A 68,240-nucleotide genomic window follows, 5' to 3' on the forward strand; every position below is an offset into this window, starting at 1 on the left:
TTGGCAGGTATTCAGTCCGGATTTGGTCCGTCAAAAAGGTACAGCAACGTTTATTTGTTTCTGCAAACATATGACCTTTGCATAAGTATGTTTGAAAATAATGACCAAACAAACTTACTCATCATTTCTATGTATTTCATAGTTAATCTTTTATCTAATATTTTAGTCCATGTTATCCAAAAGTAATGCATTATACATACAAAAATGACTGGACAGACGCACATTGCAAATAATATTCAAGTCCATTAATGCCGTTTTAATTTCCTTGTTTTATTTGGTATCTATTTAATTCACATATTTTGAACCCCCCCCCCCCCCTTATTTCAATGTAATAATCAACAACCTTCTGTTCATCCATAACTGCATTCTGGCATATAAACATGAGGAATTATATAAAGTGTGTTTTCAAATAATTCTTAACTTCATGCTCTTTAATAAATACTTAAAGTCGAGGGATACCTACACATTAAAGTGCTCTACCAGTATTCTGCATTTTACGTTCATATACTGCTCACAAATGATGAACATGGGGTGCTTTGTCACTGTCGACCACAGCCTCGGACCTCCACTCGTGTTCAGAGCTGATTTGTGATATTGAGGAATCCGGTGTTTTCTCGGCAGAGTCTTGGAGCTGGCGCGGCACAAAACCTCAAAAACCTCCTTGGTGAGTGAGCCGAGTCAAAACCACGTTTCCCCCCTCGATTTAAAAACAAAGAGGTGAATGTTCCTTACCAACATCGTTATTATTATTATTATTATTCCTGTGAGAGCCTCCAGCGTTTGCACGATGACTTCTGTTCATCGCATTCTGTTGAAAACAGACTCCAAGAATCCAGGAGGCTGCGCGGGCGGCGTTTCCGTCCTGGAGCGCGGTTTCTTCTTCTTCTTCTTCTTCTGCGTAATAATAAGAGGCAGATGTCTGGCTCGCTCCGAGCGTCTGAAAACAAACGCAGAATGAACAAGAGGTCGCCTCTGATTGCAAAGTATCGTTGTTTCCTTTTCCCTCTTCTCCTCGTTGATCAGCGGGAAGCTGAGCTGGGGCACCCAGGAGCCCATATGAAGATGTGGTGTTCTTGATGCCGCCCCCCCCCCCCCCCCCCCCCCAACGAATTTGGCGCCCTAGGCGGTCGCCTCTAGGAAGGGACCTCCCTGGTCACAATTGATAAAGCTGGAGAAATGACCCACTCGGTTGAACACTGATGTCTCGATGTGACCTTTTAAACAAACGAATACTGAATACTTCCCAACAGCTTTTCTCAATGCTTGGTTCAAATAGACGTCCACGGGACGTAGTGACGCAGTATTTTATGACGTGGCCTTTTTGTGGGTACAGCTGATTTTTCCATTTGTATGTCTCATCAGCACTGACCCTTCCCCTCCTCCCTTCTGCCTCAAGACATTCTTTTGTCCCGAGGCATTAATGGATGTGGTAATGGCCTCCATTCTCCTGCAGGAAGGAGGAGGAAGAAACGACGTCCTTCCTCCGAGGCGTCCCGGTTCGAGCGCTTTGTCCGCCTGTCGGCTCCCAGGAAGCCGGGTAAAAGCCTACAGAACGCACTAATTTAAAAGTTATTCATCAACCAAATAACCTTCTGCTTTTCTCTGGTTTATGTAACTGAAAATAGTTCTTTTTACACTTTATTCAACCCCAAAAGACACCGTTGTGATTTCTCAGAAACAAATGTGTTTAGCTGAATTTCTACTTTTATATTTTAATTAGCTTTTCTCTGCTTAAAAAAAACATTGTTTTGATCTCCACTAGACCTCCATGTCACATTTTTTAAATCCTATTTGTGACTTAAAAGACTTAAAAACAACTAAAGTCTCGGCTTCAATCTCTGCGGGACGTTAAATATCCTAAAAATGAGAAGCGGCGGCTCCGGTCCAACAGTAACAGTGTGTGAGGAAGCCGACGTTTGGACATCGGCTACAATGGACCTCATTGTCCAAAGCGCATGTCCCCCGGGACTCTCGCAGACAGGAAGTCTTTTTATAAGCAGCAGAACATTGAGACTCACACAGTGAGAACGTTCTAGATGCAACACACAAGAGGAATCTTTGCTTTTGTAATTCAGATTAACTGAACGATTTTTTTGTTTTAAATGTATTTATTATTATTAGGGCCTAGACTTTAGCGCGTTAATTAAGATTAATTAATTACAATGTGAATTAAGATTAATTAATTACACAAAAAATAACACATTAAAAAAATTGTACGCATTTTTACACTTATTTTTTGCACCGCGGAACGTTTCTCACTGGATGAGTTTTGGAGGACCGATTATACTGGAGCACCAACTAGCGTTCATGACTTCAGACAACAACAAACCACAGTGAACATGAACGAAGAAGCTGACGAGACCGTGTCGGGTGGCCCCGTGAATGGGAAATCTTATTATAATAAACACACAGATGGAAGCGTCGATAAGAGCATGGTTGTGTGCAAGCTGTGCAACAAGGAATTCACATCGAGCCTCAAGTATCACCTCAACGCTAAACAATTAGCAGCTAGCGTGGACGTTAGCCCGACCCGAGTACAAGGACCCACACCCAACCCACACTGCACCAGATGACCAGGGTAACTAAGTCCACGTCTGAAAAAATAACCAATGTACTTGAAAGTATTGGTCTACTTAAAAAAACATAGTTTACAGAAGGTCTACTTACCTGTAGGCTGCCTGAATTTCTGAAAGTACTATATTTCTAAATATGCTATTGCTACACTTGTCTGCTGGAATTGGTTGAACAAAAATAAAAATCCATGTGAAAAAAATTACTTCTCACTGTTCTCAGGTCAAATGTTTATGCAATTAAAATGCGATTAATTTCGATTAATTAATTACAAAGCCTCTAATTAATTAGATCAATATTTTTAATTGAGTCCCGGCCCTAATTATTATTTAATGCTCTGCACCTTGAATGTGTCTCACCAGCTGCTCTAAGTTATTCATCTCATCATCTTGCTCCAAAAAAAAACACAAAAGCATAATAAACAAAGCTGGGTAATGAGGAAGCAGTTTTTACTATTTAATGGTTGCGGGAGTAGAGTAGTATTTAAAAATGTCTCTCTATTGGGGATAATATGTATATGTGTGGTAAACACTGACTGCATTCAGAGACCCGAAGGACGTGATTGAAAGTTAAAGCTTAGAATATTTAGTACAAATGTACACAAACACAGAGCTGCTGGGGTTAAAGATGTAATCCTTTGAGAAAAGGTGCAACTTTCCTGATTTTTATTAAAATGTCTCTGCTGGTCCCAGCAGGCATCGCCACACACCTCAGTGTGATCAACACCTGTCCCATCTGCCACCTCGACACCGGGCACGAAAGCCGCCGCCATCACACAGCGGCTGCTGCTGCGGCCTTCCGACCCCAAACGGACCCATCCGGACTTCCGGGGCAACCGGGAGGTGAGACCCGGACGCTCTGAGTCCCCGTGGAGCTCTTTTCCAAGTCCAAAGCCGCGTGAGGTGCGCGTGTGTCCCCCACAGGGCGCCGCGTCCGTGGTTTCCTCCGCTTCCCAGACGGCCCGAGCCTCTCGCCGGCTGGTCCGGCTCTCTCTGCCGCGGCTCGGCCCGCCCGGCGGAACCCATCTGGGCCGTGAGAGCCTCCTCTGCAGCTCGGCTCCAACGATCTCCAAAGTCCTATCCAGGGTGGAGAAAACGCTGACAAACCCGTGGCATTACACAGGTGATTTGAAATATGTGAACCAGTAGTTTTTCCACTAGTTCCTTCAATTAGTTGTGGACTTTTCCGATCATCATCAGCCCGGGTGGAGCAGAAACACCGTCACCGCAGCAACAGGACGAGCCTTGTGGACATTTGCCTTCTGTTGGTGCTTTGTTTACACGACTCTCATCCCGTCCACAATCTCCTGTTGGACGTTTTTACCTTATCCAGATAAAGTGTTTGTTTGTTTGCAGACAGAAATAATACGTTTCTTGGATAATTCTTCTGTAAAACAATATAAAATCACAAAGGAAAGCAATCTGGATATGCAAACAAACTCTTGCCACAATGATAAGAAAATGAAGTGAAAAGATTCTTGTTACCAAGTACAAAGATTATAAAAGCATTAAATATGTTTAAATTCCCAACTCTCTTTGAGACATGTGGAGGGGAAAGAAACACACTGGTGTGTGTGTGTGTGGGGGGGGGGGGGGTCTGTTGATATTGTTTCCATGTGTATAGAACCTTGAGGTTTGCACCGCAATGCTAGAATTTATGACCAATCGATGGTTTACAGCCCAGAACTTTGAATTAAATCAGCAGAGACGATGAATACAAGCATGTCAGTTCCTCATGAAGTAATCCACAGGTTTGTTTTTTCCTTTCGCTGTTGGATATCCAACGTGTGAATGAACCCTCGCTGGCTTTGACTTTCTGGGTATTTTAGCCTTTAAAGAGTGAGTTTTCCTACGATAGTTTTACCACTTCCCCTCCAGGTCTCTGAAGTTTCAGATCCGAAACAGATGTTTGTCGTCACTATTCCATATTTCATAAAGAGTCATTTCAGGCCCCCTGAGCAACAGCTTGTTACCAAAGACTTTCAGAAGCGCCTTCAGAGGTCACATCTTCTACACTTTGGTTTATTACACCTGGAATGAGTGAGCGAGGAAATGGTGGTCACTTTATGAGGGGGGGGGGGGGGGGGGGCTTTAGATCAGTGCAGGTTTGTGGCCTTGCACGACTCGGCTAGACATCAAAGGAGATTGAAAGGATATGCCGCTGTGAGGATAATCTGGATTAGCTGTCCTCGATCATGACCTGGGACCACAAGGTGGAGGAGGAGGAGGTGGGGCAGTCAGACGTAAAAAAAAGTTTTAACCAAACAAAGGATTATTTGGCTAACCAGGTGGGGCTGAATGAGTCATTTTGTGGGTCGGTCGTGTTTATAAAATGTTTCTCCTCATGGTGCATTGTGTGTCTGCCTCATGACATCCCAACAACAAAAGCTTTTTAAATGATCTGTATCAGACTATGTCACATTGAGAATGTCTTTCTGTTGTCACACGTCGAGTCAGTACACACAAGATGTTGTGTACTTTCTGCCAAACACAGGAAACCAACACAATCTCATGTCATCACCCGGCTGACAGATGGAAAATCAATTAGCCTCCACACATATGGGCACATTAAAAAAAAAAATGAAGGTCATATAATAGGTGGAAAAAAGTCATTTTATTCATGCTATTAAAAAATAGAAATGTCAAATTATGTCAGAAGGGAAAATCATAGATTAGCATTTTGAAAAAAGGTAATCTGGAAAAAAAATCCAAAGCTATTACAGCTTGTTTAAAAAAGTTTCATAGTAAGTCTAAAGTCAAAATAACAGTAAAAAAAAGTCCTAGGAAAGTCATTTCGAAAAGATTCTCATGCGGGTCGTCAGAGCTGTCAATCACACATCAAATGCCGTTTGGCCGGCGGCTCCGAGGAGGCAGATTCCTGCCGGCTGTGCAGAGTCCTCTCAGCAACGCACAAAAACCGCAGCGCATTGACATGCTGCGCACACGCTGACGCCCACAGGGGCAAATGAGGCTGAAAAAAGGTTTCATTTCTGTCAATGAGAGGAGATCAAATGCAACGCCATTAATCCAGATTAATCCCACAAGTACACGTTGCCTCCTTTGGTCTTGTCATTCCGTCCCTTGAACTTTTTCAGACTTTTGAGTTTGGGTTGGAATAAAATGTGTGTGTTTTAAAGAAGTGAGCCACGGCGACTGCATGAGTGTGCGTGCGTGCAATATTAACAAATACTTGTTTTTCAGCTGAACAGATGAAAACTCCCCGATGCAAGCTGACGCCCCGTGTGCGTGTGTGCGTGCGTGTGTGTGTGTGCGTGGCCGTGAACATGAATGCTAATGTCATGCTTGATGAACGCGTGCAGCAGACGCCTGTTCAAACAGACATATAAAAAGCAGCGGATGTTCCTGGCGACCAGTGGAACTACCTGTTGGATCGGAGTCGGAGGTTTCTGTCAAGCTTCACCCGGTTTCGACAGAGAGAACAACGCAGGGACACTTTTAGCACACGCTGGCCGCTGAGGTCACATCCCGTTTCACAAAAGAGGGATCCCGAGGGGAAGAAGGGACCATGAAATGACAACACGTGTCATTGGTTCACCTCCTCCTCCTCCTCCTCCTCCTCCTCTCTCAACGTCTGGAAGTGTTCCAGACCCCTCCCTGGTTGGGCTATTGTGATCCTTCTTCACACCTTTTGTAGTGTAAAGCAAAAGCGTGTCAAGCAAAAGCCCCGAGGAACCCACCCCCCCCCCCCCCCCTCCTCGCATGACTCAGCTTCCCCGGCCACAGAGTCCACTCGAGTCCTTCCCTCATTTGTAATGACGTGTTTATTTCTGCGGACATGGCTGTTACACTGGCGACGACACACAAACACCTTCACACTCGGTACAGTAAGTTAAAATAGCTTCATAGGTAGAACATGTGAAAATGACGTGAAGAGGAGGGGGGGGGGGGCTGGGGGGAGGAGGGGAGGAGGGGGTTCAGTTTGTCCAGGAGAAAGCGAGGCCCGGCGTGGAGCGTCTCAGTCCAACACTGATCCCAGTTCAGCCGGAAGACCCTCCTCCTGCCGCCACTGCTGGTTGCGTATGTTGAACCATTTCTGCGGGGGGGGGGGGGGGGGGGGAGGGGGGGACACAAGCAGACAAAGAGAAAGGATCAGCATCGCGCCCCCTTTTGAAGGACGTATCTGAGGAGGCGTCGCGTGAGGCACCTGGAGATCATTCCAGAGTACTTGCACAGGTCGGAGTCCTCATTGCTCTGCTTCACTGAGCGTCCGGTTACATTCAGGCACGTGACCACTGGGGGGGGGCGCCGGGCAGCTAGAGACACGCGAGACACTAAAGCCACCGTCCTGGGGACACTACTCAAAGACCCAGAGCACGTGGAGCGAGCTCAGCATGGAGGAGAGCGCTGTGGGGATCCTACTGTTTGCACGTTTACCTTCAGCACGTTAAGATCCATGCGACTGATTGAATGCGTTTTAAGGAAGTGTTTCTCGAAGGACAGACCGATCCTGTCAGAAGAAGACTCACGTGTTGAGGTTGACTGGATGAAAGGGTTGAGGACGGCCTCAGGTGAGGCTCAATAACATTTATGACCACACCTATGATCTCTGCTATTTTTAGATTTTCTACTTGTCTTCTCTGTCCGTCGCCGTGGTGACGTTCAAAGCTCGGTCACATTTCTCAGCGCACGTGTGTGTGACGTCGCCGGGTCACACGGGCCGTGACCCCACGAGGCTCCACGAAGACAGAAGAAAGTTTCCGTCCAACTTTAACAAACTGCTCTCCTGAAACTCTGACCAGATGATGACACACACACACACACACACACACACACACGCACATACACGCACACATGGCTGTGTTACGATTTCCGTTGTCAAGGGATTCACAACAACGCTGACATCATCCTCGTTGACAAAGAGGAGGAGGACCGGTTTCCACGTTTCAGTAAAGCATGAGGTTCTGTTTTTTTATTGTTTTTTTTTACAAAAGACTGAATCACTTCTACAACAGTTGTCTCCACTTCGGGGGATTTTAAATTAACGACAGCTTCAGTTTCATGATGCATTGTGAACGTGAAGCAGGGGGCGAGGTGCGTTTCCTCCGCTAAACCTTCTGCAATGAGAGCTTTGTCAACACTCAGCAGGGGGGGGGGGGTGTAAAATAAAGAAAGCTCGAGCAAAACCAACACATCAGCTGAACATGAAGTCAGGTCTTTTGATGAGAGGCCAGACCTCCACCTGACCCCGGACCAGGCTTCCCCTGACGGGTCGGCCCGGCGCCGCCTGCCCACCTTTGTGCACCATGAATGGAAACAGTCACGAACACTTTGGGGCCCGGCAGTGGGGCCTTGTGACTACAACTGACGTTAGAGCCGAGTTATTGACCTGGGCGGAAGGGGACAAATGGTGAAAAGCCTCTGCTTTGTCTGTTGGCCAGATCAAGTGGGGCAGCTTTTTAAACGTTTTAAACTCTTTTATTTAACAACATTCCTCCTCCTTCATTCATCACAACACAAATCCCTTCATGCGATGCTGCTGGAGAGGAGGTGCGTCCGCGTCAACCTCATCTCGGAGGAATCGAGAGGAACCCGTTTGCCCAGTTGAGGCGGAAGAAGACCTGAAGAAGGCCGCAGCAGCACAAACAGAAATTTGCATCGGAGATGGACTCAGAACGACAGAATTTACATGTGAGGGTGGTTTTCGTACCTCCTGCTGGACGCAGCTTCGCAAATAGTCGGGACGAGGGAAGAAATACAGCTGACAACGCTGAGAGAATAAATACCAAAGTAATGGTGGGAGGTTGTATTCATTGGTCATTACAAATTGGGAGTGGATGGTGTCTCCACTTTTAAGCTCTCGAGCTGCAATGATCCCTTTTGGGCTTAAATCTGTTGGCCAATCAAAACATACGATGCAACCAGCAACCATGTTCAACTAAATGATCGATTGTTTGGGTGTAAAATGTCCCCCAGGCCAAAGTGACCAGGGGGGTGGGGGGGGGGGGGGGGCGTGCTCCTCCGATTATTTCATCTGACTGTGACATTTTATCACAGATGTGTTACAGATGTGGTCACACAGGGTCACACTGTGCGCGGGGAGAGCGTGCACGCGCTTCACATATTGTACCACACAAATGTTCGATTTGTTATTTCAAGTCGGTCGCTCCTATTTGTTAATGAAATATGTATTATAGATATAAAGTACGAAACCCTAAAAGCCCCCCCGAATTGTTCTAAAAGTGCCTAAAAAAATAAAAATTAATTACAAACCGATGTTACTCAGCAGAGCCTCCGTGAAGCACAATAAACAGCCATTTATCACGCAGACTAATTGCTCCGACGACCATTAAGAAACACCGGAGGAACATTTCTCAACACATCGTCTGCTGGTTGGCTCACAGACCGAAGAGGAGAGACGGAGCATCGCGGGCACTCACCAGCGTTTCCTCCTCCGTCAGCCCGCACTCCGCGGCGATCAGCATGAGCGTCATGCCCTCCGGGTGCCGGGTCACTTTCTTGAAACTGTCCTCCAGCACTTTGATCTGTTCCTCCGCCAGCTTCAGGCACTCCGCCGACTTGGAAGACATAATTCCTCTTTTCCCCTCCGATATATATATATATATATATTTATATTTTTCTTCGTTGGAGCTCCTGGAGCGAGATGTTTTGCGCACAGCTGGACGCGCGCAGCAGAAAAGGCCGCGCGGCGCGCAGATGGAGACGGAGATGGAGAGGCTCGGAGCGGCGAAGGCTCCTCTGGCAGCTCGGCTGCGTGCGGGGTGAAAGCGCGTGTGTTTGTGTGTCTGGATGTGTGTGTGCGTGTGTGTGTTTTACTACTGTCAACAGCGATGCGTCATGAGGCCGCCGCCCTCTGCAGAACCCTCCCCCAAACGGCCCCGGGACCGCGCTTAAAGGGATATTATGGGCACTTTATTATGTGTGGGGTCACATAAACTTATTAGGGAGAGATTAACCTTATCGGCTCGCTGTTTTATCAGAAGGGAATATAAATTAAAATTATACTTTTAAATGCAAAAATACATTAGATTTAATAGGTTAATAGATTTAAAGGTTTAATCTTTGCAGGATAATGTGTGTAGCTTAGCTGTGTGTAAACGTGAATATAAGATTTCACTTGGATGAACTCTGTCACGAGGAGGCCCCGACTTTTCAAATTGTAGTGGTGTTGGTCTATTTTTAAGGTTGTTATTTAGATAAAAGTCAAATAGGATGAATGCGTGATAGCTTTTAGTTATAGGCCCATGAAGTCATTAACTAATATTGAAAAGTATATTCCAACATTTTGGAAGCTAACTCCGTACAAACAAACAGTGAAAAGAAGCAGGTGTTAGGACGCCTCTGTGAGATGAACGGCCTAAAGGAGGATAAAGGTCGCAACCAACCGCTGGATAAGAGCACATAGAATGCAACGCAAGATAATAAAAACGAGTTTACCATTACCTTACTTTACTGCAGTACAACAGCTATATAAACACGTCTGTTGGACTATACGTAGAAGAATATCAACACGCGCTGAACAACTCCACTCACTGTAATTAAGTACAAAATACATAATTTATGTCCCTTATCTTTTATGTTCATGAATTTCAACCGCTCGTTAGTGAACAGGTTGACTGACTCGAGGACACGCACACGAGGAGGAGTCGGTTTGACTGCAAAGATAAGAGGAAGAATCATAACCCCCCCCCCCCCACACACACACACACACACACACACACACACACTCGGGTCACACTGGTGGGGTGGGCCCGCCTCAAAAGGAGACATCTAGACCGAGCACGTTGGGTCCCACGTGGCGGAGACGGAGAGTGCGAGAGTGAGGATTCCCCTCAACACACACACACACACACACAGACACATCGGGACTAAGGGACTAGTGTTTTTATTTTAATCGTAGCAAAATATAAATTTGGGTTTATTGAGACCGACGTTTGTATCAGATATTATTGCTACGTGCCTTGCGGACTTGTTATAATATCATTAGATGATAAAGATGTGACATCAGGGCCGAGAAGTCAAAAGGGGCCGCTGTGCTCGTAGGACGCCACCACCGAGAGGCTGCAAATGTACCTGAATATGATGCATCGGACCAAACAAAACAACGGGGCATGAAAAGAATCCAGATACAAGTAGAACCTGAGAAATACGGCGTCTCTGTGTACTTGGAGGACCTGAACCCACAGAGCCTCAATGGTCGCACGGCAATAGAGACAATATGACGTGAGAGGGATGTGCAATGTACATATAGACTTAGGATTAATTAACTATTCAAATGAAGTTCACATTTTAGTAATCATATAGACGAATTAAAATAAATTCAATGGTGAATGATAATAACAATTACTCTTACTTTGGCTTCCCTAATAAAAGGAAAAACGTTAACGTTTTTAATCACACAGACGGAGTTTAGTTTGAAAACAATCAGCGTTTGATGACGTTGAATCCAAAACCAATGAGAAACAGAGATGATGTGACTGCAGAACACGAGGAACGGGTCGGTGCATTCGTTCTCCTGAAAGTGTGTCGGATCAACAGGATTTATAAAGAGCCTGAAATAGGCCCCACGATAACGGTGAGGCGCCGCGAGTAAAAATATCGCAGGTCACACGACCTTCTACTTCCAGCCAGTGTGGGAAACAGATGCAGGTCAGAGCGTCACGCCTCTGCAGAGATGCACCGACAGACTCTTTACACACAGAGAAAGGTGTTTATGGGTAAAAAAAGCGGTTGGGAGGAGGAACAGGACGACGACAAACTTTGAAGAGAGCTTTTTAGCCGTAAAACTAAAAGTGACCTCACTTTTCACGCGGCTTTTGAATAAATTCCGGTGGTAAGCAACATTAGCTTAGCATCACTTTGTATGAATAGAGAGGAGGCGGCTCTGTCTGATTCAGGATGGGATTTCTCAGGGGGGAAAAAAAAAACCTTCCGGAGGTGAATGGCGGCTGCAAAGGGTCGTCTCTGCACGTTAATCACAGGTCCGAGTGTCAGTCCGTCGGTGATCTGTCCCAGTGAGACACGAGACTCCCGACACAGATGTTCAGTCACGCGCACAGCTGGCGCTGTCTGAGTCAGCGGCTGATGTCATGGTGTCTCCGTACACCGCTTCAACTGCACCAGCAGTTTTTACCTGGGTCCTAAAAGGTTGAAAGAAAAAGATTTATAGATTGTTTCCAAAGATCACCCGATTGGGACGTCATTCAGTCACAAATTAATTAACAGTTTTCCTGCCTGCCCCCCCCCCACCCCACAGGGGCCTGGAGAGGTTGTGTAACCACGCGGAGGAAAAGGACGGACGTACACAGACATACACAGTATTTTGTGTTCAGAAGAGGAGCCACGAGACCGAAACCTGAGGACAATCTGATATCTGCGGCGGGTCGCTATTAATAAACCGTTCAGTCTTGTGAGAAACCGCGAAAAACAGATTCCTCCTCCTCGATATCAAAGCAGACCTGTTTTTAAGACACTTTAAGGAGGTCGCTCCTCAAAAGAAGCGTTTGTGAAAACCAAGGCGGGAGCGGAGGAGAGGCTCCGAACCATCACCTCGCTGTCCCACCTCCAATTGGACCATCCAGGTGAAGCCTACTGTATGTTCACCGCAGAGGTTCCCTCAGACCTCCTGTGGCTCCTCACACCAGCAGGCCCACGGGCTCCCAGAGGAAGCCTGAGACTGGACGGCAGTAAACGGCTTCCTGAGTTTCGGGTCCGGAGGATCCAACCAATCAGGAGGAAGCACAGCGCTTCAAAAGAGGAGCGTCGTAAAGGCAACACATGGGGGAGGAGGTGGGAAGGGGGGGGGGGGGGGGGGGGGGGGGGGTTCCTGTGCCGCTGGCCAAGCACAACAGTTTGGAGAAGAACCACCTGAGCCGCGCTCTAAAAACAAAGCAGTTAAACCGGCCTTTTGGGAAGGATCCAACGTGCACATTTGTTTCACCAGAACAAAATGTTTTAAAGGGACGAAAGGACGGAGCGACGGAAACATGTTTAATATTTAAAAAGAAGTAAACAAGCACCTCCAAGCTGAAGGGATTAGTGCTTGAGAGGGACACGAAGCCGCTCCCTCTGAAGTGCTTCTGCATGTGGTTCAGGTGGAGGACTCGGACCTCGTCTTGATGAAACACATCAACATCTAAATAAACTCTGCTGGTCCCCCCCCCCCCCCCCGACAGCTGGAAAGCCAGAGGCCGGATAGGAAGGAAGAGCTGATCAAACAAGCGGCGTTTTGGCAAAGAGACGCCGATGACAGAAATAACAAATAGTGCTTGAACCCAAGGTAATAAATCTAAAAAGAAGAAATGATACGGGTCTCCTTGGTGGAGACACAACATGAAGCCACACAACCCTGTCGAAGGAGCATCGGGGGGGGGGGGGGGGGCAAGGCCTCCTTATCTGCCCCCCCAGGATGGAACCTCTCCGCTCAGCAACTTCAAAGGAACCTTCCCTCGCTGTTTTGACTACCCTCCGAATTACACCCCCCCCCCCCCCCCCCCCCATTGTTCGCTCACAGGACGCACACCGAAACAGAGGGAAGCCAGGAGGATACTCCTCAGAAAGGGGGGGGGGGGGGGGTGCTGAATCAATACACTCCAAGCGTCCTTCTACAGTCGGTCTCAATTAGCGCTTTATTTTTGTAGTTTTTAAGTTTTCTTCATTCCTCAAATAGAACCATTCCTCCTCTCGCCTCTTCCTTCTGACTCCGTTTAGCTGCGTGTCAGTTTGATGATTACCAAAACGGAGTCACAGCCCAGTGAATGAAATATATAGAGTGGGAAACTGTGACCTCACGATCGTTCATTCCTCAGAGAAGGTCTGTAGTGTGAGAAGGAAAGTTGGACTAGGAGTTCCAGCGGGGGGGGGTTGGACACATCAGAGGCTGGTGTGTGTGCGTGTGTGTGTGTGTGTGTGCGTGTGTGTGTGTAGGGTTGGACCGGCCCCAACTGGAGTTTAAACACATCTGGCGGCCACTTGTTGTTTGTTGTGCGAGTTCTGGTTCAACGTGTCGGCGGCGGCTTCCGTTCCGCTGAGAGAGCGTGACGAGTCGAGGCCATTTTTAGACCCGCAAAACACGAAAAGAATGCAAGGTGCTGCCGCCTTGAAGAGCTTTGGATGACTTTTAAACGCCCTTCTCCAGCTGGATGTCACGTTTTTCACCTTTTAACAAGTAAACAGACTAACAAGAAAACGTTTTGCCAAGTTAGCGAGCTGATAAAATGTTTTTTAAAAGGGTGCGGTTCCTCCCACGACAACAACGGAGCACGTGGGAGCCAGGCTCTCCGCTTGTGTTCACTTCACGTCTCCTCCTGTAGCTGCTCCACTCGGGGGTAGAGAAAACAAACTCACCCCCTGAGACGCGGGTCCTCCGCACGCATGTGAAGTCGGTTTGCCCTTCACTGCTGTAGATTGGGCAAGTGTCGAAGACCACAGGAGACATTTCTGCACTTGAATAAATGAACCGTTGTTAGTAAAAAATAAAAGTAAAATAAGTTGCTTGATACAAACCATCATCTGCATTAATCAAGGAGATCCTAATCTGATAAATGTAGCGTAGAGTCTAATAACATTGCTGATAAATACAGTCAGATATTCTTCCTGGATTTACTCCTGGTTGGTTTATGGCATTCAAAAGAAAGCACAGCTCTGTTGTTGTTGTTTATTTAATAAGCTGGTTCATAAATTATCATCGCACATAAAAGATTCTTTTTTAATAGTTACAAAGTGAATAGCAACTTCAGTTAGCGCTTGGAAAAGATAAATCAAAACCAAAGTTGGGTGTGGACAGCGAGGGGGCGTTTGATGTCTACAACAGGGCGGAGGAGAGGGGCGGGCGCTGATAGGGGGGGGCGTTTGTTTCTTAAACATCCAACCACTGTCGGAGCATCTCGTCTAGCAGCGAACGCTTCATGCCGGGAAACAAACAAACAAACAAACAAACAAAAAGCAGGAATGCTTGTTCCTTTTCTCCAGGGTTTACAAAATAGAGTTTAAGTAAAACCGAGGGAGTGAGGAGGGGAATAAATAATAAAACAATTAAAAAAATAAAAGACAGCACTAGCTACATGTGAGGCTCACGAAAACAAATCCAACTAAAAAGAAATGATGAGACGGCGTCTTCTCGGCTCGACTTCCCCCCTTAATCATGTTCTCAGGAGCAAAGCGTTTGACGAGAAGCTAAACAGGGGGGGGGGGGGGGGCGGAGGGGGGGTTAGTGGTTCAGAGGCTCTCAAGTATTCATTTTGAAGTGGAACAAATCCCCGTTCTTCATTCTTATCTATTCTTTTCTATTCTTATCGCTTCGCTCCTTTCCGACGGGTCCGATCCTGACTGGCCGGTGACCTCGGAGGACGGGGTGGTTATGGGGAGGGGCGGTCTGTTCGGAGGCACGGGGAGGGGGGGGGGGGAATAACCCCGCCTCCTTAAAAACCGGTCTGAAGGAGCGATGGGTGTCTGGCTCGGTGTTCGGAGCCGACTAGGGCATCTGCTGCTGGAGGTGCTCCAGGAAGTCCGGGTAGGAGGAGGCCGCCTCGGAGCGGTCCTCCACCAGGCGCTGGAAGAAAGGGGCTTTAGTCGGGGCCTCGTCCCTGGAGGAGGAGGTAAAAGAAGATGGGATTTAGTCCCGGAATCTTTAAAAAAAAAACAAGAAAAACCTTTCCCGGATAAAATCAAACTGTTTGATTTCAAATCAACAAAAAAAGTACAAACTGATCCGAAATCATTGCGTGTTTGAGGCAAACTGTTGGTTTCTGGTAAAAAAGTCCAGAGAATTCTCAACCAAAATCCTCTCGTGTTTTTCTCATCTGTCAGAGTGATGCAAACTTCCTCCTCCTCCCTGTTGTGAAGCAACAATGAGGAGCTGCAGCGGAGCCGGATAGAATAGGAGTGGGGAAACATGTCACAGTTCATTTGTTGTGACACATCAGATCTTAAATACATATTGCCCCCCCCCCCCCAACACTTCTGACCCATCTGTAACGTCGGCGGAGCAGCCACTCAATCTCCTGTTACTGTAACGTAACGTCAAAACGGTAAAAAGCAACGAACGAAGGACGTGAGCGGCTGAGTTACTGCGTGTGCACGGCGCCGCTCACTTCAGGACGTGCACGGAGGTGCCGAAGGATCGCTTGTCCTGCAGCCAGTCGAGGAACGCGCGCACCCTCTCCGATAAAACCGTCTCCAGCTCAGGAATGTGTCTCTGTGGATTCAGAGGGAGAGACATGGACAGAGGGAGAGAGACATGGACAGAGGGAGAGAGACATGGACAGAGGGAGAGAGACATGGACAGAGGGAGAGAGACGGACACGAATCAAAGAGCTCAGATTGGAAACAGATCACTCGGTCAACAGAAATACACCCGGCGCTTGGAGAATGTTTGTGTTGTTTTTTTCCCGTCCCCTCAGGAACAACAATCAGCATCCAGAGGTTTACCCCCCCCACACCCCCGACGTTGTTTTCTCTGGAAAAAATACAATACAATACAATAAGTGGCACAGGCAAGCGCTGACGCGTGTGGTTTGTTCTGGGTGTCGCCATCAGGCCCACGGGAGGCGGGGCACAGAGCTTTCGAGGTAGCTGCACAGTTTGAAAAATAAATTTAAAAAGCTACACCAGCAGAACTGCTGCATGAGTCGTTTCCTTTTTTGACGGCACCGAGAGAAATGCAGACACAAACCTGTGACTCATGTATAACTCGCAAAACAATACCAGCCTTTCCCTGACCACGGTTTTCCTTTGACGTGTTTGGATGTGGGGGCCGAGGTTGGGGGGTGGGGGGGGGGTGTTGCCCTCTAAGCTGCCCTTTCTGAAGAGCTTCACTCACCATGTTGGCGGGAATCGAAGCGTAGCTGGAGCAGCCCAGCACGTCTCGGATGAACACGTCGCTGCAGCTTTTGCCAATCCACAGATAGAAAACCTGCACGGGAGACAGAGGGGTGAGCGATGGACGTCTCATCATCGCCGCCCCCCCGCGGTGCACAGATCAAGTCGAGTGACGGGGTGACCCGGAGACAAACAACTCACGTTGCCGCAGTCCATGAGGAAGGCTCCGTCCCTCCTCACCCTCTCGGCAGACAGGTGGAGCAGACGGGGCTGCGGGACCAAGGTGCGGTTCAGGAGGAGCGCCCCCTGCGGGTGAGTTACGGCAGGGTTAAGCGGTGGGCGGACGCGCTAAAGGGGGCCTCGCGTGTGATCTCCTCGTCCTACCTGGTCGGACATGTCGTCCAGCCGGTACAGGTCGGGGTGAACCATCCGCATCAGCTGCTGCAGCGGCTGCGTCTTGAACTCGCACATGGCGAAGACGCGCTCGTCCAGCCGCGTGCTGGTGCCCGTCCGCAGGGCTTTCTGGAAGATGACACGGGCCAATCTTTATTTCACCTATTTGTATATTTTTTATCTCCCGTTTTCAAGCTCCATGTGGTTTTCTGTCAGTTGATACTCTCGAAAATCCCCGTTTTAAAATTATATATATATATATATATATATATATTCACTAGACCCCAGCAGCACAACAACCCCTTTAAGGGAACACACATCTGAACAGGGTGGATTTACCAGTTCTGACTCTCATTGGGAGCCGTGTTTTAAACGTTGAGGTTCAGGAGTATTAGTCACATTACACAAAGAATGAGCGTGAAAGGGGACACACCCTGGATGTTTGAATGGACAGGTCCTGGGTGAAGACGAACTGTAAACCCAGCTCGTATTGTGTGTGTGTGTGTGTGTAGGGAGGGGCAGTAACGGCAGAAGAAGCTGCGGTTCCCACAATAGGCCCCGCCCCCCCACCCACCTGTTTGAGCAGAGCGAGGATGTACACGGGGAAGAGGCGCATGGAGGCCGGCAGGACGAGGCCGGACTGCTGCAGGTTGGACACGTTGCTCTTGTAGGCGCTCAGCAGATCCACGGCCGCGTTGGTCAGAGCGTCGCGAGCGTCCGACAGGCTGGACGTGAGCGACCGGTCGATGGCTGCAGACAATTTTTTTTTATTTTTTAAGTGATTAGAACCCGAAGTAAACGTACTCGTTGATAAAATATTCCACTCCTGGCGAAAGAAAAACCCTGCTCCTTTGGGGGCGAACGCCATCGAGCGCATTGGAGCAGCCAGGACTCACCCATGTCGGCGAGCAGGCACGTGATGGCCTGCACGTCGGCTCCGGCGTACACGTCGCTCAGCTGGTTGACCACCGGCAGACACAGAGTGTGCACCCGGATTCGCCTTTTCCCTACGAGGACGGGCGGTCACGGCAGTCAGCACGCTTAACATTATTCCTGAAGGTATCAGGGGTAGACTGTGTGTGTGTGTGGGGAGGGGGGGGGAGAGGGTTTGTGCACCTTTACTGGAGGTGTACAGCAGAGCGGCCTGGAAGCAGGCCAGAGACGAGTCGGCCAGGGAGTCATCGATGGACATCTGGACGGCGAAGGCGGAGTCCGGGTTCACGTTGGCCAGCGACAGCAGGTCGGTGGAGCGCACGAAGAAATTTCCGTGGAACGTGTGGATGGATAAACCTGAGTGGGGAGGAGGAGGCATGTTTTTTTGTAGGGAAGGACGCTTGGGGACAGAGCTCCTGTGTGTGTGTGTGTGTGTGTGTGACTCCGAGGAGGAGCCGGCTACCTTTGGTGCACCGTATTCTCATCACCGCCTCGAAGCCGATCTTCCTGGTGAGGTAGCGCTCCACGTCTCTCTGGAACTTCTCCAGCAGAGCCGGGTTGTGGGTGTGATGGAAGGAGGGGTAGTAGAAGATGCTGCCCGCCGAATACTTGGAGATACATGCTGAAGGAGATGAGAAATAGTCCTTCAATGCATTTTGTGCCATAGTGATGGGCCTCCATTAACAACCATCAGGGCTTTTCCCTCTACATTCAAAGTGTATATTGAGGTTTAGAATGAACCTTCAGACTTCTTGTGTCATTTTTTAGTTTTGAGACCACCAAATCCCTCAATTTGAATCAAGCGATTCATCGGATAACAAAAGTTATCCTTTTTTTTTTCTTTCTTAAATGATTCGTCTCATCAGTGCTGCCCGCCTTGTTTGAACGCCAACAAATGTGGATTTAAGCAGAACTTTTGGTGAGATTAAAATAATTTTGCAAATAATTTCACAAACATTAATAATGTCAGTGTGTTTGAAATGCTGATTAAGAGTTTGATAATCAATTTGAACACAATCAAATTTCGACCCTGTAAAGATCTGCTGAGATGTTTCCCTTTGAATCGCAGTGACGGCCCCTTTGTGGCTGAAGAAATGCACATGTCCCGAGTGTCCTTACACAGCGAAGCGAGGTCAGAGTACTGGGAGCTGAGCAGGAAAAGATCCACCGCGATCTGTTGCCCCGAGCAGTCCAGGGCCAGTTTCTTATAGAAGTCTGTGGCGGGGCCGAGGTGCTGAACTCCCTGTGGGAAAACAAAAGAACGAAATCCTGTGGTCGTGTTTCCTGCTCTGGAGAAGAAGAGAATCGTAACCACAAGCTTCAGGGGGGGAATTTCCTCAAAGCCTCCTGACATATCTGTAGTATCATATACTGTATATCATATTATATCATATCATATGGAGAGAAGGAAGACTGAGTCAAGAGTGTCTCTTCACTTTCTAATATTCTTCTTTTCAACGCACACTTCCCCTGAAAAGGAGAGAAAGAAGGAGAAGTCCTCACTGACAATGACCCCCCCCCTCCCGTACCTTGGTGCTGGAGCGCTGGTTGGGGTCTTCCCTCGACTGCAGCGAGCCGGCTCCCAGCGTCGGCAGCTGGGTCTGGAACACGGTGACGCGCCCCCCCGTGGGCGACATGAGCTTGAAGGCGGCCTGCAGCGCCGGGCCCAGCGCGCTCTGGGTCTCTTTGCTCTGGCTGAACATGCCGGGCAGAGACGTCAGCAGGTCCTTCACCAGCTGGGGAGGGGGGGGGGGGGGGGGGGGGGGGTAATGACAGAGCAGTGAGACGAGGGGCAGGAAAGAGAAGCCGTTCATGTGCGGGTAAGAAACAGAGAGAGTACTTCTTTGCTCTCCTTCAGGTTCACCATCAGACTGTCGTGGGACGGTATGAAGATGTCTGAAAGAGAAGAAAAAAAAAACAGGTTTGATCACAAGGAGATTTAGTAGAAGGTTAGCGTCTTGCTTTAGTTAATTTATTAGAGTGAGTGATACAAAAATGAAACAATCACCTTCTCTCATCGAAATGATCAAGTTGTTTTTCAATACAAAATATATGAATATATTAGCGCGCCTGAGGAGAGGGGTAACATTAAATTAGTCTAAAAATGTAGTGGACACATCAGGCTCTATAAAACCTCAAACCTCTAAAACACAATAAACAAAAGTTAGAATTTGAGGATGTATGTAGCCAAAAATATCAAATATATTGAAGAATAAAGACATTTCCCTCACAAGTTAGTGCTACTCTCTGTTATTTATATTGGACGCAGGGTTTAGTTTTTTTCAAGCAGTGTTCCTACTGATGGTTTCTTTTTTTATGTTAAATCTGACCGACATTGTCTACTTTACTGGACAAGCGGTAAAATGAACCTCGTCTTTAACAGCGTTTTGTCCTGCGTTGTTCTAAAACCTGACTTCAGAGAGCAGACGTACCGTCTATGTCCGACACCACCAGCATCTGCGGCTGGGACAGCCCCTCCTGCAGGTTGTAGAAATGGATGGTGTTGTCAAAGGTGAGGAAGCCCACCCTGGTCCGTGTATCCCCCGGCAACCTGAAGCACAAAACAACCCCTCTGTCAGAGAATATCAACTCCGACAGAAGTTTGTAACCATCTGTATACAAATTTATACCCCATGTTTTACTGCCACTGTTAAAAGATCAAATTAAAAAATTAAAAAAGCAGCCACTTGAATGTCATCAACAGCATTTACCTGTCCAGATTCTCTATAAGTAGTTCACTGAAGTACTTAAGGTAACCTGCTTCCACAGCATTGTGAGACACATCCAGAACAAACAGGTAAGCCGCCGGCTGAGGAGGCCGCAACTGAAGAAAAAAAATACACATGTGATTAGTGGGGATAAGATGACGAGACCAATTTATTTGTTCTTAAATATCCAATTCAAAGTCAGTGAGAAGAGTTTTCTTCTCTTTTAGATTAAAGTCCACAATGCAGAAGTTATTTTTCCTCCAGATGTTGCAGCATCAATACAATACTGTCCTCTAGTGGACAAACGATCACACCACATGACCATCAAAGTGTATGGTCACGTGGCGTGTCTTTCGGCAGCAACGCTACATTATTCTGATATATAAAGATATAGAAATATGACTATGTAAGCACTAGGCGGATTCCAACAGCAAAACCAAACGCCATTTCTGAAGTATCATTTAACAAAAGCTCCTGTGGTCTCGCCGAGTTACGACAAAAGCATGTCTGTTAAAAAACGAATATCTGGATATTATTATTATCATATTGATAAAATACATTCGTTACAAGTTATTGGGTTCGAAAATGTGTTGGCTGGTTTGATCGTGTTAGAGAGGAAAGCCATCAGCGTTGGTGGTATAGTGGTGAGCATAGCTGCCTTCCAAGCAGTTGACCCGGGTTCGATTCCCGGCCAACGCAGTCTTTTCCTCTCTGTCTAACTGATTTCGTGTCTGATGCTGCGATCGCACCAAAAGCCAAGATAATTTTTGCCAGTTTACTTGCAGCAGTAGCAGTTAGTTTAGTCCCATTTTTTCACTTCATTTGCGCCCGAAAGGGAGCGTGGCTCATTTCTCGGGATTATGTTTGAGGAGAAACCCTTCAGTGTTTGTGGCATAGTGGTGAGCATTGGTAGTCGATCCGGGTTCGATTCCCGGCCAACGCAGTCTTTTCCTCTCTAACAGATTTCGTGTCTGATGCTGCGATCGCACCAAAAGACGAGTGAATTTTCGTCAATTTACTTGCAGCAGTTGTAGTTAGTTGCGTCACCATATTTTCCACTTCATTCGCATCCAAAAGGGAGCGTGGCTCATTTCTCCGGATTATGTTTGAGGGGAAAGCCATCAGCGTTGGTGGTATAGTGGTGAGCATAGCTGCCTTCCAAGCAGTTGACCCGGGTTCGATTCCCGGCCAACGCAGTCTTTTTCTCTCTGTCCAAATGGTTTCGTGTCTGATGCTGCGATCACACCAAAAGCCAAGTGAGTTTTCGCCAATTTACTCGCTGCAGTTGCAGTTAGTTTAGTCCCATTTTTTCACCGAAATGGGGCGTGGCTCATTTCTCTGGCTTTTCCGCCATAAAGACAGTTATCGTTTGCGCTGTGCACCATAACAAATAACCACTATATCTGCTCTTTATTTGTTGTGTGAATTACTAAAATTAATGAATTAATCTCAACGCTGATTGGCTTTCGCAAAACAGCGTCAGGGGAATTTTTCGCTCCTTTCCTCCGCCCTCTGTGACCAGTTCACTGTACTTTACATGGAAACTACTTTGGTGCTTTGGTGTGAACGCAGCATTACTGTCCGATGTTATCCACCATCTTCATTCATCATGTTCAATATAAGAACTGAATCTTGACACGATCCTCCCGGTTCTCCTCGTCGGCTCACCATGTAATCCGAGGAGGCGATGAACTCCACGGTGGCGTTCTGCACCTCGGGTCTCTTATGGGGCTCGCCGTAGGACCGGGTGACCGGATTGTACATGAACTCATCTGGAACTGGAGGGGAGTAGGAGGAGGAGGAGGGGAGAAGAGTTTTGAAGCAAAAAAAGAAAAAAATATGAGTGCACGGCGCACAAAGTAAAAAAACGGTGACATTCTCGCGGCCGGGTTCGTACCATCGTTGACCCGATAGCAGAGGTTGCACTTCCACCTGCGCTGGTCCAGGAAGGTCACAAACGGGTTGATGTAGGTGCGACAGGAGCGGCAGCGCACGATCGTGTTTGACGTGATCACCGGCAGCTGCTGCAGAGAGGGGGCAGGGGGAGAAGGGGGGGTGGAATGAGTAAATATTGGGCGCCTGGATTTAGAGGCGAATGCTGGAGCTTTGAGCCACTTTCTCCCGAGCGTGAAACGGGCATCCAGAATCATCGTCTGCGACCACGAGCCCATCGCAGACGCACTCGGCTGTTTGAATATAATTTTTTTTTTTCAGCCGTCCCTAAAATAAACTTGACCCACTCACTAAAGTTTGCAGTCACAAGTTGCGTCTCCCGGGGTGTCAGACGCGTCCCCGTTGTCCGTCACTTCGTACCCTCAGACACCCCATCATCTATCACGCCTATAAATACACTCCCCTATCTGCCTGCAGCTCATCGCTCTCCTCCTGCCCCGCTGTCACTGCAGCTGCTCGTCTCAAAGGGCTTCACAGACCAAGACGCGAGATGACAGCGGCTGCTAAGTGCTGCACGGAGGACGTATTTTAGTGGACCAACCGGCTTCCCGCACAGCAAAAATCTGTTAATAAATCCACTATTACATGTTGTTTTATTTTTAGACATTTGGTTTAAAAGATGATTTTTTTTAAGGTCAAAGGGGGAAGGTTAGTAGTAGTTTACTGAATATTGGTATAAGACAACAAATACACATTAAAAGGGTTGTGCATTGCACATGTTATACATTAATGGGCTTTACGGGCATTTAAAAAATAAGCAAGATCTATGTCAGAGCTATCTAGGTCAGATACTTAAACGCTTTAGAATTCAGAAGTGTTATTTAACGTTTAAAGTTATGTCATGAAACAAAATGTACAATCTCATTAAACGTAAACCACAGTCCTCAGTTCAACTATAATACCCAAATCCTTTGAGGCAGAGAACCAGAAGCTAGTTAAACAATGTTTAAGTGTAAAATGTTTTTCCCCCAAAACGGTTTATAAAATGTAAACCATGTGTTGAAGATAAGCTTGCATAGAATATCGTACACATTGTACGTTTTGTGTTCCAGGCACGAGTCGTACCTGTAGGTCTCTGAAGGGGTGCAGGAGGAGGCCCAGCGGGAGCCGGGCCTTGTTGAGCAGAGCCTGGGTCTGAGGGATGCTGCTCAGGGTGCACCTGAAGGATCTGATCCGCACGGACCCCCGGGGGAGACATGACACAGGTTAAGAGTCGCCATCCAAGCGGAATAACAGAGATATGAAATGTATGGCGTAATAAATGCGCTGCTCACTGAGGACTGCAGTTGACCTTCTTGAGGTCGGGGCTCAGGTTGGGTTCGGGGGCCTCGAGGGGCCTCGGGGGCAGCAGGTTCTTCTCCTGCAGCAGGTTGACCGGTCTCAGAGCCTCCACCTCCAGCTCCGGCACCCCGCTCAGCCCCCCCAGGGCCGCCGACAGCTGGGACATGTTAGGGAATGGCTGCAGGGGAGGGAGGGAGGGAGACATTACTCATCGTTACTCCCGTGATTTATCAGGACCGGAGAGTCAACGCAGCGAGAACACAGCCGCAGGAGAGGACGACAACTGACAACTTCACGTTGTTATTTTAACCGCAAACTTTAAAGCCTCCTGGGTTTTCTTGACGTCGCACACGCTCACAAGCTGCATTCCTACCTGCGAGTACGGCGGGTAGCTGGATTGGCCGTACGGCTCGTGGGGGGGGGACGAGTTGACGAGTGAGGGCGGTCCCTGGTGGTAGGCTGGCGGCATGCCGGGGTAACCATAGCTACCGTAGGGATCCGCCTGGTTGGTCATGTGGTCGGAGGGCGGCAGGGAATCTGGACGGGAGAGAGTTCAGGTTCGTTTCAACTCGATTACGACTGAGCAGAAGTTGGCTCAGGTATAGAGTGTGTGAGTGTTTGTTGTGGAGGGGGGGGGAGTGTACCTGGATAGCTGCCCCCTTCCAGGTTATCGTAGTTGTTGGGCACCGGGGAGGCACTGCCAGTACTGGATGAGGAAGTGTCACCACCTGAGAGACAGAGGGAGTTTTATAAAATTGAATCAAGATAAAAAGACAAAACAAGGGTTTTTGGGGAATAGCACAACTAGAGAGGCAAAACAAAAGCAGTCGAAAGATGAAACTGAGATAGAACAAGAGGGGAGGTCTGAGAACACAAAGGATGACAACTGAAAACCAATGAAAACAAAGGCTGGAAAAAAGTAGTTCTTTAATTCTTTAGCATTAAGCAGAACCAACACAGGAGAGAAAACACATAAAACCCTGCCCTACTTAAATCTGCTTTTAACCTGGGATTTCATCAAGTTTAAAACTGCCTCATGAAGCCGGCGCCGATGCCTTCAGCGGACTTTCTAACGTTCAACATTTGTGACTTCAAAAGCTTTAAGAGGAACACATTTCTGAGTATTGAACCGTTTACTGGCTGTTAAACTCCACCGGCAGAAAACTTTTGGGACGGTTTTCACTTTTGACTCGCTTTCCTCCACCGGCGTCATAACTTTGACTTTGTGAATCGTAGTGAATCATAAGCGCAGCGACTCGTCATCGTCTAAAACTTTTGTCAATGGGGCGCTACAGATACGAGACACGCCTCTTGACACGGTGCATTGTGGTCTATCCCCCGTTGCGCCCCCCCCCCCCCCCCCCCCCCGTCATGTCCGATAACCAACAGGGGTTTTCCAGAAAGATTACGACAGCAGATTATTTGAATGAACCCATTAATCCGCGTGGGGGCTAAAGACAAGACAAGCCTCTGATCCACAGCTCATTGGATGGAACCGTATCCAATTAGCTTGGACTGAATTGGAGCAGCAGGCTGCTGGATTATCAGTTGAGGAGGAGGAGGAGGAGGACACCGGGACGGCTTAGCCTTCCTCCTCCTCCAAGATTCTTGCCACACCTCTTTCACCCTCGTCTTGCCGCTGGAGCCGGCCAGGTGTTCACTTCACGAGCACTACTGTTAACAGGAACACGTCGCCTTGACGACGGACACGTGGACCTAAAATAGTGTCAGTCGCTGGTTGTGCCTTTTTTTTATGTTTGTAAATTTACAAATCCCCCAAAAAAGGTAGTTATTATAGTTATTACAATTTAACATTGCTGACCAAATACAAACTTCCAAGTGAAACGTGATTTTATTTTTTTTAATTAGGAAAGTTAAGTGTTGATTAATTTTGTTTTTCACATCTGCAGAGCAACGCATAGCAGTGAAGTGAGAGACATCATGGCGGCGCCCACAAGTCGTCACAGCTCTCGGGGGGGGGAAGCGCGTTGCTAAAAACAAGGCTCTCTCATGAGCAGGTGTAAATGAGTTCTCCCTCTCGCTCTCATGGGGGGAATCACGCACAGCCAGATCCTCCCGCTTTAGCAACGTGTTCAACTCTGGCTGATGACACCGCGGCTCCCGAGGGAGGCTCAGCAGAGCACCGGGTGGTACACAACACAACACACACCACACGGAGCTCAGTGCTGTTTGCCGTCATTTGGTCCTGACGTAAAACTTGTGTAACCATTACGCGGAATACACAAGAGGTGTTTGAGTTTGTAACGCGAGCGATGCAACTTCAACGCGTCGGTGTCACGCACAGTCGTTACTGTAACACAAAACCTCAGATCCTTTGTTTGTTAAAAGAATACATGCTTGGCTCATCTGGGAGGGATGAAGAGTTCATTATCGTCAAGTGAAGGAGCCTGTTAAACTTCAACTGAAGAGGAGGCCGTTTACAGGAGGGGGAAGAATGTAAATACTTCAACATCTACAGAATGTGGTGGCCCCTCGGTGTTTAAAAATGTTTAAAAGACTCTTGGGTTTTTACCAATTCTTATAAAAAACAAACTATGGTAGATATAACCTTTTTTAGCTTAATACCAATGCTTTTCTTGATTTCTTAATTATAACTAGGTTATGTACTAAAGCTATTTTTGGGAAGTGATGATTGTGTAGTTTCCTGTTCATGGGTTTGTAATTGAAAAGGAACTGTGTAGCCCGATGACCTCATCAACAAAAATATTATTATTAAAAAAACTGCAGAGAGCGAGAGACGGCTTGATGCTGCGTGACAATCAAGACAAGCAGAAGCACTAACTCACTTAGCTTCCTCCCCGACAAACTGGCGTAGAGCTCGAGTGATGAAGAGGGGGGCCGATGAAGGAAGTGAAGGGTGCAGATGTTTGTGAGCACGGGGATGTAAAGGGAGATGCAGCAATTGATCAGCCACTGATCATCTATCTAAATTTACAGATAGTAGCGTTTCAAACACACAGGGGTAGAATTACATACTATATATACACACATTAAATGTATTAAATAATATATATATATATATATATATATATATATATGATATTTTTCCACTCCACTGCAAATTTCCGGAAGGTTTTTCACAGCTGAAACCAAAACATTTTGCTTGCCTCCCAATTTGTTTTATTTAAGAAAGCGCGTCATTAGATGTAGAGACAAGCTTCTAAACGGTGCATCTCTTGTGTGGGACACTGTTGATTGGGTTGATGGGGATGAAGAAAGGGGTAATGAATGAGTTTAGAGGAGATAAAAAGGTAAAGCAGACCTGCTTCCTCATCCTCATCCTCGTCCTCATCATCATCCTCCTCCTCATCCTCAGAGCTGGATGGCGAGGGGGCCACGGCCGGGCCCGAGGTGGCGGCAGAGGCGGCGCTAGCTTCGCTATTAGCAACATATCCATACTGCATGCCTGTTGGAAAGGGGAGGGGGGGGTGAGAACACTGTCAAGACTGGGTGACCGACGAATGAATGTTTCTACCTCAGCCCGTCTCGAGGCTCTACAGGGAAGAGGACAATATGCCGTTTGGATTGTAAGACCAATACTGAGGATCTTTGCCTACACGCTTTGGAGTCACAGACCCAGAAAAACAGGAACAAATAATTGGAATGTTCCGGCAATTAGAGAAAGCAAAATTTTTTTGGAACGAGGTGGGTTTCTTTACATCAAACTCTTTCTCAGAGTGCACGTGAAACCGAAAATGCACGCACACGCACAGGGAAAGAGTCATAATTATTTGCCCTGAAAGGCCTCTTGGTGACACAAAAAACGATTGGATTTTTCAGCACAAATTGTATTTGAATGCAGGTGCAGGAGCGCTTTGGTCTTAACCCGCTTAATCTGGATCACAAACAAAATATATCAGCAGCTGGGTGGTAAGTTCCAGCGTGAAAACCTCACATTTGGATAAACACATGCACCTGCACAATTGAAAGTGTGTGTGTGTCTGGAAATGTAGCACATGTAATCTTGAGCAGATACATCGGTGGAAACCACTCGCTTTAGGATTTCAAACATTTACATTCAATGGCTCGTGAAAGAGTCTGCACCAGAAAAGACTAAAACCAGAGCACAGTTTTTTGTTAAAAAACACCTGAGTGCACATGAGTGCAATTTACAACCAAAAAAAGACACTGTGTGATCCTTAAACGGAAGTGTTTCTCCTGCAAGCGGTGATCCAAAAGACAAGAAACTGTTGTTTCATGTCAAGCTCACCGTAGAAGTTTTTGGCCTTAAATCACATCTCAGAGTATTCTTACTAAATATCGGCAACTTCTCTTCTGTCCAGATTTGTCCATCTGGAAACCTCTGTACACAGAGTACATACTCACAAGAGGCGACGCATTTGGGTTTTAAAATGTCTGCAGATCATCAGTGCCAGCAGCATTAAAGAGCGGTTTTTGTGAATGTGTTTTGTCAATAACAAAAGTTACATTTAAAAAGGACTGTTACCTTGGTGGTGGCCCGGAGAGGAATGGACTGAGTTGGACGGGGTCCCCGAGGGGGGTCGGTCTGCGCCACCCCCGCCGTGAAGGACCCCGCCGTACGAGTCGTAGCTCAGAGACGCCGGGTGGCTTCGGTCGTAGTGTTGGTGGCCTGTGGTTTCAGGGACGGCAACAAAGAGGAGCAAAAAAATGAGATAACGACAAAAAGGTTTCATTTCACAAATAAAAGATGACACTCTGGAAATAAAAAGTACTCACAGCCCTAAAAAAATGAAAACATAACTTAAATAAACAATACACAAATAAGTATTATTGACTATACAAATAAGGATGAAGATTTTATTTTTGTTTGTGTGTCCACCAGCTTGTTTAGATTAGATAAGTTGGACACCACAATGTAGCTTGTACTCAATATTCTGCACCACCGAAAGCACATTGTTATCTGGACTTTATTCTGTGTCAAACCTGTGCTTCCTTGACCATTGACTGCCGGCGCCGGCTGATCGACGGCAGCTGTGGAGCCGGGCCGGGGGGTGCTGTACTGATGTAGCGGTGCCCCCATCTGGGTGGGCATGACTCCGTGGGCAGAGGCGCTCTGTAAGGAACTCAGGGTGCCAAACTGGCTACTTCCAGGCGCAGACGGGTACGAAACAATCGGGTAGACGGGAGCACCGGGGCCGACAGCCGGGGCGGGCACCAAACTGGGCTGCTGCTGCTGCTGCGGTAGAGGTGCTGGAGGCGCGTGGTACGTCTGCGGCCCATAGTAGCAGCCCGAAGGGGCATACGGTGGGTGCTGCTGCGGTGGCTTTTGGTTGTAATGGGCATTTGATGGAGGGGGTGCTGAAGAGGGCAGGGCGGCATATGGTTGAGAAGGAGGATCAGAGCTTGGAGAAGCACTGTATGGGGAAGGTGCTACATGATGCTGAGAGAGGTGATGCTGCTGCTGCCGATGTTGGTGGTGGTGGTGTGGCTGCTGCTGATGGTACTGCTGCTGATGGGGGTTGCTCCAATAGTAGTTAGCACTGTGTGCACTGTTCGTGGTGGGTGCTTTGTTGGGAACAGGAGCGGGGTGGCCAGGGATGGTGGGGTAGTTCTGTTGTTGAGGTGGGGCTCCATAGCAGCCTGCAGGTGGATGGGTGGATTGGTACGTCTGTGCTGGACCTGAAGGGGGGGGGGGGGGGGGGCGGGGTCATATATTTATTTTTTTATATATACACACACCTCACCAATAAAAGCACTGAACATGTGTTGTCATTAGCTAACTCCAGCAGAGGGTTAACACCCGGTTAGCTGTCAACTGAAGAAAGCATCCCTGACAAACAACCAATAAAGAACGTTATTATATCGGTGTTATTTTATTGACATTTCTAAAATCAGAACCACCATATAAAGCTGAAATGGCCAAGTGATGGCGCACAATCTGTCACGCGGCTATTATCTTGCTAGCACCTATAACAGCTAGCGTTGCAGGTTAGCTCAAAAGCTAACGCCAGCTGACCCTTTGGAGGCGTTCGGGTTAGCTCATAAGTTAGCTAACGTTAGCAGCTAGCTAGCATTAGCCGAAAGCCTCAGTTTCTGCCGACTTTATGCGTCATCCTAAATTATAGATAACGCCACTCAACCTCTTATTACCAGAAAACAGTTATACCAAAAACCACAAAAACAAACACGTAGGGACGGACTAACTGTTCAACACGTCCCTCAGGGATTAGCACGCTAACGACCCGGCTAATCGGGTCAGAAACCACCGGCCTGCATTACCGTTCTGGCAGCGGGGCGGCGCTCCGCCGTTCGGCGTCGGGTTCTGGCCGTAGCTGACGGAGCTGTTCAGGTGGGTGAAACCCGGCGCAGACATCACTCGGTCCTCCCCGTCCCTTCTTCACGCCCACGGATGCACGGCCGGGTAAATACTCATGAGCCGGCGCTGTCCCAGAGGCTGGCTTCTCTCACAAACACCCCCGACCTCGTCCTCCGCCTCTTCCAGCAGTAATGCGGCAGAGAGGTCGGTGGAGACCCGGGCACACTGGACAGCTCCGCTCGGCAGGGAGCTGAAGCCTCCGGTCGCGGTGTTGGGGGAAACTCAGCGGACCCTCTGGCCGCGGTCCCTTCACTCCCCCTGCCGGCGGGTCTGTGCAACTACTCTTCAACTGGGAAATACATTCCTATTTTGGTTTTATTGATTCGTTTATTTAATCTAATTTTATACGATTTGTAAATTGATCGATGCAGACTAAATATAGCCGTTTCACAATGTATTGTAAAATAGACATTGTATATAGCTTTTGAATTTAATAATTAAATAATACAGAAAGGAAAAGGATTTTTTTTTGTGTTCAATTTATTTCACAGTAAACAGGCAACTGTTTTTTTCCCTGTTCTATATTTCCGTTACATATTAGTGTCAAAAATATGAAATTAGAAAAAACTCTGACTTATTTTGAGCAACATTATGTTTGATGTTTTGTTTTGACTTTTGTCGAGCACAGTGCTCGAAAGAATAACGATTTCTTGCAGATAAAACAAAGCACATTATTAACTAAATCATTGCAAAAGTATTGATTAAAGAAAATTAAGATAAAATCCAATTGTTTCCAAAACAAGCGTTTACTGCTGCAACTGAGCTTTCCTTACTAACAAGACATTCCAAACAACAAAATCATTTAATTAAGCTTTTCAGATGCATTGTCACAGTCTCAATTTGATGCTGAATAAATGGTTGTACCGTTTAATATCAGACTCACGGTTGACTGTCCTTCGGACAAAACTCCATAGAAACCGCAAACACGACAAATCTCAACATTCATCAGTTTTTAAATGTACTTCGCACCTTCCATTAACTCTAGTTATGAATTGGGATTATTAAGCAGCATTTCCATCTCGTTTTGTCCGGTCCTAGCCTCTCCGCCGCTACGCATCCCGAGGGATTCTGGGACGTCCGTTCGTGCACTCGCACTCCTCTCTGCGGTGCGATGCCCCTACTTTGGCTCGGCAGGTGGGGCAGCAGGCGGTGCGTCCGTCCTGTCTGCAGGCGGGACAGGACAGTACCAGCTGGTAGCAGAACTCGGTGGAACAGAGTTGGTACCGGTCCCAGGGACAGCCGCAGTACCTGCAGTCTGAACAGAATGTTAGTGTGTATTCAAAAAATGTTTAATATCGTTGAACTTGACAAAGCTTTGTGCCCAAACTAACCAGAGATGACGTCATTGTTGGAGGAGATGGCGTAGCGTTCGTCAAACACAAAAAGTTTCCCTCGATAGAAGCCCTCTGGGAATCGCTCCAGATACTTGTGGATTCCGCCTTTCAGCTGGTAGACCTCTTTACAAACATCCTACAAGTACAAGTCAAAAGGAATACAAATGTGCATCCCATAATCGTCTCCACGTTTAGCTCACGTCCAAGGCCAGTAGTCTCACTTTGGAGCGGAGGTACGCGGAGCCGCGCTCGCAGCGGATGCCTCCCGTGCAGTACATCAACACCTTCTTGTCCCTGAACAGATCCAGGTTGTGGTCGACGTAGTCCGGGAAGTAGCTGAACTTACGGATGCTGGGAGCCAGACACTGAGTAAACTGCCCCTGGGGGAGCAAAATAATCAGGGTTCAGAACGTGACAGCCATTACAACTGTCACGTCGCTGAATCACTGAAACTTTTATTGGGGACGAACTGATAACGATTTCTTACAATTTTACTCTCGTAAAAGTTGCGGCAATCCAGGAGGACGGTGTCATTGGCCAAATCGCCTTTAGCCAACAGAGCCTGCACTTCTTCGTGAAACTCCTCTGGCTCCAAATGAACTCCTGAGGGGAGAGAGCCAGGGACATGAACATAGATGCACCTGTACAACTCTACCAGTGAGCATATATTTAAAGATTCCAAGAAATAACTTGTAGGCAAAAGTTCAACTGGTAGCAGTGGTAGGATTACTTGTACGGCCACAATAAGAACTTTACCCGCCAGCTGGTAGGAAAGAACATCAGGGTCCATTCCCATTGGGACGATCTCTTTATAGACCCCAACCGTCATGTCTTTAAAACAATCAGCGCCGCCTTCACTTGTCTGAACACAAACACACAAACACACACACACGCTGATTATTATTTCTCAGACAACAGGTTTAAAACTCATCTGTGGCGAGATATACAAAACTAAAGATCCTGCTCAGGCAAAAACATTAAGTAGTGTAGGTTTATATATATATATATATATATATATATATGGTATTTTCTCATTTATTAAGAAGTTAAATGCAAAATGAACAAAAGTAAAGAAAATAATATTTTTTTATATATATTTTATATAACACAACCATTACTCAAGCTATATATGTGTGTTATTTAGCCACACTGGGGTAAACAAAATTACTCCAACATGATTTTTGTCTTTAGTCTGACCTTAAAATCCTCCTCCTCCATCTTGAAGAGCGGGTGTGCACGCATCGCGTCCACGTAAAGGCGGGTGGCCGTGTTGGTTCCACCAACTGTTCCATTGATGCCTTCAGTCGCCAGCCTCACCTGGGGGAGACGATCATTAGATATTCTGAGTTCAATTTTGTCGCATTAAATGACATGTTATTCCTTTCTGGTCTGCAGTCTACAAATTTGGATGCAGAATAAGATTATTCTCTCACCTTGCCAGTTAAGTGGAGCTTCTCGCACAAAGCTTTCTGCCAAGCACAGACGACATGTGGATCCTCCACTTGGCAGTAGCGATAATAGAGGAGAACCTTGCCTGGACCACTGACAAGAAGAATTACAAAGACATTGGTATATATTTAGAAATAATAATCAACCGTTTATAAATCACGCAGGTTTATACGACTTCAGGATGGATTTTCCCTTCAAGGCAATACAAGGACGTAGACCGCCTGACAGGATCATCAAAATTTGAGCAGTACTTCCGAAGCTGCTCCTCTGAGATATGAGCAGTTTCAGGGATCCAGGCCAAAACGTCCGCCGGATCGGCCTCACGCTGGTCCGGCTGCTCTGTTTCGGCCTCTTCTTCCAGACGGCGTAACAGGCGCTCATACGTGGTCTGCGTGAGCCTCCCTATCTCAGCATGGTGAGTCCTGGCTGCGTGCTTGTGGAAGGCAGAGTGACGCTCGAAGGTCTGGCCGCAGCAGCGCCAAGACGGGCTTCCTGGCTCCCGACCGTCGTCCCTCTTGGACGCCACGAAGGCAGAAAATGACTGCAAGAAAACGGGAAGAAAAAAAAGAAAAGAAAAAAAAGAAGTGGTATAAAAGGTTGCGAGTTGTTAAAAGAAAATACAAAAAAAGGTAGATAAAGAAATTATTGAGTGGATAATTATTTCTTATAATAATACTCCTGTAATCATGTTACAATGCAAACACTCTATAAATGGGAACCATTGAGGTTAATGAATAGTCATATTACAGTTACAGTTAAAAGTTACAGTACTACAATAAAATGAAGTGACTTTTTCTAAATGACTTTATTTCACTTTAGATTAGACTTTGTATTGACTGTATACATCAACAAATATTGAATTGTAATATCATCAATGTACTTAAAGTTTAGCATAACTTCGAATGAAATTCACGGTGTTGTAGTAAAGTAAAACCATGAAACATCAGTGAGATCAGTCACCTTCCTCTTGCACAGGCTGTAGCACCTTCTCTGAGGGGCAGAAAGTTGTTTCTCCCGTTTGAGTCCATCAGCGTTACATGTCGATGTGTCAAGATCCCAGTCCATGAACTCTGCGCAAAGTATATCATCCGCTGCCATGTTTTAAAAAAAAAAGATTAAAAGAAACTACTATCAACTTAATTAGCTAGCAGCAGCTAATGGTCTTTAGCTAACGTTAAATAAATTGTGAGGAGCTGCCTGCGCTCCGCAGTCTAAACACGAGGTGATGCATCCACAAAGCACTAAGTCCTGACCTAATCTTGATCAATACTACATATTAGATCTTAAAACCCGACGATAGGTACATTATACACGTCTTTATAGGTAACGTTGTATATCAACCGACGTGGAGCAGAATAGCCGGGCGGTAAACACCGGACGTAAAACCGCGGTGCACCTTCCGGTTGAGCCGGATGTGCTTCTGTTGAACGCAACCGTTATTATTCTTCGGCTCTACCAGCAACGGCCAGGCTGAATGATATAGAAGCTTGTTCGGCCGACTTATTCTTTGTTTCATATCCATTTCCTTGTCGAATTATCTCAAGTTCATACCGAAGTGGAGTTTGGAAGAAAAAAAAATGTCCCGAAGACGTCACAGCGACAGCGAGAATGAGGGTTAGTGGACGTTACATGTGTGTAACTAGCTAACTTATTGCAGACGTTAGGCTACCAAGTGGTGGCTAGCTAACGTTAGCGTGTTGTCGGTATCCTTAATCCTACGCCAGCGATGATCGACGCAGTCATTGACCACACTACGGGGTTGTAGTCTTGTTATTGTTACGCAGCATGTGATACACGCTTACTATCCGTTGGTATTTGTTTCGCAATCGTGAAATTGTGCAGAAACTAACGTTACCCGGTAACGCAGCGCGTTTACCGCTGGCTGCCGTGTGGTTTACGTGGGGGCGGCAACCAATCGTTTTGAATGAAGTAAATACACCAGAGCAGTTTTTATTTAACCTTCAGAGACTTCCTACGTTCCCTCCGATCCGCAGATAAAGGGCTGATTAATAGTGTGCCGATCGATTAACTTTGCTCTGAAATGATCTTTCCCTCGAATTGCGAAAATACGTTGTATGTAATCTATGTATAAACAAAACATGAATCCCAGTTAAATCAATTTGACTTCTAAAATAGTGTCCCTTGTTATATATCTAATTAAATCAAAAAACATCCCCAAAAATCACTGTGACTGTGATAATAGACCAAATCAATGCAATAGAGACCTAGATTTGAAGACATTTAGTCTCTAGTAAGGGTGTAGATTTAACATCCCTGTAGGTTAAAGTGTATCTTCTTGTCAATAATACAGGGTCGATTGATTACCCTGATAGTGACCTACCGTCTCCGCTTTCGTGTAGATTTGGTGGAGAGTCCATTTAAAAATGAAACTGCGTTGTATATCATAAAACACATTCCATGTGTTTGTTCTGTTTTAGGGTAGATCTAGGGTGACCTTGAGTCGCTCTCTCAGCTAACGTTTCTCATTCCTGTTAGTTTGTGATTTTTGTTTCTTTTACCCTTCCAGGAAGTCAGCCGCATAAAAGGAGGAGAACATCCGAGCCAATTGAAATTGAGGACCGCCTGGAGTCCCTAATATGTCGAGTAGGGGAGAAGGTAACGAGAGGATCTCTGGCATATATGTCACTCTTTTGAGCCCTACATCAACTATGTTTGCTCTGTCATACTCACTTTATCTCCAAAGGCAATCGCCAGACTGCCCTGGTGTGTGTTTGATGAACTGTAAACAGTTTAATTTGTCTTTACAGAGTACCTCGTCTCTGGAGAGCAACTTGGAAGGCCTGGCGGGCGTGTTGGAGGCCGACCTCCCAAACTACAAAAACAAAATCCTGCGGATTTTATGTTGTGTGTAAGTTCACAGCACTTCTCACAGTTGAAGTAATCTGTGTTGTCACATTTTTAAAAAACTGAGTTGTGTTTTCTCGACAGTGCCCGCCTCCTGCCCGAGAAGCTGACCGTGTATACAACTCTAGTTGGCCTCTTGAACGCCCGCAACTACAACTTTGGAGGCGAGTTTGTGGAGGCGATGATCAGACAGCTCAAGGAGACGCTGAAAAACAACTTGTACAATGAAGCTGTTTACTTGGTAAGAACGACTTTTTGAACATACACCTCAACTCTTTTTCTTTTTTGTTATATTTTAACTTTTTTTTTTTCTTCTTCTTTCTCAAGGTGCGCTTTTTGTCGGACTTGGTCAACTGCCATGTGATCGCTGCACCGTCAATGGTGGCCATGTTCGAAAACTTTATCAGTGTTACTCAAGAGGAAGATGTACCTCAGGTACGTGGGGGGGAAGTGGGGGTGGGGGGCGGTGATTACACTATTGAGTTTAATACACCTCAGCAATAAAAGAGTTGAGCTTTATTTATCAATTGAAAACCCAGTCGTGGCACGGAAGGATTTGTAGATTCAAGAAAGAGTGGAATTATAAATTATAAAAGTTTAGACATGAGATATTCCTTGATCAAAACACCAGAACATGGAGGTTGGAAGAACATTCTCAACATATATTTATTATTTTGGAAAGCACCAAGAGAAGCCTGTGTGTGTGTATGTGTGATCTAGCGAGCGACCTGCCTCCTCAGGTCCGGTCTGACTGGTTCGTGTACATGGTGCTGTCCTGTCTGCCTTGGGTCGGCAAGGAGCTCTACGAGAAAAAGGACGCTGAGATGGACCGACTCCTCAGCCAGATCGAAGGCTACCTCAGGTGAGGCGCCCGCCTCGCCGCCTTGCTCATTTCTCGTTGCTCTCATCGTGTCTTTTTTAACGTTCCTCTCCTCTGTGATTTCTAGAGGACGAGTGAAGACGCACGTACCCATGCTGCAGGTGTGGACTGCAGAAAAGCCCCACCCACAAGAGGAGGTGAGAGACAGAGACACAATTCTTTGCTTAATTATTATAATAACAATGCACATTGTCAGTCATGTTCACAAGACATGTGCAAGCTGAGTGTAAACTTCACTCCTGGAAGAACAACGGACCGTATTTCCTGGTTATTGGGTGCTAACAAACGGCTGATCAACCCGTCACTGACTGCTGTTATTATTATTTAATTCTACTACAATTGCAATGACTTGAGGGAGTGGCCTCTGCATGCAGTCTGCGTCCGTCTCCCTTATACTTTCTCTCCGTGTCCTTCCACAGTACCTGGACTGCCTCTGGGCCCAGATCCAGAAGCTGAAGAAAGACCGCTGGCAGGAGCGCCACATCCTTCGTCCGTACATCGCCTTCGACAGCGTGCTGTGCGAGGCCCTGCAGCACAACCTCCCCCCCTTCACCCCGCCAGGCCACATGCCCGACGCCCAGTACCCGATGCCCCGGGTCATCTTCCGCATGTTCGATTACACCGACGCCCCCGAGGTAGATCGCAGCGCGTAAACATGGAACAGCTTTAGGTGGAATGATGCATCTGCTAATATACTACAAACGTTTCTGTGCTTTACGCTTAGGGTCCGGTTATGCCAGGCAGCCATTCTGTGGAGAGATTTGTCATCGAGGAGAACCTGCACTGTATCATCCAGACCCACTGGAAGGAGAGGAAAACATGGTGGGTAACGAACTTCCACGGGAGTCTGTCAAATCAGAATCAAATGTTTCAACTCACCTCCCCTTTTTCTTTTTACTCTTTCAGTGCTGCACAGTTACTGAGCTATCCGGGGAAAAATAAGATCCCACTTAACTATCACATCGTGGAGGTACGCACATGTGGTCTTCAAGCTCCATGATGAGATATGAGGGCAAAAGGCAGATTTTAAAATCATTATTACATTTTTCTTTCTCCAGGTGATCTTTGGAGAACTTTTCCAGCTGCCAACTCCGCCCCACATCGACGTCATGTACACAACGCTGCTCATTGAGCTGTGCAAACTGCAGCCGGGCTCATTGCCTCAAGTGGTATCCTTGATTCTATTTATGCTGAAGCACCGATAGAGTGAATGAATGAAACATAATAAATATATATATATATATATATATATATGAGAATACTAAAAACTGATTATGTTTTGGCCTCGCATGGTTCCTGCTTGTTTCTGTTTCCGTGTTATGAAACCGCTCTAGTGAAGAGTTTAAACCGGCCTTTTCTTTAACCCCGGCCTGCCAGCTGGCCCAAGCCACAGAGATGCTCTACATGAGACTGGACACCATGAACACCAGCTGCATAGACCGGTAAGCAGGTGGCACACTTCTCTAACTGGCAGAGGGAGAAACGTCTGAACAGAGCAGATCTGACTTTGATTCAACTCATACCGTTTCCTCTTTTCTTCATCTGCAGACTAATCAACTGGTTTTCTCATCATTTGAGTAACTTCCAGTTTCGATGGAGCTGGGATGACTGGTGAGTGATCCTGTGCTGGACGGAGAGGGGTTTTCATGGCAGCTGGTTGTTGATATTAACGCACCGATCGTGTTTTCCTCTGAAGGTCCGACTGCCTGGCAGTGGATCTAGAGAAGCCCAAACCCAAGTTTGTCAAAGAGGTCCTGGAGAAGAGTATGAGGTATTCACTTGCCTTCTCCCCTAAAAGCAGTGTTTTCTTTAGTTAGTCAGAACTTTGATGCATTTCCTCCTGAAGACCTGAATCATTTGTCTTTCTTCTTTTTAATCCGGAAAGTGTCTGTTTGAACTTAAGCGCTGTGTTTGCTCTGTGTCCCTGCAGGCTTTCATACCATCAGCGGATGGTGGACATTGTTCCTGCAACCTTCTCAGCACTCATCCCAGCTGAACCCATCTTCATTTACAAATACGAAGATGAGAGCGCTTGTAAGAGCACTTGTACATGTATAGATTTAATAGTTTTCATGCATTTAGGATATTTATATTTTCTCTGTATGCCTCAAATCGATCAACCGCTTCCTCTGTAACAAGCATAGTATAAAATATAGATGTAAGTATGTCCTTCCTGCCTCACAGCTTCGTTACCAGGTTACCCAGCATCCATCACTGTAGGAAACGCCATAAAGAACCGAGCGACCAACGAGGAGATCCTGACCATCCTCAAAGAAGTGCCCAACCCCAACCAGGAGGACGACGACGGTCTGTGTCTTGTCTTACTATTCTAGTTCATCATTGCAGGTCTGTTTTTGAAATCATCTTGTTTGTCTCCTCAGATGAGGGCGAGAGCTTCAACCCCCTGAAGATCGACGTGTTCCTGCAGACTCTCCTGCACCTGGCTGCCAAATCCTTCAGCCACTCCTTCAGCGCCCTCGGAAAGTACGTTTAGAAAACCAAAATTTTTACTTCGGCTTCATACCTTTTTTTGTTTTATCGGTTGTCACATTTGTGAGGTTCTGAGAGTAACCTAAAAGTCCTTTTGTTTTCCGTCCTTTAGTTTTTGGTGTGGCTGGATTGACTTCCTGTTTATCCCGTAAACAAATGTAGTCTCAAATTTGATTAAAAAAATGTTCATCCATATATCCATCCGTCTATATAAACGCAGCGAGTAGGTCTGAAACACGCCTTCAGCGGCAAAAAAAAAGCTGCCCCAATTATCCAAAGAAGCAAATGTGAAGCGGTTTTAGGAGGCTCCAAAAGTCGTACGTGTCACCCGGGCTTTGAAGGGAACGAGTCGCGTCCAGCTCTCCTCACCTGCCTCCCACTCCCACAGGTTCCACGAGATCCTCAAGGCCCTGACGGAGCGGGACGAGGGGAAGCTGCACATCCTCAAGGTGGTGTACGAAGTGTGGAGGAATCACCCGCAGGTACGCCGTCGCAGGTGCAGATGTGCAGACTTAGAATGTGGACGGTTTGGGTTCAAACGTGCCGCGTCTCTCCTCTCCTCGTCGCAGATGATCGCAGTGCTGGTGGACAAAATGATCCGGACCCAGATCGTGGACTGTGCTGCGGTGGCCAACTGGCTCTTCTCTCAGGATATGGCTCACGAGTTCACCAGGTGAGACCTGAAACGTGCAGGGGGGTTCTTTCACTCAGACGGGGATATTAAAACATTGTCTTTCTCAATTTTCATTTGAAAAAAAACTCAGACTCTTTGTGTGGGAGATTCTGCACTCGACCATCCGAAAGATGAACAAGCACGTCCAGAAGATCCAGCAGGAGTTGGAGGAGGCCAAGGACAAACTGGAGAAACAGCAGCACAAGCGGGTAACATCATCCACTGCCGTTATTTTTAAGACGATTCAGTCGGTGAGAATGTAAGGGGGGGGGCTCAATGTTGCCGTTTTGTTGAGCAGCAGAAGGACAGCGGAGACGAGGAGGACATGGACAAGAACAGCGAGGACGAGGAGGGTCAGCTGGAGGAGCAGATCGAGAGGCTGCAGGAGAAGGTGGAGTCGGCTCAGAGCGAACAGAAGAACCTCTTCCTCGTCATCTTCCAGGTAGCCGTTGTTACCGTGGGAACAATAGTTAATCTACGCTCTTTGTATATATCCCCACGTATAAGATATCGGATAGACATATAGAAGGATTCACAAAAGTTAAAGCTTTAGGTCCAAATATATATTAATAAAAATCTATTGAATTGAGAACCATGAGACAGCAGTAGTATGGCGTTAGAGAATGAAACTAGGATATTCTAAACCTGAACTGTCTTTTCTTTTTCAAAGGAACCACATCAACAACTGTACTGACCACGTGACCATATTATCATAAACACTCAGACCCAATCACTTTAGCCAGAGAGAATCTCTCGATTGTTCGACTTGAGTCTGGAAAATTGTGCAGTATTTTGGACTATTGGTTGTAGGTCAAATGACTGTTTCTGCTCCCTCAGCGGTTCATCATGCTGCTGACGGAGCATCTGGTTCGCTGTGAGACTGGCAGCGGGGACATCAGCACGCCCTGGTACAAGAACTGCATTGAGCGGCTGCAGCAGGTCTTCCTCATGGTAAGACGCACACACAAATACACACACACACACACATGTGCGCGCGCCGCAGTAACACAAAGAATTCTGTAAATGACGCCTGTGCATCTCCTCGCCCCGCAGCACCATGTGACCATCCAGCAGTACATGGGAACCCTGGAGAACCTGCTGTTCACCGCAGAGCTCGACCCACACATCCTGGCCGTGTACCAGCAGTTCTGTGCCCTGCAGCTCTGAGAGACACACACACACACACACATGTAATTGGATGAAATGTGTACTTAGAAACTACCAGCTCTTGCATCAAGAATATTCTCATTTCAGTTTTTTTTGTTTTTTGTGTGTTTGGTGCCATTTGATTGGTCGGACTTGAGGACTTCCAAAAATAGAAAATAGAATCCTCGGGTCATTCATTTTGTTGTAATTTTTATTTTTTTGCTTTTTTTTTTCAATTTTGTTTTTGTTTTTACATCCTGCTCGTATTATTATTAATGGGTCTTTTAAAAAACTATCTGACTCCAGAAGGCAGCAGGATGAATGATGGGGGCGGAGAGGCTTCTGGTCGCCTGCAGAGCGCTCTACTTTTTTTATATTTGTTTTATCTGGAATTGGAAAATTATAATTAAAAAGTCTTTAACCGCCTGCTTGTTTGTATAATTTTCTGCCACTCAAACATCTGGTTTAATTTTGAGAGTGGTTGGATGAAGTGGGATCATTTTTTTTAAATCCCTTTAGCGTCACTAGAATAAGTTTATTGAACTTATAACGGTAGCAATACTTCACTGATAAAACACAATAAGGAAAAGTGAAACTTGACTGATAATGCATCTATCCCCATTCTTAAATGTCTTTAATTCGAATCTTACATTACCGTTATCATTTACCAGATCTTTTAGCATTTTTGAAAGGTTGAGCTGGCAGCTGTTTTGGTATTTTGGCTTCATACATAGTTTTTTTATTAAATGTTAACAGCCTGCTGATGTTCTGCTCCTCTGGCTGAACAGTAACAGCTTTCAAAAAACCAAGGAAATCTCATGCGAAGATCATAAGTTCTCTCCACTTAACCTCATCTTCCCAATGACATCAGTTAGACTAGAAAATGGATCCTTGAAGTAACATTTTATTGTCATTCATAAAGTATTGAAAAACGAAACTCATCGAGGCGGGGTTAGTAATCAGAAAAGCTTGAGTCAGAAATCGTTCTCTCATATTTACACGTATCATATCTGACGTCAGACACCTCCAGTTCATTCATTTGTTCAGCACAAAACCATCTGTGCAATATAAAAAAAGAGTTGTGCTCTTGTTGCCTTTGTTAGTAGAACTTTTTGTACAGTGTTAAAACTCTATGAACAGCAATCAGCGCTGTTTATTGCACAAGTCTCTATAAAAAAAATAACTCCTTAAGGCTTCCACGTCCTCTAACAGTCCTTAAACTGAAGTCATTAGTGGTATTTATTATCTCTAAGACCAATAGTGTTGCTCTGATTTGGTTTATTAGCTCATTATTACAAATCTGAGAGCAGTAGTTCATCACAGATGAATAAACTGAGAACCTGCAGAGCCATGAATGTTTTTTTTAGGGATGTGAAAGTGTTCCCTGAGCAGAAACGATGCATTTTTCCAGAGCAGTGAAGCTGCATCGAGTTCTCCTTCAATCAAATCTTAAAGACATGATCAGTGTAGGAATGTTCTTCCGGGGTATTTGGAGAACTGAGTGGCTAAAAATAACTTGTTTCCACAGATGTGCTCTTAATAAATTATTTAGTGTAAAAAGGGTATAAATATATTTTTACATATAGCCGGCTTAGTTCACTCATTCGGTCTATTTTAACCCAACATATTAAACTAGATAGTGATAAGCTAAATATATATTTAAAATCTAATACTTTCTATTCAACCTATATCAACCCTAATAATCTAGATGTAACACCTTTTTACTACAGTGTACTACTGTGTTTCGGTAGTAACAATTTTTGGGAGAGGAAAAACATTCCAACAGTCTAAAAATACAATATAAAATTGACGATGTGTGCACTTTAAGATATATATATATATTGTACCATAAGTTTTGGGAAACATAACATTTAAAAACCTTACTTTGAACCGATTTGATAGAATGGCCCCCAGATTTTGCCCCCTCCCCCCTCTGGGTAAAAAAAAAAAACCTCGATTGCGAGGTTCTACTTCGTACCAAAGACACAAAACCGCAGGTTTGATAGCACTCACAATTCCCTCTGTCTCACGCCTCCACGCTCGGAGCGCTTTCGGAGGTCGTCGGGGCGTCCCTCCGCCTAGTCCCGTACACCGCCCGCTCCTCGGCCTCCAGCCGCCGGTATCGGGTGTTAAAGAAGATCACAAAGCAGCAGGTGAAGAAAGCGCACAGCCCGGCCATCACCATCATTGGCACTGAGGGGAGGTTAAAGGTACGATTGTGTCAAAGGTACGACTCTGTTTCAAAGATACGACTCTGTTTCAAAGGTACGACTGGGTCAAAGGTACAACTTTGTATCAAAGATACAACTTCCTGTTAAAGCGACTTCATGTCAACACCCGCCGGTAGGTCCGCTCCGTCAGCAGGCTGAAGAAGGACCTCTGTCCGTGGAATGTGGTGCAAGTGGAAGTTTTATTTTCTTGTACACCTACCCTTCCAGCTCAGGACGGCGTCCCCACAGGTGGACAGCGGAGAGTCGGCAAGGCGTTTGGTTAACGCCTGCAGGAGGACGATGTAGAGGACCGACTGGATCTGTCTGGAGACGATTAGTGGAGACGACACACTGAGTAGTCAGATGCAATACCTTCATGTTGTTTATTATGTGGTACATAATAAACTGCTTGTTTGTGCCAGTCAAATGCAAACTGTTGAGTATTTGAGCAGAAATAAAAAACACTGGATATCAGTACCCCGACACGAAGACGAGCCCGGCCGACGTGGCCTCTCCAACCGGGTACGAACACTCCACCGACAGCTCCATGGCAACCGGGTAGATGGAGAAACCAAAAAAGCCGAAAAGGGAGCAGACGACGGCCACGGCGACTTTCTGCTGCTGCATCAGAGCCACCTGAGAGGAGGAGAACAAAGAGCTGTACGCATTTCCCCGTTGGAGTTCTTCGTGGAAGGCATTTCACCTCTTCCTTCCTTCCTCACCACGGAGAAGGCGATACACGACAGCGCGCTCAAGCTCATGTTGATCTTCGTCGCCTCTATAAACTTCTTGGTCTTGTCGACGTAGACGCCGAGGAGGGCGGCGCCCACGATGCCGAACACGATGAAGAGGCCGCCGCAAACGCCGGCGAAGGTCTGGTGTGGCGAGAGGTGTATAATTAAAATCTGCATCCAGGGGGTTTGTTTCTTTGTACATTTCTGTTACAGTTATTCAGTGCTTTTAGCCTGTAAATATGCAGCCTGTGTCTGTTCGCCGTCCTCCCGATGTGACTTACGTTGGTGTACCCCTGCACGCACAGGATCTGCTCCAGCAGCGTGGAGAAGCAGGTGAACACGGCGATGCCCGACCCGAAGCACAGCAGCAGCACCAGGTAGGCCCGGTTGGTCAGCAGCTGCGGATGAGGAGACAGACTGTTTAGAGGCACACCTCGGAGAACGGGTATGACATGGATCAGAGGTCCCAAAGGTCAAGATCCAACCTGTGAGGTTAGTATTTTATATTCGGATAATATTTATCCCCCCCCCCCTGCCTCCCGCTCACCAGTTTGATGCCCTTAAAGAACGGCTCGGAGCCGGAGGACTCGGCACTGGCTGACGGCGGCGTGGGGGGCGAGCTGCTCCGCATCCCCATCGTTGCTAGGACACAGATGATGCATGCTGGGACCGCGTAGACGAGCAGCTGGAGGAGGGATGAAACACACACACACACGTAATTTGATGATGAATGGAGGTTAGCACCTGAATTCAAAGACCATTTATCATTGTTAGCAGGTGAGCTGCCACAGAGCCACAGTTCGGCTGCTGCAGTTTTCTACATCAGCTGCTGCAAACCCACAATGCCCTGTGGGAATCCTCCGATTCTAGGTCAGATGATATCTTTTTCCTATGACGGTGGACAGTGACAGAAAGGCTTCTAGTAAAATTCAATCCAGACATTACAGGTGCTTATTTAAACTTCTGTTAGACTTGTAGCAACATTAGCATTCATTTGACATGGCGATTGACTAATTGGTTCCAACAGTTATAACCAAAGGACTACATTAAAAAGAAACTGAAACTATTCAGCTGAGCTACCGATTAGCATCTACAACCTGCGGACTCCAAGCTAGTTTTGCTTACCAGGTCCGGGATGCGTTCAGGTGTTTCGGCAATCAGGGGGGACGAGATGCTGGCGACCAGGATGCCCAGAGGATTGGCTGAGGAGGGAAAGGAGAAGTGAAGCCCAGGGTTTCTCTCTTAGCTTATTGAAATGGAAAGTCACTCTGTGCTCTCAGAGACAGGATACTCCAGCAAATGGTTATGGGCCTTGTAGTTAAAAAAGATGTTAATTAACATAGATTCAGGCATCTTGTTATCGATGCTCTCTCTCTCTCTCAAAATCAATCACTGTTACAATTGCAACCTTTATAGTACGCAAGAACGTCAATGAGCAACAGTGCAAAGCCCACACACTGTTAGAGGTTGATGTTGATTGGACACACACACACGCAGACTCCAGATGTTCAGGAGAAGCTAAAACAATGAACCTTGATGTGTCTGCTGTTTATCTCGGTTTTCCCAGCTCCCGTGTTTGCGTTGGTAACCGCTCTGAAGCCCTGAAGGTAGATCACTCACACATGGAGGCCATGGTGTTGGCGATGGCGCGCTGGTGCTCAGGGAACCAGAGGGCCGCCATCTTGGTGGGGGTGAAAATGATGAGGGGCTGAGCGAGGGCGCCGAGGCTCTGGCCCGACATCACCAACAGGTACAGGTACGGGCCCTTCTTCGCGAAGGCCGCGAGGAAGCGCACCAGAGCCCCGGCCATGTTGAGCCAGGCTCCCAGGATCAGCTGCAAAAGGGAAGAGCGTGTGGGGTCACAATGCTGCAGCCGAGTGGAGACATCATCCACCGCTCAGCGCGGATGCTCTGCTGTCACTGCGCGTGGGTCCAATGTGTTAGATGAACCGCTCCGTGAGGGATCAAGGGCTCTGTGGGTGATTCACGCCCGCAATAATGCGGTCATCATTAGAGCCAGACCAGGACAGTCCTCACTTGTGAAATCATTTTCTACTGGTGTAGCTTGATGTGGTGGCCACTAAGTGAATTACTGGAACATCTCCCAGTAAAATAAACTCAGCAGAAGGGGTTTTCACAGAGGGGCCCGTACCGTGGTCCGCAGCCCGAGGGTGTCCAGCATCCACGTGGTCCCGAAGCTGAGCGGGATGGCCACCACCATGTAGACCAGGGACAGCCAGTTGATTTGCTCCAGAGAGGCCCCCAGGAACTTGGCAGACTGGTCTGCTACTGGTGCAAAGGTCAGCCATAACTGGGAAGACACATGGGGAGATTTGTTCAAAGATGAGCTCTGTTATTTAATAATAGGATCAGTTCTCAGAGCCTGTCATATGAATTCAAGGTACCAATATACTATGTCAAATTACAATATTATACGGGAGTAATTTAATGATTAAATACTTTTTAATTCTGCCTTAATCTGCAAATAATAGCTATATAATTCAAATTATGTATATATTTTTTGGTTTATTACAAGATGATGTTAGCAGCTAAACTAAATCTACTAATCTACTTTTTACTGTTTATATTGGTAATTAAGTTGTTTTAAAAGTACGCAGTAGATAACGGACAAAATGAAGTGAACAATCTGTTTTTCTTTTATACTTTTTTAATGGTAATTTTTAGGATTGTTAATATATGACAATTTAAATATGAACTTATCCAACATAATGTATTATATTTTAGTTAGATCTCTGGATGAGTTTTTCCTCTACTTTTATCTTCTCAGCGGTCACTCCTTTTAAAACAGAGTCATGTGGCCTGGACACAAAGAGGAAATACAAAAAGTCAATCTCACTGGTCTGGAGAGAAGCTTGAAAAGTCAGCAGCAGCTTGACAAAGAAGAAAACCTCCTCCGTGCAGAGGGGACGTAAGCGGGTCACCTGAGCTGAACTCACACAATCGCAGTCCTGTCTCCTTTGGGTTTTAAAACGTTCACACATTCCTCCTCTTCTTGTACGGTAGTGTATCCTGTGGAAGCGATCGGGCTTCAACGCTTCTCTAAGCTATCCAGTTTAAACACATTTTGAATAGAACCAAAAATATATATGCTTTTATCCCTGGTTGAGTGTCCGAGGAAATGAACGCACTTCATGAACGACGATTAAAAAAGGTATTTAAACGTTAAAATCAAATAGATTGTAGCTACACATTGATGCAACACTATAAACAGATGTTTACAAAAAAAATATTCTATTTAAATATTATATTATATGAAGAATACTTCCGGACTAAAAAAAGGTACTTGACAGTGAGGCATTGTATCATCTGTGGGAGGGTGTTATATTCTTCAAGGTAAAATATGACACTCAAGTTTCAGTTTAGAGCCAAAAACACTTTCAATTCCTGTGTAGAACTATTTAAAACATATATTCTTTCCAACAATGTGTCACAACACAAAACAACTTGCTAGGAAAAGCAGTCTGATCAAAATTCAATATCAATCAAAACAAGCTTGTGTTAATTGAGAGTGTATTTAAAACCTTAATAGGGAGTGGATTTCTTCAACCTTTATGAGTTTAGTCTATATGTGGTCTTACATTACAGTCTTGCCCCATACCGAGCAGCTTTTTGTGGATGTACACTGACACACGAGGCTCTCACAACTGCTCCTAAATCTGATCGACAGGACAAGAACCCAAAGTGATCGATGCGAGGCCGGTCGGTCAGCTGTTATTTGCCACGCCGTCAATGACTCCCCGGCCAGCTGAGCCTCTTTTGTGAGCAGGGAGCAGCGGCGCCGTGGAAACAAAAAGCTCCCACAGAGAGAGGACGAGTCCCACGGGAGCCCACTCAATATTCAATGACAACACCCGCGGGGATTTATATCAGATCCAGCGCACACGAGGAGGCCCCACATGTCGTCTACCAGCACCGCTCCGATTCAAACACTTCTGCTACCCATCCATCTGTGGAAAGGCATTTTCAGAAATCCGAGGGAGTGGTCGGTCAAACCGTGATTTAAGTTACCGTCGTGTGCATGACGAGTTCTTTAAGTGGAGATATTGTGTGATTTCATTTGTGCTTTTGACAGCATCTGCTTCTTTGCAGATTTAGTTTCTGAATAGGAAAATATTAAACAGAAAATGAATCATAACGCTTTGTCCCAGTCTAAACTGTAACCTTGGTGATGAATGTACATGACTGCATAACTCATTATGATCCAATCATAATGATAATAAGGTATTCTGCTAAATGTACTTCATTTATTATATTATTCATTCATTAACCATTGTTTTGATTTGTGTGGGGGTTTTTTTATACAAAAACACAAGTATTACACATATAGTATTAACAGTATTGTTACACTGTTGTTACGCTTTACTACTGGATTTCCTCCACCTTTTTTTGGCCAGAAATTGTCTTTCAAACCTTTAACTTTAAGTTTTCAAAAGACGACATTTCGACATTTGTAATGCTATCTTAGGTTAATATTTATTTTCTAGAGGCTGTCATTAAAAACGTCACGGCATCTTGATGACCCGAAGTAGCAGCTTTTCCGTTTTTAGGTTGAGGACCGTGAAGTTAACGTCAGCGTCTCACCGTGGCGTTGGAGCAGTTTAACAGACACAGGACCGACAGGACGAACCACCTCCTCCTGTAGACTTTAAAAAACAAAAGTTTCTTCAGCTCGGTGTTCAGTGTCCCCGGAACCGGGGAGGAAACCGAGGAGGGCGCCGTCTTGATCTCGGCGTCGGGATCGGCACCGTCTTCCATCGGTATTTACGGTGTCGCCAAGTTGACCGGTTCAGCCAGCAACGTTAACGTCCGCTGTAGCTAACGTTAGCAACACCGAACAAGTGACTGAGGCGTTCAAAGTTGTTGTTTTTTACTACCTCCAAGAAAAAAGAGATTTAAATCCGTAAAATCAAAAGCTGTAAATCCATGGTGTTGTCTTGACGTGTCACGGAGTCATTTTATCTCTTAAATGGACACCGGGAAAAGCAATTTAACGGCAGGGCGAAGTGGCGTCATGATTCACGAGCGTAGCACTGTACCACACATCAAAGATCTTCTCTGGTCGAGATGAACACCTCTGTCCTTAAAACCACGCCCCGGGATAAACACGTCAATGCCAAGGATGACAACCTGTGGTTGTGGGTGGAAGAATGGCTCTGTATTTATCTGATTAAAGGTGACTTGTCACGCTTATATTCAGGTCCGTTTGTGTTTTTCTGAGAACATGATTGACTTAATGCCCAAACAACTTTATCTTTCTGGTATCACAACACACTGTTCTAGTCTCCTTGAGTCTCCCTCCAGAAAAAAATCTAGCCTACTCGGATTGGCTCGCAAGTAAGATATCTCTGCACTTTTTGCACAAGAAAAGTTAAAAGGAGGGATGTCTGGCGTCATGTAATTAGGGTTCAACGTATGTGTAACAAAATTTGGGTTGCACATCCCAAAAAGCTCATTAGGCATTCCGCGATGATAAGAAGGCTGTTTGCAACCAAGTAGCACCTTAGAGTCAACATTCTTTTATTTCTAGCAGTCTGCTGTAACCAACCAACACTGCAACTCCTGTTACACGTCTGCAAAGCAAGCACTCTCCGGCTAAAAGCAGAACATTTCCATCTGATATGTAGAGCAGTGAAAGCATAGGAGGTAGAATACAATAAAAGCCAAATACACAAAGGGAATATAGTTGGCATTTGTGTTTTTGTATCAAACATGTCTCTGATAAATGCTCTTAAGATAATAAAACGCTTAAATGAACTGTTATCGCACTTGAGAAATGTTCCTTTTTGTACCTGGTTGAAGGAAGGGAGTGAGAGGTCTTCACTTCTTCAACTTGTCAAAGTGCACAGAGCATAACATCAATTTAACTCTTTGTGAGTCTCTTAAATCACGTCAGGGTTCGGTTTTACGAAATCTATGAAACGAAAGTTACGCCAGTACCTTTTCATGACATCTGTGCCAAGAAATCAAAACATTTTTTTAAAGAAAAAGCAAATTTTTTCTACAGACAATCTTGATTTGTTAAGTTTAAGGAAATCTTTTAGAATCAATACATTTTTTTAATCTCCAGATTGTTGATATAGTGCATTAAACAATAATTCATCTATTAAAAAGTGAGAAAACATGGCATTTATGTGACAGGGATCTTTAGTTGAAGCTCCTTTGGCATCGACCATATACTCCAGACATCTTGGCTGTGTCAAGGCTTCAAAGTCTGCCCACTTGGATTCTGGGATTTTTCCGTCGTTCTTCCCTGCAGATCCTCTTGAGCTCCATCGTGTAAGGCCGATTGGGTTCAAGTTGTCCCCGAGCCTCTCCTGCCTACTTTTGGGTCATTGTCCGGTCGAAAGCTCAGCCTTCCTCAGAGTTTAAGGAATTCTGACTGAAACTGGACCGGGTTTTTTAAATCCAGGACATATATCTGCTTGGCTCCATTCACCTTTCCCTCAGCTGTGACTCAGTCACCGCTGCTGAAAATCACTCCCACATGTGCGCTTCAGATGGAAGCCAAACCTCTCAATCCTGCAAGCAGCATTTCATTTGTATTTAAGCTTCACGAAGATCAGGTTGTTCCAATGCAAAAGTACAAAAAACATACACAAAACATTTGTTGCAACCTTTTCTTAATTTGTCTCCTCCTCACCATTCTGTCTGTGGGTTCTCATATGCACGACATGCATCATATAGACAGGCACGTATCTGAATCCTGTCCAATCATCCTGTGCATTTACCCCAGGTTGACTCCAATCGAGATGTAGAAGCAGCTGAGAGGTAATCAGGAGAAAAGGGAGCTGAACTTCAGACGTCGGGTGATATTTCAGCCGCTGGGAAAAAAGAAGTGTTGATTCACAAGGGTAGAACAACTTAAACACAAAGGGCTTCGCATCAACACCAGTACAGAAAAGAGAAAACACAAATAACGGAAGACATTCTCTCTGCAGCCGGAGGGCTTCATGTTTTCAGAGGACCCGTCTGTTCTCATCAACACTCATCAATGTGCCTCGTGGGGCATCTCAGGGGAATTTCTTGAGATTTGGCGTGAATTTGACTCACCGATGAACTAATCTGTTTTTAGAGGTCAAAGGTCACCTTGACCACACATTAAAAGCATAATAATTAATTAGCTAATTATGACGACTGACAGCAAAATGTGGCCTAAGAATCACACTTTAACTCGCCGGTAAGTCGCTCTGTGGCCTCATCATGCAAAACTCGCCAGCTCTCGGAAATGACTCAGAACCTGATTGAGTTAATGTAACCACAGCCCCCGAAAGGGGTTTCAATCGAGTTACTGCACATCCTGCGCTAAGAGTAAGAAGAGATTGCGCATTGTGGTGAAGCGCTATGTGGAAGAAAAACTCGAAAAACCCGGCTGCAGCGTGAGGCTGAATCACGGCTAGAGGTCAGAAACCCCCCCCCCCTGAGGGTCAGATGCTGATCCCCGAAGCGTCTCCTTTGTAATCAAGGATTTACACAGGTGTGCTGCAGCTTTAAGAAATTAGATTCATAGTTAATTTATATTTTACTTAACTCAACTTTTTCAACATGTTGATTTATCTGATATGATATGAATGGCTTATTACTGATATAATTGGTACCTTTTGCACTGTAATATGTTTGCTGTGTTCCCAACGTGGAGCGGAAAACGGGGGAAATGCGAGGTCTGCAGGACCTTTACGAGCCTACTAACTGGGCCCTGGATGATGATGGATGGTGCTTTAATTATTTGTTTGACTTGATTGATTTGTATGAACCAGTTTTTTTCCATTTCACAGGTATTTAAAGATGTGCATAAAGTGGCATATGAATAAATAAGGTTGAATACATGTTTGTTTGCTTTTCTTATATTTAGTGAACAGACCCACCACACGGTCTGTCCGACTTTTAGCAAATGTTCTCGAGTTTTTGGTCATACCACTGTATTTTTTCATTAGATTGGTCGAGTTCACAGTTGTTACAGTCCATGTATCTTTTTTATGCTCCTTAAAAGTGAGATAGCAGCTGCATTTTGTACATTAAAAAATATTTGGAGCTCATATCACGCACTACGTGTAAATGATCATCTCTTCAATTTTTCTTGAGACTCCATAACTTCACACTTGTTTGAAATGGATCCATCTGAGGAGACAGACTCACGGGGGCATTGCAGCTCTATTTGTCTCCCAATGAAAACAACCATCGGAGCGCTATTTCCTTAAGATGAATAATGAATGATACACTCAGCGGATCGATTTTGAAAAAGAGTTTCACTCATCAACCCCCCCCCTCTCTTTCCTCCCTCTATTCTCTCTCTTCCTCCCCTCCCTCCCTCCTCGCTCGCTGTCTGCGCACTGCGCATGCGCAGCGCTGCTCCGGTATTGCTGCTTCGGCCTGTTCCGCGGCCGCTCGGTCATTTTCGCCTCTTTGTTGTACTGGTGGTGGGTTTAACTCGGATTCAACCCCCATATCAAGCGGACTGTGCTGCTCCCAACCAGGTTAGTTCGTCCAACTGGACTTGACCCCCCCGTGTTCCGTCCCCGGTCGGGTCTATCGCCGGTTTACGGTCCCGGTTCGTGCCCCCCACCCCCACCCCCCACCTACCCTCCGCTCCTCCTCCTCCTCCTCCTCATTTTTTCGCATGTCTCTTTCCGCTTGCTACTACGGGGCATGCTATACGTGTTGTTCTGTGTGTGCGCGCGCGTGTGTGTTTGTGTGTGTGTGTTTGTGTGCTGCTGGATGGCGGGGCCCTGCCGTTGCACACCGGGGTGAAGGGAGGTTTCTAATGTGAGGTGTGTGTGTGTGTGTGGGGGGGGGGGGGGGGAGAGACGTGCATCGTAACGGCGGCTTGAACGCTAGCCGGTGGATGCACACGGTTAGCTGCCCCCGGAGAGGAGGAGGAGGAGGAGGAAGAGGAGGCTCCGCCGGCCGCCTCGCTGCTTGTCTCGTCATGTTTTTAAAATGCTGTTGTTCCTCTCGGCCTCAACACACGGTTCTTCTTTCCCGCTGAGCCCGAATGTTCTTGACGAACCCCCAATCCCCCCCCCTCAAAGATCCTGGTCCACCATTAGGCTAACCTCTCCCTCTGCCGTCCAAAGTTCAGTGTGTTAGTGTGTGTGTGTGTGCGCGTGCACGTGGAGTATCTACATGAGGTTTTGATTAAATCAAGACAGAAAGTTGGTGCGTTCTTTTCTTTTTTCGGGGTGCAGGTTGAACCTTAACCAGACTGCTGCAGCGAGAAGCCCTGTGACATGGGGTTAGGGGTTGGGGGGGGGGGGGGGCATGCAGAAAGCAGCCAACAAGTTTGTGCAGTTTCTTTTTTTGTGTGTGTGTGCCCGAGGGCATCTTAAACATGCTCACCGTCACACATTAACTGAACCCGGCTCTCCACCTTCAGGGGTTCCCAAAAAGTCCTCATCTCGCACAGGAGGCTCTGTGGCGGGATTGGGGTGGGGGGGTGGGGGTCAATGAGGAGGGTGGTGGTGTCCAGTGAAGCTCATCGGTCTCAACCACATGCGCGTACCTACACCTCTGAGCCCTCCGCTTTCATTTGGACGCGTGAAGGATGTTCTCACAATAGAGGAAACTTCTCTCTGAGTGTGATGTTTTTGAGTTTTAACACACAGTTTAGTTCCCAGCGGTTGACCTCTTGACCTCTTGGGGTGAGAACATATTTGCAGGGTCAGTGAGGCGTGTGGACTTGAGATCAAATCAAGGACAGTTCACTGCTTTATAGACAAAAAGACGTCTGTGTCCATCTTTTACCTGCTCCTTCAAATCACAATTCTGTGAACTTGAGAGAGCGAGTGTTTCCACACTCATGTGAACCCTGAGCTGATCCTCGATGCCCCGAGGCCCCCCAACGCCCCCCAGCTAAGTGTGACCTGTCCGTGCCGGAGACGTACCATACGATATGGCTGTTGCATAAGACGGCGCGTGCCGGTTTCTGCTGACTTTGCAGGGTATAAAACCTTGAATGACCTCTGACCTGAAATCGAATAACATGTAGAGAGGATTTCTACTGCATACCGACTCCAAATGAACAGATCAACCCCTACAGCCCCCTCCCTGGCTGCCTGATAATGAGAGGGGGGGGGGATAAACTAGAGAACGTGCATCTTTTTTGGGAGGAAGTGATCCCAGGCAGCAGCTTCCTAAAAGTAACTGAGAAGTACCCAGAGTTCTTCCCCCCCCCCCCTCCCAAACATTTGATGGGCACTGAGGGACGTAGAAGGCGGGAAGTAGATCACACCTGCGTGCCGAAGCGACGTTCGGACAGTCGAGGACGCATCACTTATCTGGTTCTGGTGGAACGTATTGATCGGTTAATATGGAAGATGAAAGGAAACTGTGTTTATTATGGGATGTGAAAGTGCTGCGCAGCCTTTTACTGTTGTTGTGTTTTCCGTCCGGAGCGTTGGTGACCTGCAGGAAGCCGAGGGCAAAGTACCACACGGAGAAGTTGTTTTGGGTAGAGAGAGACACCCCCCCACCCCCCCTCCTCCTCCCCGCCACCCCCTCTCCTGTGATTCTCATCCACTCCTCAATGTGGAGGCTTCTTCTCCGGCCCCGGCTGCACCCTTCCAGCATGAAATCAAGGGTAGTTTTCCCGTAATCCTGCTGACAAACAGACGGGGGGAAAAAAGAAATACAAACGTAACCTAATTTAGAGGTAAGGACTCTTTTTAGCAGTGTTTACATCAGGGAATCAAACTGATCTCAACAGGCCGAGGCATCGAACCGAAGGCAAGAAAACCCTGTGACCCCAAAAGTGATGACTCATTTTTCTAGTGTTAATGTTTAAACCTAGAGCAGAAAATAATAACAAAGATGTTTTTTTTCTGCAGATCACAAACTACTCTGTAGTCAGCGCATATAGAGTTATAATAAGCCTGAGGAAAAGAGTATGCATATAAAGAATACACATTACATCAGTTCAGAATAAAGATTCGCATTGGTGCAGAATGTGAAGAATAAACATGCGTCCTCGGGACAGGACAGGGCGGGCGGGGGGGGGTTCACGCTGACTCGTCAGTCTCTGCCGATCCACACCATGTTTTATGTCAACATCTTGAGTAACTGCTCGTCGACCGGTTTGTGAGCGTTTCACAGGCTGTGAGCGGCTCTCTCGTCCACCTCAGAAACACCAGCTGAGGGACACGCAGGACACGTCTCTCCTGGTGTCCCCTTGACCTGCAACCTGGGTTCCGTTAAAGAGCCCGTCTGTCTCCCTGTTCCCGTGGGCCCTTTTGGCTTCGGTTTGTTGCACCGGGAGGGTTTCTCTGTTCGGATCTCTGGTGACGTCACCTTCCAGTTTCATCGGGTCCGTCCCAGCGGCACAGGTCCCACGTGCTGCTTATCTCCGATTGATCTGGTTTGATCCCCCATTTGATTTATTGGCTTGTTTTTGTTCCGGAGAACATCCAGACTCTGGCTTCTCGTTCATGTTAGATTTGGAGTAGTAGGTAGACTTTCAGTGTTTATTATGTTGTCTTCTACTTACCCACCAGCTCTGACTGCCAGGGGGGGGGGTGGTGGTTTTAACCCCCTCAAATGTGGAAATATATCCCCCATTATTGCAGCAATTTATGCCTGTAGCTGTGTGTGTAATAACCACTGGTTATTTCACAATCTGCTCTCACAAAGCTTCCTTCTTCTTGTGAGAATATACATGAAATATGAGGCATTTAGGACATTTAAATTTGAATGCACTCAATCAGCTCTTTGTTGAATGACTCATGGGGCACGGAACATGTGACTGGTGTGGTCGTCGCAGTTTTTTTTTCTCTTACTGGCGTATATGATTCATCAATTTGGAAGCTTTATTTATTTATTTATTTTAGCATCACCACAATGTCAGCAGCCGGCGTCCGGGGCTCCCGAGAGGCTCTCGTGGAGGAACCAGACGATTCCAAACTTCAGCTTTTTAAAAAAACATTTTTTTTAGAAAGGAAGGCTGTGGAGTTTTAAAAGGAAGGGTTTTGGTTGCCTAACAGCTGTTTTAAAATGATGCAAACCTTTTTTTTTAACACAATGCGGTTCGTCCCAATAGCAACGTTGGATAATGGTTTATTCATCGGAGGGGTCGGTTTATTAAGAAATGAATCGCTAACTTTTGCACCATCTGAATGTTTCTTCCTTTTGCACCTGGCTTGTTTTTTCTCTCCTTTGTACAGGAAATACTTGTTGCTTATTCTTTTTTGGATTTTCTTGAATTCTGTTGTTGTTTCTTTACAGAAGAAAACAAATTAGTTTCATCAGTTGCAGATGTGTGAATAATTCTACTCATAAAACATCTGTTTTTAACTGACCTTTTATTAATACTGTGTTACCCGACCACAGATACAATAAGCACTAAACACTCTGCGGGAGGTGTGGGTGGTGGCTGAGGTCCGACTGGGTGTCTGTAGAGGTGGGCGGTGATGAGATAAAACAAGCGCTCCCTGGGTAAATAGAGGTGTTAAACACCGCAGGTGGAGGAAACGCCGTCAACGCCAACTTCACCGTGAAAGATTGGGTCTCTACTTTTATACCTCCAGCAGTAGCTCCACATCTCTTTTGTTCCATGTTATTTTCAACCCAAGCATTGAGCTGATTATTTGCCATCACTTCTCTCAGAGAAAAGGGAATTTTATTTTGAAAAGAATGTAATCATCAAGCGAGCAGGAAAAGGAGCAGGCAAAAAGGAGTAAGGAGTAACCTTTGTATGATATCAAAGGAGCCATTATAATAAGCACCTGCTTCTGAACTGTGTTCAGTATTCTCTCATTTTTCCAAGATTTTAATTGCAAAACGAAAACTTTCAAGTGAAATGAGCTCTTCATTGATTTCACTTACTTTACACGGATTCACTTAGAATAGAGAATAGATCTGACCAACTACACTGGAATATTCCCAAGAGCAGAATTCTCTTCATTCTTCATTCACATTGAGTGGTTTTGTGCTTATTATCATCAAACCTTTTCCTCTCGCCTGCTAACAGCTGACGTTCGATGCAATTGATCCGTCCGTCGGCTCCTTTGATATTTGGCCTTTTGATTTTTTTTTTTTACGTCGAAGAGCCGCCGCTTGTTTTCCCGGAGCCTCGACGTGCCTCATAATTCCTTTCGATGCCTCCCGTCTGCCCAGAAACCTCATTTTCTCTCCTTTCGCAAGCCTGCAGAAAGTAACGAGCGGAACTTCCACATCTGGCTTCCTGTTCCTCTCCGAGCGGATTCCGCCTGCGCCACGTGGCGCTCATCTCCTTCGGTGCCGTGACCCCCGCTCCGCTGTGATGTCACCACACGTGTCCGCCACGGCTTGCAAATTAAGCACCTCAATATTTCAAACCTAACGAGCAACATCAAACTCGCACTGTTGCTTACATTTAACGCACAATCTGAATTCTTCACTGGCACACTATTGATACTGTATTGATTTATTGCACTAAAAGACACCAGCTGGGTCTGCACCATTCGTCCACCTGCTAGTGCCCCCCCCACCCCCCCTTCTTTCCTCCCGGGACGATTATCCGGTACAGAGCAGAGCTGCTTTGCATCTTCACAACAGGCAGCAAAGGCATCTGGCATTTCGAGGTGGAGACAACGGGCACATCCAGTTCCTCCGCCACGTTTCTGTTTGCACCGCCCGCCTCCGTCGGCTCTCTGCAGGTCAACTCCGCGTTGACTCGGGCTCATTTCTGTTTTTTTTCTTTTCGAGGCAGCGTTTTGGGTCCTGGTATCAACCCATCTGCTGCGTTGAGATAAAAAACTAAACTGCGTAATCCCGGCGCCCTGGCGTCTGTGCTGCTGGATGCTCGGCCCGTCACACGGCCTTGCACTCTTAAGAGAAGAATAAAGAAGCCGGGGGCTTGTTGACGGCTTCATTTCGGTGACATCTGAACTGCTTTGCATGATTTCTCCTTTCTTTTGTGCTGAATACGTTCATTTGATTTCACTTACTTGAAAAGGACTCGTTGTTGGTTTCTCCGGTTGGCTAAAAATGAGTCGAGTGTGTCAGCGTCATAAGTCCCCAACCTCTACACCTTCAGGGCAACTCTGTTAGGAGGAGTTTATTGATGTCTGCGGCTGTGAAAGGCAGCAGGTGTAGCAGGTGTAGCGGGTATGGTTGTTCAGGGGGCCCTATCATTTTGCTGAGGACACGTTGAGCAGATTATCACTTGTAGAAAGATGCCCTCAGTTCTGTCCAATGTGTCAAAGCTGCCTTCTCTGTATTGACCACCAGGGGGCGACGCACCTTGTCCTATAGAAGTCAATGAGAAAATGACTATATTTCTCTGGGTTTATTCCCTCAGCGAACACTGTAAACATTAGTTTATGGTCTCAATCTCTAGTTTCTCCCATACAGCAGGATGTTCATCTTATAAATTATGCTCCAAAGTCGCAGTAATCGCACTATTTAGCCAATAATTCTCACCTAGTCCTCAAAAATCATCGTAATGGCAGGTGACATATTTTTGAAGGGGACTGCGGCAACGCTTGGATTAAAGTGAAAGGTTTCTCATACAAGCTGTCAAGGTGACTGTTGGTCACTGTTGTCATAACAACGTGGACGTGTCACAATGGGAATTGTCGATCGAATCTCCACTGAGCTTTAATGTGAGTTTCGGCCCTTTGTTTGGTGACTCGACCCTTTGGTTCCGTCCAGTGTTGATCTTCTGTGTTACAGAATGCAGGTTTCAGTTATTTCATCATCTTCCCCTTTTCAGTCAGAGATAAACACGACGACTTTGACCCTCTGACCTCCTGGAATTTATTGAATTTGTGGAAAAAACATTTAAAAAAAGCTCCTGTAAGTGAACAGGGTCTCGTCTGTCTGCGCAGGGGTCATGTGACTCTCATCGGAGGCCAGTCAGATCCAGAGATCCATGACAGGATCAACAAAGTCGATGCGTCAATGCTGCGACCTCGGATAAGCGTTGTGAACACATAGGTTGTGTTTGTAATGACTGCGAGTCTTAAGTCATTAAATGTTAAGTGTGAGCTTTTTATTAATAGTCGTATCCAACAGTGTTTCACAGCTGTTTCTATTTAAATCAAAGTTGCACAACTTTATTGTGAAAAGGACCAGAACCATACCGCTTAAAGTATTAAATTCAGATCCAGGTGGATTAAAATCTATTTCTTTGTATTTGACAAACAAAACAACGAAAAGCTGCAAATCGTCTTGTAACCACAGAATATTTGACAGGTTATCTTTGGATCCAGTTCATGTTCAGTGGAAGCCTAAAAAGCATCACATGTTCGGGTTCTTCACTCCTGGCCTCCACGAGCTCAACTCCAAAGCTCAATTATGCAAGTGTTGCTGCTTCTTGGCAGCGCGCTCGGCCTCCTGGCCGGCTGCAGTCTGCTTCTCTTTGCATGCCGTCTATTGTCGACCACCCACCCCCCCACCCCCACCCCTCCCCGGGCTGCAGGATTGAGGGCCATCAAACGGCATTAAGAAGAGACAATAACCGTGTGTGTGAAGGGACGGCGGATGTGTGAAAGCCTACAGTTCAGGCAAACTTTTGTGTGTTTTTACTGTGTGTGTGTGTGTGTATGTGACCCAGGGCTGTGTGTGTGTGTCTGTGTATTGAATTGAAGCCAAAGCTCCCACCACAAGAAGAGGCCTCTCCTCCTCCGTCCACGGATGCCGGCCTTCAGTGTCCGTCGCTCCAGCTGGCAGCCAATTCATACCGAGGCCAAACACTCCAATCCCCACACGCGGGCCAACAGGGGCTCTTTGTTTTGTGAGGCCAGAGTGTGTGTGTGTGTGTGTGTGTGTGTGTGCTTATCAGCTTTACCGAGACAGTTGCTCAGCTCATAACCGACTGTAAATGTTGCTAATCTGCCGACTTGGCTGCAGCCAGACGAGTCGTATCGGGGTTCCTGCTTCGGCTGCGACGTCGGAGCGCTCCACGGAGAGCGGGGGGGGGGTCGTTGGGGTGGTGCACGCTGTGGCCGGAAGCGAGGTCTTTGAAATGTAGATTCCGGGGAGGGGGTCACGCTGTCGGATATTTTGATATCTTAGCTGTTGTTGTTTTGTATTTCACCCGTGGCCTTAGGTCTGCGTTCCTTCTCACCCGTTACATGCATGATTGCGTGGCTCGAGTTCAGGGTCCACAGTCTGATGCACAAAATGAGGCCTTTAAATCGGTCGTCTGATGGGTTTCGCAGTGACCTTTTGTTGCATGTGATTTTAAATGTAATTTCGGCCAGTGACACCGCTTGAGCCACGGCCCCACATGATATCAGTGTGTGGCTGTCACATTGTCCCCGTGCATCAGAGAGTACACAAAGAACCTGCGGTTGAAGTGCATCCCTCCTCCGCTCTGCAGAAGGTGACACGTTTCGTTTTGTTTATTGGCAGAGCGTCCTTTAAGATTCTCTTTTTGAGAAGTTCCCTTCTCCTTTTTTGGGTCCCTTTGTGGTGTAGGCAGCTGTTAACAATGACGCCGTGTCAACTTTTTCTGCAGGATGTTCCCCCCCCATTTAACCTAGATTTGTGACACAGCCAAAAGGCCGCTCTTGGTAATACCCTTTTCTTAGCAGACTCTAAGGAATCTAGTTCTCCAGAGGTTATTAAGGACACCCAGCTTGGAATGACATTTTGTAAAATATGTAACAAATTTGTAATATTCAAGTGTTTCCATGGCGCCAATTAAATGTGATACGATCGTAGAAGTCATCGTAGAAGAAGGCTTTACATAATAGACAAATAATCATTTAAATTATTTAAAGCAATCTCTAAAGCATAAATGCCCCAAATTTACTTTATTTCTCAGACAGAATATAATTGTATTTGTATTGTTTTTAACCAAATAAATCAATAGTTGAAAAACATAATTGGTATTGACTTAAGGTAAAATACACTGTGGTTTGATAGTGTGTATATATATATATATATATATATATATATATATATACTTTCTTTTGACCTCCTCTCAGGTCGTGCAAATAAAACATTACATCGCGGCGGCGTCATCGACAACATCCAAGTGAAGCTCACAGCTCTGTGAATGCCCCCCCCTCCCCTCCAAATCACCTGCCACATTTCACTCCTAACTGGGCTGATTCCACGGTCTGATGAAAACTACTTTTGTAACCGGATGCTTGGGGGGGGGGGGAGGAGGAGCTCACAGGGGTGGTGTCCTTCTTTTAAGATTTAAGAAACGAGCCACACGGAGCGATGGCATTGGCAGTCACTGCTGCTCTGAGGAGGGACAAGACGGCGTAACGTGTGTTAGAGGGTCTCCTACGTGACATCCCCTTCTCTTTTTTACCGATTGTCTCTCATCCATTTGAAGAGGGATTCGAATTTAAGACAACGAGTGCGGACACCCCCGTCACGGGTTGACTTCAGCCAGAAAAGGTGCCTCATGCTGATCTGTGGGGTCAATTATCTCCTCTTGTTTAACCTCTGTCTCCCCATCAGGCCCCAATGAGAGGCTCTCCATGATGAGGAGCTAACACTGTCGGCCGCACAACCGCAGGAAGAGACGTGGCTGCTGCACCATCCACAGTCGACGCATGGCGGTGTTAGGGGTGAGGACCACGCCGCCACACATGCTGCTGTACCGCGCGTGGTCACGTGGTCACATCGGGGGTGAATGTTCACTTCTTAAACTTAAGTTTCTTTCTCCCTCCCCAGAACCCCGACATGCTGACGAGGAAGATAAAGCTGTGTCACATCAACGCCCACATCACATGTCGTCTGTGCGATGGATACCTGATCGACGCCACCACCGTCACCGAGTGCTTACACACCTGTAGGTCCTCGCGCTTCCTCTTCTGCCCTCCATTCCTTTCCTTCGCTGAGTGGCTTTAGTGTATTTAGCCGGTTTTATGTCAATGTAACTTAAATAAATTGGGAGTTACATTAAAATGCTGATTCTGATGTCAGTCGCCCTGCTGAGTTTCTATCAGCTGTTGCACAAACATCCTCAACAGGTTAAAGATTCGATACAATTTGATGGAGCATTTATGATGAGTCAAATCTACAAATCAATCATCTTTTAACATGACCATAAATCAAACTTGATGCCTCTGGAGTTTTGGAGGTTGTTCTAAAAGTGGAGGTTGTTCCCCCTCATGAGCTTTGGTGGTCTCGTGGCATCTGTGGTGAGCTGATGCTTTCAGTTTGTTGTTGTGATGTCAAACTTCTGCAAATTAAACGACGCTCTGTGGGTTTTTTGAAGATGGAGCCCACAAACGTTTCGTTCCTGGTGCGTTTGGGTTTCTGAGGATGATCCAATGAAACCAGAGACATATCAGCATAGGGCAAACCACTTTGGTTTATTTTAAGGAAAACAACTACTCACTTGATCCTGCTGGTAATTGTTTGAGAATACCTCTAATAAGCTCATCTAAGTGCCCCCAAATGCTAAAAAGAGAAAGATGAAAGAACAAAATGCACAATGTGTGTTGGTCCCTCGTCTGTCCAGCAGAGGGAGCTCCTCCACCACAGAGCTGCTCTCTGGAAACAGCAGCGGAGACGCTTTGACGAATAAAAAGGGGCTTCACCATCAGACACCTGAGACAAAGACATTCGCATCACGTCACCGCTGCAGCTGGCAGCCTGAGCCCCGCTGGTTCCTCAAAATGTATCCCGTCCACTCGCTGATGGCTTTGTTTTTATATCATCAGTTAGTGGAAGAAGGTGAATTAATCAATGGAGGTGGAATCCACAACATTAAATGGCTGCAGTCTGTCAAATGTAAAACTTAGCTGCTTTTTCATTCTGTCACGTAACTATTAATAGAATATTGTGAGACATGGACTGTTGCTCTGGCGCTCAGAGGGGGGGGGGGTGTGTTCCTCTAGTAGTTTTTATGGGAGTATGACTGAAGAGGAAATGTCTCAGTTGCAGTCAGCTGATGCTTTATCGATGTGGTTTTCAAAAATCAAACCTTAAGCATCCCTGTGAATTGCTAAAATTCAAATCTACTTTTGTATCAGCTGACATAGACACAATTTAATGATAATCATATCAGGATTTTTCAGCCACAGACTCAAAGTCATCATACATCTGAAAACAATCTAAACAAAGCACCATTGTAGGCCAGCAGGTTTATTTATGAATTGACAGCCTAGAGAGTAACAATACTTCCCCTCTGTGTGTGTGTGTGTCTCCCTTTCTCCAGTCTGTAGAAGCTGCCTAGTGAAATATCTGGAGGAAAACAACACATGCCCAACGTGTAGGATTGTTATTCATCAGAGCCATCCACTGCAGTACATTGGGTGAGTGACACGCATGCACGCACGCACACACACAACGTGCACACAACGCCCACAGTGAGTTGCTGTCTTCCACTTAAATGCTCTTCCAGACTCCTTCTCTACCTGCAGTGCACTCCTCACCTCTCTACGACACACACACACACACACACAGCACTACCAGTAAAATATAAAGTGCTGCTTGTCGCTTTCCATCTCGATTCCACTCTTGAGCTCACAGCAGAATGGCTTAAAATATATTAGCATTTATTTGAAGTAACAATTATTTTCTTTTCATATCTTCACGACCTAAAATGAAGCTAAATGTCATTTTAGAGATTATACACATTTTGCTCATTACGGACGTGTTATTTCAACCACCCGCAAGGAATATAGCATCTACCAGAGCATTTATGATCTAAACTCATTTAGAATTCTGTTTCCAAGACGAGCTTCTGGAGAATTCGTAGAGAACGCGGTGCAATAAATAATGCATGCACATCGTGTTCATTAGATACCAGAGAAGAGCTGTGATGTCTTTAATGGGATTTTCTCCTTGATGAAAGAGCTTCTTCCCTTTTCCAAAACTTGGTGGCTACATTACCCACAATGCAACTCAGCGGCCCGATGGTCTGGGGGGGGGGTTTGTAGCAGAGATGGTGAGCTCTGGAAACATCGGAGGCCATCTTGCGTTTGCTCATCAGGGAGACAGCGTCATCTGAACAGACATCATCCAGCTTCTTGTTCGGGCGGATTCCCTTGATGGTTTTAATCTGTTTTGTGATTTCACACACGCTAAACTTCTTGAAAATCCCACTTAGAACAGAGAGCACAGTGGCACGCGTCAGTTCTGGGAAGGAAATTAGTTAAATTATTTTACTAAATGGCTGCTAATTTTACAGAATATAAAACTTAGAATGTTGTTTTATCACAACAGTATACTAGATGTAGTCACATATGACTTATTTTAGCATTATTTTATGATTTATCAAAATCATAAAAACCGTTGTCCCGACTACACTTTAAGCATGGATGAACACATTTTTAAAATTTTAAAACTTTTTAATATTATCATGATTGACTGAAGTAAAATCAATTCATAAAGGATCTTTAAACAGAAAGGCAGGTCTGTGTTTTCTTTATACCTAATTTATTTACCCGGGTGTTAATGCAGGTTAAAATTACTTATGAAAGTTATCATAATAAAGCGTCCGTGTAGAATAGAGGCTAATCAATCAATGAAATGATTGATGACCTTCAGACAAGCCACAAATAAAAGAAACATGAAAAAAACAGGAAAGGATACTTTTAAATGCCTCAATGTTTGAACAGCAGAAAAAACCGTCTCTGTCCAGCAGGGGGCAGTGTTCCGCTGCTTTGACACAGCGCGCCCCCCCCCCCACCCCCCCCCACCGCCATCGGCCAAATCCATAATGTCTTCTCGTCAATCCCCATGAATTAACGAGGTAACTAACCGGTGTGTTTGTTCCCTCCAGCCATGACAGAACAATGCAGGACATCGTCTACAAGTTGGTACCGGGACTTCAAGAGGGTGAGTGTCACGTAAAAGAGGCAATCCTCAAAGTTCTGGACCCCCCCGCCCCCCCCGTTTGTGATACTGTAAAGGACATCTTGGCAAAGAAAGCATCTCCGTTTCATTAAACTTCATTTTGGTTTAAACTTAGTTTTTAATTAAGCAGAATTTAAGACCCCTGATTGGTGCAAACCGAGCCAAAGAAATTCATTCAACTGATGTATTTTTTTGTTGCCATTGAATGAATCAAAGACCAAATGAAGCACGTTATAAAGAGCCAACGACACAGTGAGCCCCCCCCATGTCCTGTCTGATTCTCCTCTCTCACACAGCGGAGATAAAGAAGCAGCGGGAGTTCTATCAGAAGCTGGGGATGGAGGTGCCTGGAGACATCAAAGGAGAGCTTTGCAACATGAAGACTCATCTAGATCAACGTAATGGTACGTCACTCGCCAATTATTTGACTCCATCCCACTTTTCCTGCGTGATCCGACCGTACGGGTCAGGAACTCTAAAGAGAGACGGCGCTCAGAAAAAGCCCAGACTCGAGCAATCATCCCCCGCCCCCCCCATCGCCCCCCCTCGACCACGAACAGGGTTCCTCATCCGTGGTGAGCCCTTCACAATAAGAGCGGGCCCCTCTCCTTAAGCGATCAGAGAGTGTGAAGTCGGGAGAGAAGCAGCGGGCCCGGACCTCTCCTCTCCCCGGTAACACGGGGGGGGGTTGGAAAAAACGTCCCATATGCAGCCTGAGCAAACTGTGCGCACACAAACACACACACACACACACACACACACACACACACACACACACACAGCCACGGAATCCAGGACCAACGGACTCCTCATTTTTGTTTTTAAAACTTTACAGAAAAAAGCAATATCTGTCACCGCAGTGCTGCATTTCTGATAACAGAGTTTCACATGTGAAAAGCCAATGCTACTACAATTAAAGAAAAAGCCGTATATCTACACACATAAAGCACCGTGTAGCAGCTGCTTCAGAGGACTCCTAAAAGTCGCAGAGGTGTTGTTCTCTCTCAAGAAGCCGCATCGTTCCACTCGGGATTCACTCACACGTACAGGAGGTCGTCACGTCTCCCGTTCAGTTGAGTGCTTGGTCGCGGGGGGGGGCTTGGACTGAACACCACAGATTCTCTTGCTTTGACCCCGTGTGTGTGTGTGTGTTCAGATCTGCGCTTGCACTTCGGGTTTTCTTAACGTTGGTTTTCTGCACAGGCGACACAAAGTCGGAGGAGACGGCCAATAAGGAGGCGGGGGAGGAGAAACCAGAGGAGGACAACGACTATCACCGTAGCGACGAGCAGGTAAGCCTTTGTCCTCGTTTTTTAAATGTCCAAATGAGAATATAGGGAATATTGGTTTTGTTTAGATTTCGAAATACCTCGTCAGTGATTCAAACTACTTCCTGTACGATCAAATTTGTCCCTAAATTATACTGATTTCAAACTGTCACGAGTGGACAGAGATCCGCACAGAGCGCAAAAATCCCAAATAAAATATTTCCTTTTCAATCATCGGGTTGTCATAAAGCTGCATTCTTTCCACTGACCACCAGGGGCCGACTCCTCTGAACCTATAGAGGTCTATTAGAAAATTACTAGTTTCAAGTCTTCTTCATTCAAGCATGATGTTTAAAAAAAAGAAATATATAAAAATATAATTATTTTAATGTAATTCAGCGAACCTGCCCTTCAACGAGCAACCAATTTCCCTAAATACCAGTAAATATGTGAGACCGTACTCCTTGCTTTGCATTTTAGGAGAGATTAAAAGAAGCAAATTGGATAAAATAATTGTGGGTTACAAAGCAGTCTGTCAGGAACAAAGAATACTGCTTGTGATAATTGTGGGTACAGTTGCCTTAAAAGGCTGCACATCAATTACTGCCTTGATAAAAGTGCCCCCCAGGTGAGTTAGCAGGCTGTTTAAAATTACCGGAGTCTCCCGTCTTTGTTGTGGTGTTTCTTTGTGTAGATGCATTCAGACACAACAGGGCCTTTTAAAATGAGAAAAAAATTGGCTTTTCCAGCTTTCATTTGTATTCCGGCTCATTCCCGAGCTCTGCAAACCGATATCAATGCAAAGAGAGAGAGAGAGAAGGAATTGTTTTGTTAGACAGAAGGTATCTGAATCACAAAGCGTCGTCTCTTGTGAAAACCTTTTTTAGTCTTTTTAAAAAATATATAATTTTACTCGTCACGTAGCAGGCGGGTTTGTTCAAAGGGAAACGAGCCGTTCGTCTCCGACCAACCGCGTCTTCGCTGACAGGCCGGACCAGTGAGGGCAGGGAGCTCGCCCCTCGAGGTAGAACGCGTTCAGAATGGCTAATACGGAAAGGCTGTGTGAGCGGAATTTAATCGCGTCAAAGGTCGCCGAGGAGGAAGAGGAGGAGGAGGAGGGCGGCATGGAAAGAGCAGAGGAAGACGAGGTGACCCATGTGAGGAATGGGGGCCCGTGATGTAGCAGAGAGGCAGATAAAAAAAAAAAAAAATAGACCCTTGGCAAACTGCTTTCAAACAGACGATGTCACCTTTGGCCTTCGTTACACTGACTCTGGCCCAAAAAAATGGAGGATGATGAAAATCGCACGCAGTCCTTCAGAAGAACACCTGTAGAAGCCTCTCACTTCATTAAGGACTTTCTCACATACGGCGCTCTGCTGGTGTGAGTCACGCGGTCCACAGCGGCAGGACTCGTTGCCACCGAGGCTTTTATTTCACATTACGGGTGAACATCACGCCGGCCGCGGCTCTATTACGGAGAAACAAGGACCCAGGAACGCCTTCGTAAACCCGTCACCCACACAAAAGCACGCGTATTTCCTGTCCGTTGATGCAGCTGAAGGGAAGTCCACGCCTCTCTGTGTCGGGAGGCCCTAAAGGCAACCAGTCTCTCGGGTGTTCAACCTCGTCTGTCTGCCCCCTTCCCCCCCCCTTCCCCCCTCCCTCACCACCCTCAGGTCAGCATCTGCTTGGAGTGCAACAGCAGCAAGCTGCGAGGCCTGAAGCGCAAGTGGATCCGCTGCTCGGCACAAGCCACGGTCCTCCACCTCAAGAAGTTCATCGCCAAAAAGCTCAACCTGACGTCTTTCAATGAGGTAAATGACACTTTGTGTGTGCGACTCATTGTTCATGAAGAACACGTATGAAGATACGATCGTCTCCTCGTGTCAAACGGGAACAGATCACGTTTGTTTTTCTTCTTTGTTTTGGAATCACTAAGTTTGGTTTAACCCTTTTGTGTTTTTTAGACGCTGTAATTTCTTCCTACTTTTCTATTTATTGTCTCTAGCAGCAGGGGGGTGGGTGGGAGGAGGGGGGTGGGGGGTGTAGTGGGCGGTGATTTTGACGGATGGATTTATTTTAGAACTGCGTGAATGATCATCTCCGACGCCTCTGCGTCTTCCACTTTTTATTTGCGGCCTCTCTCTCTTTCTTCCTGCTGTCATGGAGATGAGTCTCGGGGGGGGCGGGGGGGGCAGGCCTCCATCATATCGTGTGCCCATGTAGCACCGCTATTGTTCTCCCATCAAAATTGACCTGATTGAATCTGCAGCACTTCCTCTAGAGGCTGCTTTGGTATCCTCCTCGTCACAGGTGGAAAGTTTCCACCTCGGTGGCTGTTGGTCCAGTCGCAGCCAGCAGGTGGCGCTGCTCTTTCTCTCGCTCTCTCTCTCGCTCTCTCTCTCTCTCTCTCTCTCTCTTTCTCTCGCTCTCTCTCGCTCTCTCTCTCGCTCTCTCTCTCTCTCGCTCTCTCG

At 46.3% G+C, this 68,240-nt stretch overlaps 6 protein-coding genes and 2 non-coding genes across 9 annotated transcripts in view; 4 read left to right on the forward strand and 4 right to left on the reverse strand.

Annotated features, from left to right (window-relative positions):
* Positions 1–6,334: 6,334 nt before the first annotated feature.
* hopx (HOP homeobox) lies at positions 6,335–9,372 on the reverse strand. Its single transcript, XM_062560517.1, has 2 exons — positions 8,969–9,372; positions 6,335–6,624 (listed from the first exon to the last, which is right to left on the reverse strand). The coding sequence occupies exons 1-2, from the start codon at positions 9,116–9,118 to the stop codon at positions 6,547–6,549; spliced, it is 228 nt and encodes a 75-aa protein (XP_062416501.1). The 5' UTR covers positions 9,119–9,372; the 3' UTR covers positions 6,335–6,546.
* A 5,024-nt stretch (positions 9,373–14,396) lies between these two features.
* Positions 14,397–30,204, reverse strand: sec24b (SEC24 homolog B, COPII coat complex component). 2 transcript variants are annotated; one of them, XM_062560518.1, is made up of 24 exons: positions 29,858–30,204; positions 28,562–29,257; positions 28,104–28,247; positions 26,919–27,062; positions 24,280–24,363; positions 24,009–24,172; positions 23,629–23,813; positions 23,420–23,522; positions 22,299–22,422; positions 22,070–22,179; positions 20,405–20,517; positions 20,126–20,244; positions 19,534–19,589; positions 19,223–19,429; positions 18,813–18,936; positions 18,157–18,315; positions 17,877–18,050; positions 17,657–17,767; positions 17,335–17,510; positions 16,752–16,889; positions 16,569–16,673; positions 16,369–16,461; positions 15,641–15,744; positions 14,397–15,133 (listed from the first exon to the last, which is right to left on the reverse strand). In XM_062560518.1, exons 1-24 carry the CDS (start codon positions 29,949–29,951, stop codon positions 15,022–15,024), a joined length of 3,639 nt encoding a protein of 1,212 aa, XP_062416502.1. In that variant the 5' UTR covers positions 29,952–30,204; the 3' UTR covers positions 14,397–15,021. The 2 variants fall into 2 exon arrangements, with proteins under 2 accessions (XP_062416502.1, XP_037315892.2); XM_037459995.2 differs by having other exon boundaries at positions 22,299–22,425.
* trnag-ucc (transfer RNA glycine (anticodon UCC)) lies at positions 21,029–21,100 on the forward strand. The gene has a single exon. It is a non-coding gene; the product is annotated as a tRNA-Gly (tRNA).
* Positions 21,526–21,597, forward strand: trnag-ucc (transfer RNA glycine (anticodon UCC)). Its single transcript has one exon. It is a non-coding gene; the product is annotated as a tRNA-Gly (tRNA).
* A 204-nt stretch (positions 30,205–30,408) lies between the features above and the next one.
* LOC119210216 (thiosulfate sulfurtransferase/rhodanese-like domain-containing protein 2) lies at positions 30,409–34,073 on the reverse strand. The gene is made up of 9 exons (XM_037459999.2): positions 33,698–34,073; positions 32,989–33,278; positions 32,722–32,830; positions 32,486–32,605; positions 32,045–32,150; positions 31,776–31,891; positions 31,510–31,668; positions 31,286–31,424; positions 30,409–31,209 (listed from the first exon to the last, which is right to left on the reverse strand). The coding sequence occupies exons 1-9, from the start codon at positions 33,833–33,835 to the stop codon at positions 31,004–31,006; spliced, it is 1,383 nt and encodes a 460-aa protein (XP_037315896.2). The 5' UTR covers positions 33,836–34,073; the 3' UTR covers positions 30,409–31,003.
* Positions 34,074–34,165: 92 nt separating this feature from the next.
* Positions 34,166–41,217, forward strand: LOC119210214 (nuclear cap-binding protein subunit 1). The gene is made up of 23 exons (XM_037459997.2): positions 34,166–34,351; positions 35,265–35,353; positions 35,506–35,606; positions 35,687–35,843; positions 35,930–36,037; positions 36,343–36,464; positions 36,550–36,619; positions 36,902–37,117; positions 37,207–37,304; positions 37,389–37,452; positions 37,541–37,651; positions 37,860–37,924; positions 38,031–38,093; positions 38,179–38,253; positions 38,413–38,516; positions 38,667–38,789; positions 38,864–38,966; positions 39,361–39,454; positions 39,542–39,645; positions 39,737–39,854; positions 39,944–40,087; positions 40,483–40,596; positions 40,699–41,217. The coding sequence occupies exons 1-23, from the start codon at positions 34,315–34,317 to the stop codon at positions 40,810–40,812; spliced, it is 2,394 nt and encodes a 797-aa protein (XP_037315894.2). The 5' UTR covers positions 34,166–34,314; the 3' UTR covers positions 40,813–41,217.
* Positions 41,000–49,005, reverse strand: slc49a3 (solute carrier family 49 member 3). Its single transcript, XM_037459998.2, has 10 exons — positions 48,338–49,005; positions 45,888–46,046; positions 45,356–45,569; positions 44,861–44,937; positions 44,283–44,420; positions 44,017–44,133; positions 43,724–43,876; positions 43,480–43,637; positions 43,222–43,325; positions 41,000–42,984 (listed from the first exon to the last, which is right to left on the reverse strand). Exons 1-10 carry the CDS (start codon positions 48,509–48,511, stop codon positions 42,818–42,820), a joined length of 1,461 nt encoding a protein of 486 aa, XP_037315895.1. The 5' UTR covers positions 48,512–49,005; the 3' UTR covers positions 41,000–42,817.
* A 3,098-nt stretch (positions 49,006–52,103) lies between these two features.
* Positions 52,104–68,240, forward strand: part of LOC119211133 (polycomb group RING finger protein 3) — a 19,607-nt gene continuing 3,470 nt past the window's right edge. The window contains exons 1-8 of the mRNA XM_037461794.2: positions 52,104–52,227; positions 61,145–61,254; positions 61,361–61,478; positions 62,853–62,949; positions 64,422–64,477; positions 64,792–64,899; positions 65,699–65,787; positions 67,443–67,580. Coding sequence (XP_037317691.1) covers positions 61,240–61,254; positions 61,361–61,478; positions 62,853–62,949; positions 64,422–64,477; positions 64,792–64,899; positions 65,699–65,787; positions 67,443–67,580 — 621 coding nt within the window. The 5' untranslated portion in view covers positions 52,104–52,227; positions 61,145–61,239. The remainder of the gene's footprint in view (positions 52,228–61,144; positions 61,255–61,360; positions 61,479–62,852; positions 62,950–64,421; positions 64,478–64,791; positions 64,900–65,698; positions 65,788–67,442; positions 67,581–68,240) is intronic.

The sequence above is a fragment of the Pungitius pungitius genome, chromosome 2, assembly GCF_949316345.1.
Source record: "Pungitius pungitius chromosome 2, fPunPun2.1, whole genome shotgun sequence".
NCBI classification, from domain to species: domain Eukaryota; kingdom Metazoa; phylum Chordata; class Actinopteri; order Perciformes; family Gasterosteidae; genus Pungitius; species Pungitius pungitius.

Excerpts from the sequence above, each read along its gene's own strand:
- hopx (XM_062560517.1), bottom strand. The coding sequence starts at position 9,118 with ATGTCTTCCAAGTCGGCGGAGTGCCTGAAGCTGGCGGAGGAACAGATC. Across the intron at positions 6,625-8,968 it reads TGACGGAGGAGGAAACGCTG|AAATGGTTCAACATACGCAA; the intron begins GTGAGTGCCCGC and ends CCCCCCCCGCAG.
- LOC119210216 (XM_037459999.2), bottom strand. The coding sequence starts at position 33,835 with ATGGCAGCGGATGATATACTTTGCGCAGAGTTCATGGACTGGGATCTT. Across the intron at positions 32,831-32,988 it reads TCAGAGGAGCAGCTTCGGAA|TGGTCCAGGCAAGGTTCTCC; the intron begins GTACTGCTCAAA and ends TCTTCTTGTCAG. Across the intron at positions 32,606-32,721 it reads AGCTCCACTTAACTGGCAAG|GTGAGGCTGGCGACTGAAGG; the intron begins GTGAGAGAATAA and ends CGTCTCCCCCAG.
- LOC119210214 (XM_037459997.2), top strand. The coding sequence starts at position 34,315 with ATGTCCCGAAGACGTCACAGCGACAGCGAGAATGAGG. Across the intron at positions 38,254-38,412 it reads GTCCTGGAGAAGAGTATGAG|GCTTTCATACCATCAGCGGA; the intron begins GTATTCACTTGC and ends GTGTCCCTGCAG. Across the intron at positions 39,646-39,736 it reads ATGGCTCACGAGTTCACCAG|ACTCTTTGTGTGGGAGATTC; the intron begins GTGAGACCTGAA and ends AAAAAAACTCAG.
- slc49a3 (XM_037459998.2), bottom strand. The coding sequence starts at position 48,511 with ATGGAAGACGGTGCCGATCCCGACGCCGAGATCAAGACGGCGCCCTCC. Across the intron at positions 45,570-45,887 it reads CCCTCGGGCTGCGGACCACG|CTGATCCTGGGAGCCTGGCT; the intron begins GTACGGGCCCCT and ends TCCCTTTTGCAG. Across the intron at positions 43,877-44,016 it reads GCGTGCAGGGGTACACCAAC|ACCTTCGCCGGCGTTTGCGG; the intron begins GTAAGTCACATC and ends TCGCCACACCAG.
- sec24b (XM_037459995.2), bottom strand. The coding sequence starts at position 29,951 with ATGTCTGCGCCGGGTTTCACCCACCTGAACAGCTCCGTCAGCTACGGC. Across the intron at positions 19,590-20,125 it reads GGTGGTGTCGGACATAGACG|ACATCTTCATACCGTCCCAC; the intron begins GTACGTCTGCTC and ends CTTCTCTTTCAG. Across the intron at positions 16,674-16,751 it reads TGGACGACATGTCCGACCAG|GGGGCGCTCCTCCTGAACCG; the intron begins GTAGGACGAGGA and ends ACTCACCCGCAG.